This window comes from Lactuca virosa, chromosome 5 (genome assembly GCF_052849685.1).
Source record: "Lactuca virosa cultivar CGN04683 chromosome 5, Lactuca_virosa_CGN04683_v6, whole genome shotgun sequence".
Lineage (NCBI taxonomy): Eukaryota > Viridiplantae > Streptophyta > Magnoliopsida > Asterales > Asteraceae > Lactuca > Lactuca virosa.
Window position 1 is genome coordinate 273,700,952 of NC_136430.1, and position 72,089 is coordinate 273,773,040.

The 72,089-nt window shown below is 40.7% G+C and overlaps 1 protein-coding gene across 1 annotated transcript; it reads right to left on the reverse strand.

Annotated features, from left to right (window-relative positions):
* Window positions 1-22,675: 22,675 nt before the first annotated feature.
* Window positions 22,676-23,443, reverse strand: LOC145112755 (uncharacterized). The gene has a single exon (XM_079048885.1). It carries the CDS (start codon window positions 23,441-23,443, stop codon window positions 22,676-22,678), a length of 768 nt encoding a protein of 255 aa, XP_078905011.1.
* Between the last annotated feature and the right edge of the window lie 48,646 nt (window positions 23,444-72,089).

Below are 72,089 nucleotides of genomic sequence, written 5' to 3' on the forward strand. Positions count from 1 at the left end.
TATATAGATCTAGAGTTAGTGGCCCGATGGGGATACACCCAATACCGACATTAAACGGAGTTAAATATTTTACCCGGGCAACTAACCATTACCCGTCTTAGTCGTAATCTAGAAATTCTAAAAAAGATTATTAGGAGTGTTTCACTTGATATTATTTCGTTCCGACACATAAGAAATTATAATAATAATTCTAAATAAGTTATTTAATTTGAAAGTTAACGGACAACTTTAATAATAAAATAAATTTTATTAACGGAAGTGGGTTACGGTGACGGAATAAATTCCGGGTTGTCACATCATCCCCCCGTTAGAGGAAATTTCGTCCCGAAATTTAAAACAAAGATACAAATCATGGAATTTGAAAGAGATGCAGATATTTCTGTTTCATCGAGTCTTCGCGTTCCCAAGTGAATTTGGGCCCCCGCTTGGCATTCCAGCGAACCTTCACTATCGGGATGCGGCTTTGTTTCGTTCGTTTGATCTCTCGATCCATGATTTCGATTGGTTCTTCCACGAAGTTCATATTTTCGTTGATTTCGATCTCATCAAGAGGAATCACAAGGGTCTCACCAGAAAGACACTTTTTAAGATTTGAGACGTGGAAGACAGGATGGATATTGCTAAGTTCGTGATGTAGTCGGAGTTTGTAGGCTACGGGACCGATCCTGGCTAGGATCTCGAAAGGTCCTATGTATCTCGGGTTAAGCTTTCCACGCTTTCCAAAGCGTATCATGCCCTTCCAGGGTGAGACTTTCAACAAGACACGGTCTCCAACCTGGAATTCCAAGGGTTTTCGTCGTTTATCGGCGTAGCTCTTTTGTCTGTCTTCGGAGGCCTTAAGTCGTTCTCGGATTTGTACGATCTTTTCGGTGGTTTTGCGGATGATTTCTGGACCAGTGAGAGTGCTGTCAGGGACTTATCCCTTGACCAGCTGTGTGTCGCCCACTTCAGCCCAGCACAGAGGGGATCTGCACTTCCGGCCATAGAGAGCTTCGAAGGGCGCAGCCTTGATGCTGGTATGGTAGTTGTTGTTATAAGAAAATTCGACCAATGGAAGATGAGTATCCCATGACGCGCCGAAGTCGATGACGCAGGCTCTCAACATGTCATCCAAGGTTTGGATGGTTCTCTCACTCTGTCCATCTGTTTGAGGATGGTAAGCTGTGCTCATATCCAGCTTAGTTCCAAGGGCCTTCTGTAGTGACTACCAGAATCTGGAAGTGAACCTGCTATCCCGATCGGAAATGATGGACACTGGTACACCGTGCAGTCGGACTACCTCTTGGATGTAGATTCACGTGAGTCTCTCCATTTTGAAGTTTTCTTTGATAGGAAGGAAGTGAGCGGATTTGGTTAATCGGTCGACAATTACCCAAATGGTGTCGTACCTACTCGGAGATCTGGGTAATTTGGTAATTAAATCCATAGTAATCCTCTCCCACTTCCATTCAGGTATTTCGGGTTGATGGAGTAGACCGGAGGGTTTTTGATATTCGACTTTCACCTTGGCGCAAGTCAGGCACTTGCCCACGAAGGTAGCGATTTCGGATTTCATATTTGGCCACCAGTATAGTTTCTTGAGATCCAGGTACATCTTATCCGAACCTGGGTGCACGGAGTATCTAGTATTGTGAGCTTCGTTCATGACAACCTCCCTGAAACCTCCGAACTTTGGGGTCCAGATTCGGTTCATGAAACAATAGACTCCGTCACTTCTGATCTCCAGATTTTTATCCATTCTTCTCAGGGCTTCGCCTGACATGTTTTCTGGTCTTAAGGCTTCCAACTGAGCCTCTTTGATTTGCACGGATAAGTAGGAATGGATAGTCATAGTCAGTGCCTTCACTTTACGACCTGAGTACTCCTTCCGGCTGAGGGCATCTGCCACCACATTGGCCTTGCCGGGATGGTAGCGGATTTCACACTCGTAGTCGTTGAGTAGTTCAACCCATCTCCGTTGTCTCATGTTCAGCTCCTTCTGGTCGAGGATGTGCTGTAGACTTTTATGGTCAGTGAAGATGGTGCACTTAGTTCCGTAGAGATAATGTCTCCATATTTTCAATGCGAAGACCACTGCTCCTAGTTCTAGGTCGTGCGTCGTGTAGTTGACTTCGTGTACCTTCAGTTGTCTTGAGGCATAGGCGATGACCTTACCTCGTTGCATCAGAACACAACCGAGACCTTGATTGGACGCATCGCAGTAGACAACGAAGTCCTCCGTCCCTTCGGGCAGGGACAGAACAGGTGCGCTGCACAAGGCTTGCTTCAATGTTTGGAACGCAGTGTCTTGCTTTTCACTCCGACAAAAGGGTACACCTTTCAGAGTGGTTAAGGGTTTGGCAATTCTGGAGAAATTTTGGATGAATCTGCGATAGTACCCAGCGAGACCCAAGAATTGATGGATTTCGGTGGGTGTCTTCGGTGCTGACCAGTTTTCTATCGCTTTGATCTTGGAAGGATCCACGTGTATGCCTTCCTCGCTTACCACGTGACCAAGGAAAGTTACCTTCCGAATCCAGAATTCACACTTGGAGAATTTCGCGTACAGTTTCTCCGATCTAAGAGTTTCCAACACTAACCTCAAGTGCTGTTTGTGATCTTCTTCGCTTCTGGAATAGATAAGTATGTCATCAATGAACACGATAACGAACTTGTCCAGAAAGGGACGACACACCCAGTTCATCAGATCCATGAACACTGCCGGTGCGTTGGTTAGACCGAAGGGCATGACTACGAACTCGTAGTGGCCATATCGAGTCCAAAAGGCTGTTTTAGGAACATCACCTTCATGGACTCGTAGCTGATGGTACCCTGATCTTAAATCGATTTTGGAAAAGTAGTTGGCCCCTTGAAGTTGATCGAAAAGGTCGTCGATTCGAGGAAGAGGATAACGGTTTTTGATTGTGAGCTTATTCAGCTCCCGATAATCGATACACATTCGAAAGGATCCATCTTTCTTTTTCACAAATAAGATCGGGGCTCCCCATGGCGAGGAAATCGGTCTGATGAATCCTTTGCTGAGCAGCTCATTGAGCTGACCGGATAACTCTTGCATCTCTGTCGGTGCTAAGCGGTAAAGAGATTTGGCTACGGGGGTAGCTCCGGGGACTAAGTCGATACGAAACTCCACTTGGTGTTCAGGAGGGATTCCTGGGAGATCTTCTGGAAAGACATCGGGAAAGTTGCAGACTTCAGGAATGCTCTCGAGGTCTTTAGCTTCCTGCTTTTCGTTAACGACATGGGCTAAGAATGCATAACACTCCTTCCACAGGAGTTTCCGAGCTTTGATGCATGAAATGATGCGAAGGTTTGAACTGAGTTTATCACCGTAGATTACAAGAGTTTCATCCGAGGAAAGATTGAGACGGATAGCTTTTTCGAAACAAAGGATATCAGCATGATTGTCGCTCAACCAATCCATGCCAATGATGACATCGAAGCTTTTTATGGAGACAGGCATGAGGTCAATGGGAAATGAACGGTCATTCAGAGTAAGGGTACAACCTATATATATCTCGTTAACACTCTCTTTCTCACCGTTAGCCATTTCGACGGTAAACTTTTCGGTTAATGGTTGGGATTTATGTTTAAGGAATTCTTTGAATGCATGACTAACAAAACTTCTTTCAGCACCAGAATCGAAAAGAATGCATGTAGAAGAGTTGTCGAGGAGGAACGTACCCGTCACAATAGTAGGGTCAGCCATGGCCTCGTCTTGTCCCATAGTTAGGATTCTCCCAGTGTTGTTGGTTGTTGTTGCTTTGGGGCAGTCCCTTTTAAAATGCCCAACCTGCCCACAGTTATAGCAGGCTCGACCAACACCGCCTCCAGACGCCTGAGTAGCTTGCTGAACTGGTTTTCTGCAGTCTCGAGCCAGATGGCCCTTTTTACCACAACTGTTGTAGAGCTTCTCATGACATGGCCCGGAAGTACGATGGTGGTAACTGCACTTGTCGCACCAGGGAAGGGTGGCAGTGTATCCACTGGTAGGAGTTCGAGTTGCAGGAGTGGTGGTAGGAGTTGTAGCAGTGTGAACTGCCACAGTTTGTTGTTTCTTCGAGGGTCCTTGCGAACCCTGACCCTTTCGTTTGTTCCAGAATTTCTTTTTATCTTCACCGCTCCCTTTAGCCTATTCAGAAGCGGTGACTATTTCCTCGGGATCGTCGCTATGATCAATCAGAGCTTGCGCCAAGCATTTAGCGCTATCAAAGGTACTTGGCTTTGCAGACAGGACATTTCCCTTGGTTGGCTGGGTCAGCCCCCAAATGAATCGTTCAATCTTTTTTCTTTCCGGAGAAATCATTCCCGGACAAAGGAGGCTTAGGTCTTCAAACCTAGAGGTGTAGGAAGCAATGTCGCAACCCTTCATCTTCAGGGTCCAAAGTTCGTGTTCAAGTTTCTGCATCTCGCCCCGAGGGTAGTACTGAGCTATCATAAGTTCCTTCAGGCTTGTCCAACCCATAGCATTCGCCACCGGTAAAGTTAAGGACTTGACCCGGCCGTTCCACCAGGTTAATGCTTTATTGAGGAAAGTGCAAGCGGCGTATTTCACTTTGTTGGCTTCGGAAACTGCGCAAATTTCGAATATGGACTCAATCTTTTCGAACCATTGAGTCAAGGCAATGACACCTCCCTTGCCATCGAAAGATGTGGGTTTTGCGTTCATGAAGTCCTTATAAGAGCATTCTTTCTGGTGTTCCTGACCACCTTCATGATTTTGGGAACGAGTACCACTCCCTTGCCCGCCTGATCCGCCGGGATTCATTTGTGACATTGCGGCAGCCACGGCAGCAGTAACAGCTGCCTGGAACATGACAGGATCAAATTGAGGCGGCGGTGGAGGTGGTGGAGCGTCGTGGTTCCTTCTGGTAGATCTTCTTCGGGGAGGCATCTTGTTCTAAAACAATCAGGAAGAAGAGAATGGTAAGTCTTCTGGAATCGAATCAGGAGATATAAAGCAAGGATATATCTCATAAGGATTGTTAGAGTGTTCTACTAAGCGATAGAGCAGGAAAAGTTACTAAAGCAAGTAAGCTATCGCTAAGCAAGGAATGAGTAGCAACACTTCGGAAAGAATTTCTACAATGTTTTCGGGTTGGACTAAAATACTCCTATAGTATTTTGAGTTGAATGGATATTAGGTAAGTTTTAGGCCTGTTGCAACACCAAAGTCACTCCCAAGCACATGTTGGTCATATCTCGAATGAATATAGTTGATCAGGCTATATTGACCCTAGACATGATTACATAACTGCCCAGGTTTAACCGTAGTGCTCAACATCCAAATACTTTTGTTTTCGATTCACTTATAACACGGATTTTGGTACTCGGGTATACTTGTATTCTTTTGTAAAAATAATTATATTTTGAAAGCATACTTTTAGTTTAGAGCACTTAGGCCCCTTAGTGTTTATAGTTGTATACCATGTAAGGTTCGGTATACTTACTTCACTATAAACAAGGGCTCTGATACCAATCTGTCACACCCCGAAACCGACGGCGGAAACGTTCCGGGGCGGAGGACGTCATGTGTAGTATCACAACCAATGAACATAGTAAGCATAGTAAACACAACCATTGCATTACATAGAAATAATTACATTCGTTTGAAAACAAAGTACCACAAGTTTCATAGATACATTAGTTAGAACAAAAGTAAAGACGAGACTTCTATACGCTCCGTCTTCTCCAAAAGTAACGGGATACCTGTCTAATGAGAACCTGAGAATACAAGCAGTTTTCAAAATATCAGCATAAAGCTGGTGAGTTCATAAGCGTATTTTGTTAAGGAAAAATCGTTTATTTAATCCAGTGATAAATAATTCATTTCCTTTTGTAAAGATTTGCTGTAATATCGAAAAGCCATCGTTACTGAGTTATGAAATACATAGGCATGTTTTTCCCAGAAAATCCCATATTTTCTAACATGTAAGTTGATTTGAATCAGATAAGAAAATCATAAGTTATGACCCTAGAATCCCCTTCCAGTACGAAAGTAAGTAGTTTTAATACATAAAACTATAGGTTTAGAGCTCTGGAATACCATCCAGTATGAAAGTAGGTAGTTTTAATACACAAAACGATAGGTTTAGAGCTCTGGAATACCATCCAGTACGAAAGTAGGTAGTTTTAATACATAAAACTATAGTAGAAATAAAGCAAGAAAATCTGTGACCAAGTTAGTCTGTTTAATACATATTGTGAGCCGTATAACCATACTGATATGACCCGCGACCTCCTTGACGTTCTTCAGGCGTCGTTCGATATCCAAAATTTGTCACCCCAGGCATGCCCGCCAAACTGTAGCCAGCAGTTTAGGTGTGGGATTGTCAGTCCCGAATAGATCTATCCACAAATTTCACGTTCTCCCTCCAGGAGACTCTGGTTATACTTCCGGAGAGGATTTATTGGTACCCCGAAGGGCATAACGAAGACAAGTCTCACAAGCTAGTATTAATTAATTTACGGATGATTTAATCGTTCTCGAGTTTCGAATTTGTTTGAAATATAGTAGAGTATAAATAATTAAATACAACATAATTATTTAGCATGATACTCTTAGATTAGACATGGATAAACTAAATCGGTCATAGTTTATGTATATTGGCTTTGCATGAAATCCGAATTCGTAAAACAAGTAATAAAGATCCCAAATTATTCCCGTAATAATTTGCATGATTTGATTAGTTTCTTTGCTATTCGAAAATTATGTAATTATATTCAGAAAAACGTCCCTTATGCTCCGCATTTTACAGAAGGGATACAGTGTCTAAAGTTTATCAGAACATCAGTTTTTAAGTTATTAAAACTTTTATGATTTGCTTGTATTCCCCCCTTGAAAACATGAAAAACGTGGAAAAGGTATAGGGGTGTGAACTCACCTAACGAGAATGTGCCGGTAGGGATGCTAGAAGACAACTTAGGACTTGAACACACGCAAGGGTCCTAAGTAACATGAGGTGATACATAATTGTATCTAATTAGTCTTTAATCTACTAATCAAACAAGTAAACACACTCTAATGCGAGAAAACACTTGATTCCAAGTGTTAGGAATGATACGGGTTGCATTTAAGGAGTGTATGACCTAGTTAGGAGGGTTTACTCTTCAAGTGTAAACCCTTAGGGGAGTTTACGGTTTCTAGACCACATCCCCCATGAGTTTACGGCCGTAAACTCATGGGTGTGGTGTTTTGAGTGATCCAAGGCCTTATCTTGCACAAAGGAAGGATCTAGGGTTGATTTAAGGGCTTAGGAAGTGATCGGGACATGAAATGACTTAGGGAATGGAGTTTACGGTTTCTGAACCACTCCTTGAGGAGTTTACGGTCGTAAACACATGGGTTTACGGCCGTAAACCTATCTTTGTCCATGTTTGTCCATTTTCCAAGTGTTTTGGTGGTTGTAGACTTTGCATGCAAGGTTCTAGACTCAAAGGTAAGCCATGCAAGGTGTTAAGGGCACTTAAACACCCTTGGGAGGTGTTTACGATTTTGGGAGATGTTCCCAAACCGTAAACTCATGTTTACACTTCTTTGGACTTGTTTTAGGGTTCTAAGATCATTCAAGCAAGTTTCAAGGCCATTAGACATGCATTGGAGGGGTTAAGGGGCATCAAAACCCCCATTAAAGGGTGTTTACGGTTCTTGAACATTCAAGAACCGTAAACTCATGTTCATACTCCAAAAGACATGATTTTGTGGTTCAAACTCCATGCATGTAAGTATCTAAGCACTAGAAGAGGTTTGAAAGGGTTTTGGGACTTCAAAAACCCCCTTTGTGGGAGTTTACGGTTTTGGGAGGCTCCCCAAACCGTAAACACGAGTTCTTGATGATTTTGAGAGCTTAAGACATGGATTTGCATGTATGATATGTTAAACAACTAGTTAGGAAGGATCACTTACAATTTTGGAGCTTGAAAGGATGATTCTTGGAGAGAAATTCTGATTTTTAGAGAGGGGATATAGAGAGAGAAAGTTCAAGGTGGGAAAAAGGCTCAAAAGTGCCCACTCAACTTTTATATAGATCTAGAGTTAGTGGCCCGATGGGGATACACCCAATACCGACATTAAACGGAGTTAAATATTTTACCCGGGCAACTAACCATTACCCGTCTTAGTCGTAATCTAGAAATTCTAAAAAAGATTATTAGGAGTGTTTCACTTGATATTATTTCGTTCCGACACATAAGAAATTATAATAATAATTCTAAATAAGTTATTTAATTTGAAAGTTAACGGACAACTTTAATAATAAAATAAATTTTATTAACGGAAGTGGGTTACGGTGACGGAATAAATTCCGGGTTGTCACATCATCCCCCCGTTAGAGGAAATTTCGTCCCGAAATTTAAAACAAAGATACAAATCATGGAATTTGAAAGAGATGCGGATATTTCTGTTTCATCGAGTCTTCGCGTTCCCAAGTGAATTTGGGCCCCCGCTTGGCATTCCAGCGAACCTTCACTATCGGGATGCGGCTTTGTTTCGTTCGTTTGATCTCTCGATCCATGATTTCGATTGGTTCTTCCACGAAGTTCATATTTTCGTTGATTTCGATCTCATCAAGAGGAATCACAAGGGTCTCACCAGAAAGACACTTTTTAAGATTTGAGACGTGGAAGACAGGATGGATATTGCTAAGTTCGTGATGTAGTCGGAGTTTGTAGGCTACGGGACCGATCCTGGCTAGGATCTCGAAAGGTCCTATGTATCTCGGGTTAAGCTTTCCACGCTTTCCAAAGCGTATCATGCCCTTCCAGGGTGAGACTTTCAACAAGACACGGTCTCCAACCTGGAATTCCAAGGGTTTTCGTCGTTTATCGGCGTAGCTCTTTTGTCTGTCTTCGGAGGCCTTAAGTCGTTCTCGGATTTGTACGATCTTTTCGGTGGTTTTGCGGATGATTTCTGGACCAGTGAGAGTGCTGTCAGGGACTTATCCCTTGACCAGCTGTGTGTCGCCCACTTCAGCCCAGCACAGAGGGGATCTGCACTTCCGGCCATAGAGAGCTTCGAAGGGCGCAGCCTTGATGCTGGTATGGTAGTTGTTGTTATAAGAAAATTCGACCAATGGAAGATGAGTATCCCATGACGCGCCGAAGTCGATGACGCAGGCTCTCAACATGTCATCCAAGGTTTGGATGGTTCTCTCACTCTGTCCATCTGTTTGAGGATGGTAAGATGTGCTCATATCCAGCTTAGTTCCAAGGGCCTTCTGTAGTGACTACCAGAATCTGGAAGTGAACCTGCTATCCCGATCGGAAATGATGGACACTGGTACACCGTGCAGTCGGACTACCTCTTGGATGTAGATTCACGTGAGTCTCTCCATTTTGAAGTTTTCTTTGATAGGAAGGAAGTGAGCGGATTTGGTTAATCGGTCGACAATTACCCAAATGGTGTCGTACCCACTCGGAGATCTGGGTAATTTGGTAATTAAATCCATAGTAATCCTCTCCCACTTCCATTCAGGTATTTCGGGTTGATGGAGTAGACCGGAGGGTTTTTGATATTCGACTTTCACCTTGGCGCAAGTCAGGCACTTGCCCACGAAGGTAGCGATTTCGGATTTCATATTTGGCCACCAGTATAGTTTCTTGAGATCCAGGTACATCTTATCCGAACCTGGGTGCACGGAGTATCTAGTATTGTGAGCTTCGTTCATGACAACCTCCCTGAAACCTCCGAACTTTGGGGTCCAGATTCGGTTCATGAAACAATAGACTCCGTCACTTCTGATCTCCAGATTTTTATCCATTCTTCTCAGGGCTTCGCCTGACATGTTTTCTGGTCTTAAGGCTTCCAACTGAGCCTCTTTGATTTGCACGGATAAGTAGGAATGGATAGTCATAGTCAGTGCCTTCACTTTACGACCTGAGTACTCCTTCCGGCTGAGGGCATCTGCCACCACATTGGCCTTGCCGGGATGGTAGCGGATTTCACACTCGTAGTCGTTGAGTAGTTCAACCCATCTCCTTCTGGTCGAGGATGTGCTGTAGACTTTTATGGTCAGTGAAGATGGTGCACTTAGTTCCGTAGAGATAATGTCTCCATATTTTCAATGCGAAGACCACTGCTCCTAGTTCTAGGTCGTGCGTCGTGTAGTTGACTTCGTGTACCTTCAGTTGTCTTGAGGCATAGGCGATGACCTTACCTCGTTGCATCAGAACACAACCGAGACCTTGATTGGACGCATCGCAGTAGACAACGAAGTCCTCCGTCCCTTCGGGCAGGGACAGAACAGGTGCGCTGCACAAGGCTTGCTTCAATGTTTGGAACGCAGTGTCTTGCTTTTCACTCCGACAAAAGGGTACACCTTTCAGAGTGGTTAAGGGTTTGGCAATTCTGGAGAAATTTTGGATGAATCTGCGATAGTACCCAGCGAGACCCAAGAATTGACGGATTTCGGTGGGTGTCTTCGGTGCTGACCAGTTTTCTATCGCTTTGATCTTGGAAGGATCCACGTGTATGCCTTCCTCGCTTACCACGTGACCAAGGAAAGTTACCTTCCGAATCCAGAATTCACACTTGGAGAATTTCGCGTACAGTTTCTCCGATCTAAGAGTTTCCAACACTAACCTCAAGTGCTGTTTGTGATCTTCTTCGCTTCTGGAATAGATAAGTATGTCATCAATGAACACGATAACGAACTTGTCCAGAAAGGGACGACACACCCAGTTCATCAGATCCATGAACACTGCCGGTGCGTTGGTTAGACCGAAGGGCATGACTACGAACTCGTAGTGGCCATATCGAGTCCAAAAGGCTGTTTTAGGAACATCACCTTCATGGACTCGTAGCTGATGGTACCCTGATCTTAAATCGATTTTGGAAAAGTAGCTGGCCCCTTGAAGTTGATCGAAAAGGTCGTCGATTCGAGGAAGAGGATAACGGTTTTTGATTGTGAGCTTATTCAGCTCCCGATAATCGATACACATTCGAAAGGATCCATCTTTCTTTTTCACAAATAAGATCGGGGCTCCCCATGGCGAGGAAATCGGTCTGATGAATCCTTTGTTGAGCAGCTCATTGAGCTGACCGGATAACTCTTGCATCTCTGCCGGTGCTAAGCGGTAAAGAGATTTGGCTACGGGGGTAGCTCCGGGGACTAAGTCGATACGAAACTCCACTTGGTGTTCAGGAGGGATTCCTGGGAGATCTTCTGGAAAGACATCGGGAAAGTTGCAGACTTCAGGAATGCTCTCGAGGTCTTTAGCTTCCTGCTTTTCGTTAACGACATGGGCTAAGAATGCATAACACTCCTTCCGCAGGAGTTTCCGAGCTTTGATGCATGAAATGATGCGAAGGTTTGAACTGAGTTTATCACCGTAGATTACAAGAGTTTCATCCGAGGAAAGATTGAGACGGATAGCTTTTTCGAAACAAAGGATATCAGCATGATTGTCGCTCAACCAATCCATGCCAATGATGACATCGAAGCTTTTTATGGAGACAGGCATGAGGTCAATGGGAAATGAACGGTCATTCAGAGTAAGGGTACAACCTATATATATCTCGTTAACACTCTCTTTCTCACCGTTAGCCATTTCGACGGTAAACTTTTCGGTTAATGGTTGGGATTTATGTTTAAGGAATTCTTTGAATGCATGACTAACAAAACTTCTTTCAGCACCAGAATCGAAAAGAATGCATGTAGAAGAGTTGTCGAGGAGGAACGTACCCGTCACAATAGTAGGGTCAGCCATGGCCTCCTCTTGTCCCATAGTTAGGATTCTCCCAGTGTTGTTGGTTGTTGTTGCTTTGGGGCAGTCCCTTTTAAAATGCCCAACCTGCCCACAGTTATAGCAGGCTCGACCAACACCGCCTCCAGACGCCTGAGTAGCTTGCTGAACTGGTTTTCTGCAGTCTCGAGCCAGATGGCCCTTTTTACCACAACTGTTGTAGAGCTTCTCATGACATGGCCCGGAAGTACGATGGTGGTAACTGCACTTGTCGCACCAGGGAAGGGTGGCAGTGTATCCACTGGTAGGAGTTCGAGTTGCAGGAGTGGCGGTAGGAGTTGTAGCAGCGTGAACTGCCACAGTTTGTTGTTTCTTCGAGGGTCCTTGCGAACCCTGACCCTTTCGTTTGTTCCAGAATTTCTTTTTATCTTCACCGCTCCCTTTAGCCTATTCAGAAGCGGTGACTATTTCCTCGGGATCGTCGCTATGATCAATCAGAGCTTGCGCCAAGCATTTAGCGCTATCAAAGGTACTTGGCTTTGCAGACAGGACATTTCCCTTGGTTGGCTGGGTCAGCCCCCAAATGAATCGTTCAATCTTTTTTCTTTCCGGAGAAATCATTCCCGGACAAAGGAGGCTTAGGTCTTCAAACCTAGAGGTGTAGGAAGCAATGTCGCAACCCTTCATCTTCAGGGTCCAAAGTTCATGTTCAAGTTTCTGCATCTCGCCCCGAGGGTAGTACTGAGCTATCATAAGTTCCTTCAGGCTTGTCCAACCCATAGCATTCGCCACCGGTAAAGTTAAGGACTTGACCCGGACGTTCCACCAGGTTAATGCTTTATTGAGGAAAGTGCAAGCGGCGTATTTCACTTTGTTGGCTTCGGAAACTGCGCAAATTTCGAATATGGACTCAATCTTTTCGAACCATTGAGTCAAGGCAATGACACCTCCCTTGCCATCGAAAGATGTGGGTTTTGCGTTCATGAAGTCCTTATAAGAGCATTCTTTCTGGTGTTCCTGACCACCTTCATGATTTTGGGAACGAGTACCACTCCCTTGCCCGCCTGATCCGCCGGGATTCATTTGTGACATTGCGGCAGCCACGGCAGCAGTAACAGCTGCCTGGAACATGACAGGATCAAATTGAGGCGGCGGTGGAGGTGGTGGAGCGTCGTGGTTCCTTCTGGTAGATCTTCTTCGGGGAGGCATCTTGTTCTAAAACAATCAGGAAGAAGAGAATGGTAAGTCTTCTGGAATCGAATCAGGAGATATAAAGCAAGGATATATCTCATAAGGATTGTTAGAGTGTTCTACTAAGCGATAGAGCAGGAAAAGTTACTAAAGCAAGTAAGCTATCGCTAAGCAAGGAATGAGTAGCAACACTTCGGAAAGAATTTCTACAATGTTTTCGGGTTGGACTAAAATACTCCTATAGTATTTTGAGTTGAATGGATATTAGGTAAGTTTTAGGCCTGTTGCAACACCAAAGTCACTCCCAAGCACATGTTGGTCATATCTCGAATGAATATAGTTGATCAGGCTATATTGACCCTAGACATGATTACATAACTGCCCAGGTTTAACCGTAGTGCTCAACATCCAAATACTTTTGTTTTCGATTCACTTATAACACGGATTTTGGTACTCGGGTATACTTGTATTCTTTTGTAAAAATAATTATATTTTGAAAGCATACTTTTAGTTTAGAGCACTTAGGCCCCTTAGTGTTTATAGTTGTATACCATGTAAGGTTCGGTATACTTACTTCACTATAAACAAGGGCTCTGATACCAATCTGTCACACCCCGAAACCGACGGCGGAAACGTTCCGGGGCGGAGGACGTCATGTGTAGTATCACAACCAATGAACATAGTAAGCATAGTAAACACAACCATTGCATTACATAGAAATAATTACATTCGTTTGAAAACAAAGTACCACAAGTTTCATAGATACATTAGTTAGAACAAAAGTAAAGACGAGACTTCTATACGCTCCGTCTTCTCCAAAAGTAACGGGATACCTGTCTAATGAGAACCTGAGAATACAAGCAGTTTTCAAAATATCAGCATAAAGCTGGTGAGTTCATAAGCGTATTTTGTTAAGGAAAAATCGTTTATTTAATCCAGTGATAAATAATTCATTTCCTTTTGTAAAGATTTGCTGTAATATCGAAAAGCCATCGTTACTGAGTTATGAAATACATAGGCATGTTTTTCCCAGAAAATCCCATATTTTCTAACATGTAAGTTGATTTGAATCAGATAAGAAAACCATAAGTTATGACCCTAGAATCCCCTTCCAGTACGAAAGTAAGTAGTTTTAATACATAAAACTATAGGTTTAGAGCTCTGGAATACCATCCAGTATGAAAGTAGGTAGTTTTAATACACAAAACGATAGGTTTAGAGCTCTGGAATACCATCCAGTACGAAAGTAGGTAGTTTTAATACATAAAACTATAGTAGAAATAAAGCAAGAAAATCTGTGACCAAGTTAGTCTGTTTAATACATATTGTGAGCCGTATAACCATACTGATATGACCCGCGACCTCCTTGACGTTCTTCAGGCGTCGTTCGATATCCAAAATTTGTCACCCCAGGCATGCCCGCCAAACTGTAGCCAGCAGTTTAGGTGTGGGATTGTCAGTCCCGAATAGATCTATCCACAAATTTCACGTTCTCCCTCCAGGAGACTCTGGTTATACTTCCGGAGAGGATTTATTGGTACCCCGAAGGGCATAACGAAGACAAGTCTCACAAGCTAGTATTAATTAATTTACGGATGATTTAATCGTTCTCGAGTTTCGAATTTGTTTGAAATATAGTAGAGTATAAATAATTAAATACAACATAATTATTTAGCATGATACTCTTAGATTAGACATGGATAAACTAAATCGGTCATAGTTTATGTATATTGGCTTTGCATGAAATCCGAATTCGTAAAACAAGTAATAAAGATCCCAAATTATTCCCGTAATAATTTGCATGATTTGATTAGTTTCTTTGCTATTCGAAAATTATGTAATTATATTCAGAAAAACGTCCCTTATGCTCCGCATTTTACAGAAGGGATACAGTGTCTAAAGTTTATCAGAAATTCATATAATTACATCAGTTTTTAAGTTATTAAAACTTTTATGATTTGCTTGTATTCCCCCCTTGAAAACATGAAAAACGTGGAAAAGGTATAGGGGTGTGAACTCACCTAACGAGAATGTGTCGGTAGGGATGCTAGAAGACAACTTAGGACTTGAACACACGCAAGGGTCCTAAGTAACATGAGGTGATACATAATTGTATCTAATTAGTCTTTAATCTACTAATCAAACAAGTAAACACACTCTAATGCGAGAAAACACTTGATTCCAAGTGTTAGGAATGATACGGGTTGCATTTAAGGAGTGTATGACCTAGTTAGGAGGGTTTACTCTTCAAGTGTAAACCCTTAGGGGAGTTTACGGTTTCTAGACCACATCCCCCATGAGTTTACGGCCGTAAACTCATGGGTGTGGTGTTTTGAGTGATCTAAGGCCTTATCTTGCACAAAGGAAGGATCTAGGTGATGGGTGTCGAGACCAACAAAAATAAATGCCCTAAATGTTATACGCTAAAATAGTGTATAGTGGTAAAGGGATCGAATCCACGGGGAATGGCTCAATTTTATAACTCTATGATAATCTATGTTGTACAAATATACTTGTAGAATAACAATAAATATAAAATGGTGGTTTTAGTCTTTTGAAATTACTTGAAATAAAACTAGAAATAAGTTAAGAATTAAGTGGACAATTCAACAAAAATAAGAATTTGATATAAAATCAATGAGAGAAAGATGGTTGACATTGGAATTTCATTACTTGAACATTTGGTTAAATAATCATGAGAATACGAAGGTGCAATACTTGTGTTTATGATCTAACTTGGCTATAGCAATTTATAAGCATAACTTGCCTCAACTCTTCTTTTGTATTAAAATGACTAGAGAAGCTCATAGCACATTTCCTAAATCAAAGTCACAAAACTAATGAAGCATGTAATCTTGTGAAAATCAATTAGCATTAGAATTTAAGATTTACCAAATCCAAAGAGTAATCTATTGCTTTCATTACTACTATGGAGAAAATGTTTTCTTAGTTTAAATGAAATGAAAACAAACATTTAAACTAATTGTTACTTGTTAAATTGAAGACCCATTACTTAGTCAAGAATTTAACCAACAAAACAATATTCATATATCAATATTCATGACTAGAGAAATATAAACATAAAGGAAGTTTTTATAGAAAATATAATCATAGATATTCAACACTAGTTCATGGAGTTCTTCAAAATAACCAAAACATTAAAGCAATTACATCCAAGTCAACCAAATAAGAATTTAGCCAAGCATGGCCATAACAAAAGAAATAGAAAAGAGTTTAGAAATACCAAACATTATTCAAAATGATAGATGGAAGAGAGAAACATCAATCTTCAAAGGAAACTAGAATACCATCATTTGTATCTAAGTATGTGGTTGTGTATTGTGTGTCTTTCTTCCATTGTCCTCCCTCCCTTTTATAGTAAGAGGAGCAATTATTTGAGGGATGGGCATGAAAAGTACACCTATTTTCCAGCCAAAAAGACCAATTTCCGGATTCAAAAAGCCACCAAAAGATACCCACTAAGCACCCAATAATAGAGTCAACAAGTCAAAAGTCGGATCCTCATCAGCATCTTTCACGCGGGTCGCGGGTATTCTTACGCGAGCCGCGTGACCTGGGAAGGTGTTTTGGGCTTCCTCTTGTCTTGGGCTCCCACAGCTAGTCCATTGGTCCATTTCGAGTCTAATCAGCTTCTACCCATTTGTGTTCAAGTTCTCTTCAATTTGAGCCCAATTTGACTTTTCCAAATCACTCGAGGCTTCTTCAAACTCCTGATCATCGATCCTCCATAGCCATCAAACACTAAATCCCCATTGCTCTTCAAGCCCAATTGCTTTCCAAAAGATCCCGTTCCGCTAGTTTCCTTAAAATCTGCCTTTATACTCACGAAACTAGAAAGTACCCGAAAGGGGTCATAAAATAACAAAAAGGAAAATATACATGGAAATTAATTAAAATGTGAATGAAATATGCTAAAATAAACTATAAAAAGAAGTAAATAAAATGAAGCTATCAATAGTATAGTGGTAAGTATTCCCGCCTGTCACGCGGGTGACCCGGGTTCGATCCCCGGCAACGGCGCCAAAATTTGATGGGTGTCGAGACCAACAAAAATAAATGCCCTAAATGTTATACGCTAAAATAGTGTATAGTGGTAAAGGGATCGAATCCACGGGGAATGGCTCAATTTTATAACTCTATGATAATCTATGTTGTACAAATATACTTGTAGAATAACAATAAATATAAAATGGGGGTTTTAGTATTTTGAAATTACTTGAAATAAAACTAGAAATAAGTTAAGAATTAAGTGGACAATTCAACAAAAATAAGAATTTGATATAAAAGCAATGAGAGAAAGATGGTTGACATTGGAATTTCATTACTTGAACATTTGGTTAAATAATCATGAGAATACGAAGGTGCAATACTTGTGTTTATGATCTAACTTGGCTATAGCAATTTATAAGCATAACTTGCCTTAACTCTTCTTTTGTATTAAAATGACTAGAGAAGCTCATAGCACATTTCCTAAATCAAAGTCACAAAACTAATGAAGCATGTAATCTTGTGAAAATCAATTAGCATTAGAATTTAAGAGTTACCAAATCCAAAGAGTAATCTATTGCTTTCATTACTACTATGGAGAAAATGTTTTCTTAGTTTAAATGAAATGAAAACAAACATTTAAACTAATTGTTACTTGTTAAATTGAAGACCCATTACTTAGTCAAGAATTTAACCAACAAAACAATATTCATATATCAATATTCATGACTAGAGAAATATAAACATAAAGGAAGTTTTTATAGAAAATATAATCATAGATATTCAACACTAGTTCATGGAGTTCTTCAAAATAACCAAAACATTAAAGCAATTACATCCAAGTCAACCAAATAAGAATTTAGCCAAGCATGGCCATAACAAAAGAAATAGAAAAGAGTTTAGAAATACCAAACATTATTCAAAATGATAGATGGAAGAGAGAAACACCAATCTTCAAAGGAAACTAGAATACCATCATTTGTATCTAAGTATGTGGTTGTGTATTGTGTGTCTTTCTTCCATTGTCCTCCCTCCCTTTTATAGTAAGAGGAACAATTATTTGAGGGATGGGCATGAAAAGTACACCTATTTTCCAGCCAAAAAGACCAATTTCCGGATTCAAAAAGCTACCAAAAGATACCCACTAAGCACCCAATAATAGAGTCAACAAGTCAAAAGTCGGATCCTCATCAACATCTTTCACGCGGGTCGTGGGTATTCTTACGCGGGCCGCATGACCTGGGTAGGTGTTTTGGGCTTCCTCTTGTCTTGGGCTCCCACAGCTAGTCCATTTGTCCATTTCGAGTCTAATCAGCTTCTAGCCCATTTTTCATCAAGTTCTCTTCAATTTGAGCCCAATTTGACTTTTCCAAATCACTCGAGGCTTCTTCAAACTCCTGATCATCGATCCTCCATAGCCATCAAACACTAAATCCCCATTGCTCTTCAAGCCCAATTGCTTTCCAAAAGATCCCGTTCCGCTAGTTTCCTTAAAATCTGCATTTATACTCACGAAACTAGAAAGTACCCGAAAGTGGTCATAAAATAACAAAAAGGAAAATATGCATGGAAATTAATTAAAATGTGAATGAAATATGCTAAAATAAACTATAAAAAGAAGTAAATAAAATGAAGCTATCAAATCACCCCAAGATTAAACCTTACTTGTCCTCAAGTAAGACAAGACTAAAATGAACTCGGGATGAACTATCCTAAGGAAAATAAAAAAAATGGATAGAATCGCGGAACCTGATCAATGTTAGTCAACATGGTCAGAATTGATCTTGTTGCTATCTTACAACTTTTTTCATCCGATGACAATGGGACCATAAACCACAGCTAGGACAACTCCTTTAGGTGAGTAAGGAGGGATGAGCAGTCGCAGCCCAATGGAACATCCATACAATGAAGAACATTTGTAGTAGGGAGAAAGCAGCTGGATGGGCTCGTGTGGAGCTCTTCTTTTAAGTGTACACTCTGATCTCACGTCTTTCGGCTAATCTCATGTGTAACCGGGTTCAACCGCTCTGACACCGTTGTAGGAATCGGTTCACTTAGTGTTGGCCCAAAACTCCTGTAGTATCCGACTCGACAGTCTCCCTAACATCACCAATTTGCGAAGAAACAACTCGATCTATATACAATAAAACAAACCTATACAAATGAATATCGGACGTCGGGTGACCAAAATGTTGGAAAATTTGTTCAATAATTGAACCGGTCACCTATTTAAGATAGTTGCAGCTGGAAATTTGCCTGCTATTATTTTTTTTTTATTTTTTTTTTTTTATTTTTTTTTTTTGCGGTTAAACACATTGAAGGTAATGTATTAACAATCGAAGTTTTTAACAAGAAAACCCTTTTGACTCAAAATTTGGTTCCCAAAAGTGTGTAAGTGGAACCGAAAGGGTAGTAATATAATCTGAATGGTCTAAGTGTGAAAAATGACCATGTATGGAGCATAAAGATGTAATGTAAGCTCCTTTTCAAACTTGCAATTTTTCAAAAGTAATAAAAATTTCCATATGCGGACTAAAAGACTCTCTAAAATCCTATGAAAATCGCAAAAAGATATGGTGATGTAAAGAGACCGGATATGGATTCTATTCGGGGAGAAGCACCAGTGCTTCATCCTAACGGTTCAAACGTGATCAAGTGTGATCCTCTCAGCGGTAGTGACCGCAAGGCTAAGAACATCCATTGCTATAGTATATCCTACAGTTGTTAGTATTGTATGCATAATTCTTCATGAAAACTACCTGGCCATGATCACTTACCCCTTTAAGCTTCCAGCATCTGATCCCAAGTATGAAGTCCCAAACTGCAGCTAGTAGTCCCGGTTCGATGGGTGAGATAGCAACAAGATCCTGGACCAATAATGATACAATAACTATGAACCTGTTCCATGACATCCAAGGGGGGTGAGAATAAACAGACAACAAAAAATGCATGAATGCTAATGCCCTAAGCTTAATGTTATGTAAAAATAGAAAGTAGAAAAGAAGAAAATAAAATCTTTTTGGAATTTTATAAAAAAAAATTGAATGCAAATTAGCTTAAAACTAAAATGTTATGCAACCTAGTTAAAAAACAATGCATGAAAATATAAAAGAAAAGAGAAGTGCCCCACCCCAAGCTTAAGAACAAGCATTGTCCTCAATGCTTAAGGAAAGGGCGAAAATGACCTAAATCGGCGGGTCGGGTGGCGGGAAATGCCCGTGGCGATAGTGGTAGTCCCACATATCTTGGACCTGGCGGGAAGTGGGTGGGAATGATTGCTCCAGCCGTTCGACATATGTTGCCACATCTTGCATGGCTCTGGTGTTCTCCTGCGTTTGGGTATCGATGCGTTGTACCGTGGAGAACATTATGTTGAATTGTTCAAAGAACATAGGGGGGAAATATTATGGTACTTCGTGTCCCCCCTGCTGATGTGGCTGGAATTGAGGCTCGGCTTGATGATGTGGATGTTGGAATTGGTCATCTTCATTATCCACAGGAGGAGGGTAGTCGGAAGGAATGATCCATTGATCGGGATCGGTTGGATCGAAACACCCTATATATTCGTGTGGAAGAACGATGTATGGTTGGTTGTCGAGGATCCACATGGTACCAACCACCGAATCCTGGATGAGTTGCATCCGCCTTAGTGCGTTGTCGTCAAGGCTGGATGGTCCGGTAGCCCTCTCAAATGGGAGAGTAGAAAGATGAAGTTGAAGCGGGGGCCGTGAAGCAAGAAGAGTGATCAATCCCCCAATGAAGATGTCTCCTTTATCCATAGTCGTTAGGTTGTAACATTTGGTAAAGAAAAAGGAGGCAAAATCCGGCCTTGGGCCATTCTCACGAGTCATGCACCAAAGAAAGAATAATTCTGCCTTTGAGATTTGTCCCACTTCGGCTCGGGCAAAAATGGTGCATGTGAGCACTCGATGCGCTAGGCACAAACATGGATGGATTATGGATGAGGCCTTTGAGGAAAACGATGAATATTGCTGCTCATTTGTAATTTGTTGCCAAAAGTAATGTTCATTGAAGTCCTCGGGCCATGGTTGTTGTTGATAATAAAGGTTGTCCACGGGAGTGCCCATCAAGGCGTTCACGACCCGATGTGGTAGTGATCGTCTCTCGCCGAGCATTTGGAAAGTGACGGTTTCAGTATCGTCACCGGGGTTGAATGTGGCGATAAATTCCAAGGTAGGTTCAACACAAGTTGCTGCTCGGTTATAGAGGAATTGTCCCCATCCGATGTTGTTAAACAAAGTTTGGACTCCCTCTAGTACTCCAAGACTGTCAAAAGTTTCCCTATGGAGGAATTTTGTTGACTTGACTTGTCGTTTATTGGAAACGAGAAAGTCATATGTCTTTCGATCCTCATGATTTGTCAAACGAAACGGGGGATTATTTGATTTTCCTTTTGATCCTCCTTTGGAGGAAGTAGCTCCTGTCCCCGTTTTGGTACGTTTTGACATTTTCTTGGGACAAATTTTTATCAACAAGACCACACAATTCCAACACTAATGCAAATAATCAAGATTAAGGAGTGAAAGTACCAATTTGCTTAGACGATTAGTGCCACCCAAAGGATTTCGTCAAGACGCACCCCAAGCTTACAATTTTGCTCCGTATTTGACGTTTTAAACGCTAAAACAGCCCCTCAAACGAGCTTGAAGATGAATTTCCGTCGATTAGAATGGCGGTACCCGGAATTTGACGGAAATTTTTTTTCGTGAGCTTTTCCTTAAAGATTGTTATGATTAGAAAGCCCTTGAGGAGAGAAACAAAACCCCGTGCTCGGATTCTTCAATGGTGGCCGGAGTTGGCCAGAAAACGCGAAAGAAGGTGGTGGTGGGTGGTGGTGTCGCCCGGAATTCCGGCCACGGATCGGACCGGATTTTGGGTGGGGTTTGTAGAGGATGAAAAATGGTGAAGAATGGCGGTGGTTTCACGAGATTCCGATCGGTAGAACTCCGGGAAAATTGATTTTTGTGAGGAGTGGGTTATGGTGTTCTTGAGTTTCTAGAGAGAAAATGGTGAAGTTCTTGGGGTTTAGAATGAAGAAGAAGGGTGTTGAGGGTGTTTTAATCCTTGGTCAATGGAGGTCAAGCCCGGTTTTTAGTTGGTCAAACAATTTAACCCCTTGGTCAACAAAAGTCAACAGCTCAAGAAATCAGTCAAACGACCTACACGCAGGTTAGGCGCGGGCCGCGTGCAGGCCGCGTCTATCTTCTCGAAAACCTTCTGCTTCTTGAGCGGGTGTTGCTCGGGTCGCGGGTAGGCCGCGGGAGCTGAATGGGCTGGCTTGGTATTTCATCTACGCGGGCCGCATGTCCTCCTTCAGTAATTGTACTCGAGCCGCGGGCTTTATTTTGAAAAAAAAATTATTATTATTTTTTTTTTTTCAAATGTTTATTTGAAAGCATAGCTTTCCAAAAATGCCCCTCTTTAACGTCTTTGGCGAGACGTGCTTCCCTCTTGACTTAACACTTCGGGGCGTCCAAATGGACGAAATCTTGAACATTTGAATCAAAGCCTTCATAGAACGGCTTCAATTGATGTCCATTAACTTTGCAAGTTTTCCCCGTATCCAACTCGTCAATCGTTTTATCAATTTCGGGTTTTGAAGGATGGCGTTTCATCTCCCCTTTCATGCTTCTTTGGTCAAGACCTTTACTCATCTCTAACAATTCTTGGTTAGTAGATTCAAAGAAATTTTGAGTTAAAGGCACAATAGTATCAACAAAATACAAAGAGGACACTTCTCTAGGGTATCTCATGGCGTTATTAATATTGAAATCAATTACTTCACTGTCAAATTCCATTGTGAGATTACCCGCATACACATCAATTTTTTTTTAGCCGTTTTCAAAAATGGTCTTCCAAGTAAGATTAGAGCCGATTGAGAGGAAGCTTGTTCCTCTAAATCAATCACATAAAAATCCGCCGGAAAAACCAATTGGTTTACTTGTACTAAAACATCCTCTAAGACACCCCTAGGGATAACACTTGATTTGTCCGCAAGTTGTATAGTAACACCCGTTTTATTTAAAGGTCCGATTTTTAACGATTCATATACCAAATAGGGCATGACATTAATAGAAGCACCAAGATCGAGCATGGCGCTACTAAAAGCGACATCCCCTATTTTGCAAAGAACTGTAAACATTCCCGGGTCTTTGCATTTTGGTGGGAGTTTTCTTTGTAAAATAGCGAAAACATTTTCACTCATTGAAATCTTTTCATGTCCTTGAAGTTTTCTTTTGTTAGTGCAAAGTTCTTTAAAAAATTTAGCATACCTTGGGATTTGCTTGATTGCATCTAACAACAGAATGTTTACCTCAACCTTTCGAAGGGTGTCTAAGATTCCTCTTTCTTCCTCTTTCTTCCTCGAGGGGGCAAGTCGGGAGGGAAATGGTGGTGGAATTACTATGGGCGTGACCATCCTTGGAACTTCACCTTTTCTTTTCTCCTTCGTGTCTTGACTTGGGATGACCTCGCCCTCATCTTCTTTAGAAGCCTCCTTTGGGATACTTTCTCTGATTTCTCTTCCACTTCTCAATGTAACCATACTGACATTTGGATTCTTTTCAGTTTAAGAAGGGAGTTTACCACGGTTTTCCAACCTATTTAAAGATGCGACTATATCTCCCATTTGATTTTCCAGATTGGAGATTCTAGTGTTTGCTTCTTTTTGGAATTGTTGGGTGCTGGTGGCTAAGGATTTGACAATGTCTTCAAGAGACATTCCGGAGTTATTCGATTGGGATTGAGGAGGTTGTTGGTAATGTGGTTTGGATTGATAATGTGGTTGGGAGTGTTGGTATTGAGGTTGTTGTGATGGGTAGGAAGGTCTAACTAATGCATTTTGGGGCAATGGTCTTGGATTGTAGCTCATGTTGGGATTTGGCCTCCAGCTAGAATTGTATGCATTTTGGTAACCGGATGGCTTGTTGTGGTAATTTTGAAACTCTCCTGCAGCATTTACGTGTTCCGCATCTTCTTGAAGAATGGGGCACATGTCCGTAGGATGTCCCACTGTTGCACATATTCCACAAACCATCACTTGTGGTGTTTGTCCCATGGTGAGCTTTTGGACAACCGAGGTTAAGTCTTTGATTTGAGACCCGAGGCTTGGTGTTCCCACTTCATTGACTTTTTGTTGAGTCTCTCTCTTTATATCTTGACGTGGACCAAAATGTTGTGAATTTGCGGCCATAGTGTTGAAGAGTTGTCTTGTTTGTTGTGGAGTTTTGCTAAAGACATCTCCACCACTTGAGGCATCAACTAGTCTTCTCTCCATTGGTAACAATCCCTCATAGAAGTGTTGAATGAGGAGTTGTTCCGGAATTTGATGTTGTGGACAACCATAGCACAAGTTGTTAAATCTCTCCAAATAATCATGAAAGGTCTCATTTTGACCTTGGCGGATTCCACAAATCTCATTTCTAAGACTTGAGACTCTTGAGGCGGGGTAGAATTTGTCAAGAAACGTTCTTGCCATATCGGTCCATGAGTTTATCGACCCCGGTGGAAGATAGAATAACCAATCTTTTGCTCTATCGGCCAATGAAAAGGGGAATGCCCTTAGCTTGATTTGGTCATCGGTTGACCCTTGTGGCTTCATGCTAGTGCAAATAATGTGGAACATCTTCAAATGCTTGTGTGGGTCTTCGTTTTCCAACCCACGGAAAGTCGGGAGGTGATGCACTAGACTTGACTTTAATTCCGAACCTCCTTCCAAAACCGGGTAATTGATGCGGGTTGGAGTTTGTGTAACATCGGTCTCCATCATTTGCCTCAAAGTTCTTTCGGGAACTTCTCCTCCGTCCGCCATTGTGATGGGTTCAAATATGGATGGATCTTGTTGTAGAGGTGGTGTTTCGGGAATTTCTTGGCGAGGGTCGGGACTAGAATTGGGTTCTATATCACTTAATGAAACGACTTCAACCTCCGGGTCCCCGTGGAGGTTAGAAGTTTGACCACGTTCAACTCGTTTTTCCTTCGCCAAACGCCTTGCTTCTTTTTCAATTTCGGGTTGTAAATCAAGTTACCTGTACGTTGAGATCTGGGCATAGAGAAATAAATTGATTAAAAATAAACCAGTCCCGGCAACAGCGCCAAAATTTGATGGGTGTCGAGACCAACAAAAATAAATGCCCTAAATGTTATACGCTAAAATAGTGTATAGTGGTAAAGAGATCGAATCCACGGGGAATGGCTCAATTTTATAACTCTATGATAATCTATGTTGTACAAATATACTTGTAGAATAACAATAAATATAAAATGGGGGTTTTAGTCTTTTGAAATTACTTGAAATAAAACTAGAAATAAGTTAAGAATTAAGTGGACAATTCAACAAAAATAAGAATTTGATATAAAATCAATGAGAGAAAGATGGTTGACATTGGAATTTCATTACTTGAACATTTGGTTAAATAATCATGAGAATACCAAGGTGCAATACTTGTGTTTATGATCTAACTTGGCTATGGCAATTTATAAGCATAAATTGCCTCACCTCTTCTTTTGTATTAAAATGACTAGAGAAGCTCATAACACATTTCCTAAATCAAAGTCACAAAACTAATGAAGCATGTAATCTTGTGAAAATCAATTAGCATTAGAATTTAAGAGTTACCAAATTCAAAGAGTAATCTATTGCTTTCATTACTACTATGGAGAAAATGTTTTCTTAGTTTAAATGAAATGAAAACAAACATTTAAACTAATTGTTACTTGTTAAATTGAAGACCCATTACTTAGTCAAGAATTTAACCAACAAAACAATATTCATATATCAATATTCATGACTAGAGAAATATAAACATAAAGGAAGTTTTTATAGAAAATATAATCATAGATATTCAACACTAGTTCATGGAGTTCTTCAAAATAACCAAAACATTAAAGCAATTACATCCAAGTCAACCAAATAAGAATTTAGCCAAGGATGGCCATAACAAAAGAAATAGAAAAGAGTTTAGAAATACCAAACATTATTCAAAATGATAGATGGAAGAGAGAAACACCAATCTTCAAAGGAAACTAGAATACCATCATTTGTATCTAAGTATGTGGTTGTGTATTGTGTGTCTTTCTTCCATTGTCCTCCCTCCCTTTTATAGTAAGAGGAGCAATTATTTGAGGGAGGGCATGAAAAGTACACCTATTTTCCAGCCAAAAAGACCAATTTCCGGATTCAAAAAGCCACCAAAAGATACCCACTAAGCACCCAATAATAGAGTCAACAAGTCAAAAGTCGGATCCTCATCAGCATCTTTCACGCGGGTCGTGGGTATTCTTACGCGGGCCGCATGACCTGGGTAGGTGTTTTGGGCTTCCTCTTGTCTTGGGCTCCCACATCTAGTCCATTTGTCCATTTCGAGTCTAATCAGCTTCTAGCCCATTTTTCTTCAAGTTCTCTTCAATTTGAGCCCAATTTGACTTTTCCAAATCACTCGAGGCTTCTTCAAACTCCTAATCATCGATCCTCTATAGCCATCAAACACTAAATCCCCATTGCTCTTCAAGCCCAATTGCTTTCCAAAAGATCCCGTTCCGCTAGTTTCCTTAAAATCTGCATTTATACTCACGAAACTAGAAAGTACCCGAAAGTGGTCATAAAATAACAAAAAGGAAAATATGCATGGAAATTAATTAAAATGTGAATTAAATATGCTAAAATAAACTATAAAAATAAGTAAATAAAATGAAGCTATCAATAGTATAGTGGTAAGTATTCCCGCCTGTCACGCGGGTGACCCGGGTTCGATCCCCGGCAACGGCGCCAAAGTTTGATGGGTGTCGATACCAACAAAAATAAATGCCCTAAATGTTATACGCTAAAATAGTGTATAGTGGTAAAGGGATCGAATCCACGGGGAATGGCTCAATTTTATAACTCTATGATAATCTATGTTGTACAAATATACTTGTAGAATAACAATAAATATAAAATGGGGGTTTTAGTCTTTTGAAATTACTTGAAATAAAACTAGAAATAAGTGAAGAATTAAGTGGACAATTCAACAAAAATAAGAATTTGATATAAAATCAATGAGAGAAAGATGGTTGACATTGCAATTTCATTACTTGAACATTTGGTTAAATAATCATGAGAATACCAAGGTGCAATACTTGTGTTTATGATCTAACTTGGCTATAGCAATTTATAAGCATAACTTGCCTCAACTCTTCTTTTGTATTAAAATGACTAGAGAAGCTCATAGCACATTTCCTAAATCAAAGTCACAAAACTAATGAAGCATGTAATCTTGTGAAAATCAATTAGCATTAGAATTTAAGAGTTACCAAATCCAAAGAGTAATCTATTGCTTTCATTACTACTATGGAGAAAATGTTTTCTTAGTTTAAATGAAATGAAAACAAACATTTAAACTAATTGTTACTTGTTAAATTGAAGACCCATTACTTAGTCAAGAATTTAACCAACAAAACAATATTCATATATCAATATTCATGACTAGGGAAATATAAACATAAAGGAAGTTTTTATAGAAAATAAAATCATAGATATTCAACACTAGTTCATGGAGTAACATGAGGTGATACATAATTGTATCTAATTAGTCTTTAATCTACTAATCAAACAAGTAAACACACTCTAATGCGAGAAAACACTTGATTCCAAGTGTTAGGACTGATACGGGTTCCATTTAAGGAGTGTATGACCTAGTTAGGAGGGTTTACTCTTCAAGTGTAAACCCTTAGGGGAGTTTACGGTTTCTAGACCACATCCCCTATGAGTTTACGGCCGTAAACTCATGGGTGTGGTGTTTTGAGTGATCCAAGGCCTTATCTTGCACAAAGGAAGGATCTAGGGTTGATTTAAGGGCTTAGGAAGTGATCGGGACATGAAATGACTTAGGGAATGGAGTTTACGGTTTCTGAACCACTCCTTGAGGAGTTTACGGTCGTAAACCCATGTTTGTCCATGCTTGTCCATTTTCCAAGTGTTTTGGTGGTTGTAGGCTTTGCATGCAAAGTTCTAGACTCAAAGGTAAGCCATGCAAGGTGTTAAGGGCACTTAAACACCCTTGGGAGGTGTGTACGGTTTTGGGAGATGTTACCAAACCGTAAAATCATGTTTACACTTCTTTGGACATGTTTTAGGGTTCTAAGATCATTCAAGCAAGTTTCAAGGCCATTAGACATGCATTGGAGGGGTTAAGGGGCATCAAAACCCCATTAAAGGGTGTTTACGGTTCTTGAACATTCAAGAACCGTAAACTCATGTTCATACTCCAAAAGACATGATTTTGTGGTTCAAACTCCATGCATGTAAGTATCTAAGCACTTGAAGAGGTTTGAAAGGGTTTTGGGACTTCAAAAACCCCCTTTGGGGGAGTTTACGGTTTTGGGAGGCTCCCCAAACCGTAAACTCGAGTTCTTGATGATTTTGAGAGCTTAAGACATGGATTTACATGTATGATATGTTAAACAACTAGTTAGGAAGGATCACTTACAATTTTGGAGCTTGAAAGGATGATTCTTGGAGAGAAATTCCGATTTTTAGAGAGGGGATGTAGAGAGAGAAACTTCAAGGTGGGAAAAAGGCTCAAAAGTGCCCACTCAACCTTTATATAGGTCTAGAGTTAGTGGCCCGGTGGGGATACACCCAATACCGACATTAAACGGAGTTAAATATTTTACCTGGGCAACTAACCATTACCCGTCTTAGTCGTAATCTAGAAATTCTCAAAAAGATTATTAGGAGTGTTTCACTTGATATTATTTCGTTCCGACACATAAGAAATTATAATAATAATTCTAAATAAGTTATTTAATTTGAAAGTTGACGGACAACTTTAATAATAAAATAAATTTTATTAACGGAAGTGGGTTACGGTGACGGAATAAATTCCGGGTTGTCACACACACACACACACACACACATATATATATATATATATATATATATATATATATATATATATATATATATATATATATATATATATATCTATGTTAACATCTCCCTCTATATATACGTTAAAGATAATGAGACAGTTATCTAAAAGACGATCTAGCAATTGGTCGCTACCCAGCATAAGTGTTAGGCCCCGGCCCTCGCCCTCCTAGACTCGCACTTAGGCCCCGACGCTCTAGCATCAAGGTCCAACTCAATACGAGAAGCTATTGTCTATAATAGGACAAAAGAGTACCAATCGCTCCCCAGAGTGACAAGTGTAGCGCTAACAGCGCTGCTCTTTAGTGGTTCTACGCCTTACCAGGTAGCCGCTACTAGTGCACGATCCGCCAATGGGACGCCTCCACGTTCTTACTGTCCAGACAAGATGTTGAGAGAAAAACTTGAGACACACTTGAATAAACGTTAGAACAAGTATAGTTGCAGAATTAGTTAATCTCAAAGGATCTAAAAGCTCAACAATAATAAGTTAATGAGTTAGATAGTTAGATAGTTAGTTGTGGAAATGTAGGGAAGCATAAATGACAGTAGGTGATATATCAAGTAAACACATAAGTTGATTCATAACATGGAATGCATTCAAACCAAGTTAGTGTGTGAGATCAAGCTTAGTGATAAAGTCACGAATGACTTTCTCCGAAGAGAAGTAATTATCAGTTATATTCGAGACGATTTAAAGAGTAAGAAAGATATGAGATGCGTAAGAGAAATACTTGAAGATAATTCAGATTGATAGATGTGAAAGACTTGTATTAAATTGTGAAAGAATGAGCTCTATATATAGAGACTCAAGTGTTACATTTGATCCACTGTCTAAGAGTAGCCATGCAAGGCATACTGGACAATAGAGAGTATTACAGAAAAGATAGATAAACTAAGTAAAGTAAGAAGATAGTGGTTGAATAGATGACTCCGGATGAGGCTGCTGATGGGAGCATGACTGCGGGTCTTTGTGGCTCCGGTAGGCTAAGTTAAGAGGGTCACTTCATGTCTCAACAATTTCCCCCTAAGTGACCTCTAACTTTTTCTTCACCTATCAAGTTTAAGAAACTTGATCAGAATCCACCAAAACTTCCTGATATTTTCCAACCAAGTGATCCTCCTTAAAATCTCGAACTTGACTTCGGCAGTTGTATGTTTCGATTTTTCTACTGCGGTTCGATAGATTTCAAGTTGCTTCTTTGTGAGACGGTTCATGGAGGTCATAGGAATGAAGTATTTGACTTGATCGGTCTTCCTTTTGAAGATGACTCCAAGTTCAAGGAAGTTTGTTGCACCTAGGGATCTTTCTTGATAGCCTTCGGTTGGCATCGGTGCAGGATCTAGTGCGGGTAGATCAAATTTAGTGGCAATGGTTAGGTGGATATCCGCATCGATCTTTGCGAAGTCACTGACAGTTTCCTTCAGATAAATGCTTGCCCTTTCAAGTGTTATCTTCATTTTCGGATGCTTTTCACACTTGTTTTGGAACACCTTTGCTATAAGAAAAACTTCTTTTGGGTTCATACAGGGGAAGTCAGCTTGGGTGCAGACATAGTCCTGATTCCTTCTTGTGAGTGTGTATTGTACGAAGTCAGCCTTCATGAATTTCCGGGGCTTGAAGTTCTTAACTTCTGATGGTCTATCGTTAGACCAGATTTTCTCAATGGGAGAGGCATGTTTGGCATAGAATCGATTAAGTCTCTCAAATTCCATTGGCAGTCTTTTGTGATCTGGAAGGCTATGGTCAAACTGCTCAACTACTGTGAAGTATTTAGCATTTGGGGAGGTTGGAACATCCCAGTAGCCATCAGAGGGAGGTTCAGCATAGGTGAGATATGGTTTCTAGTCGTCGTCTGGCAGTCTGCGGTAGGATTGATCCAAGATTTTATCAAGGATTCATCCATGACAGTGTCGAAACCGCATTCTCTCCATATGAGTTCAGTAAGTTTAGCTGCTTTCCAGTCAGCTTTCTTCTATTTGGTGACGGGAGAGTCATTTGAGCTTGGAAAGGACATGTGATCTGCTAGATTCTTGAAGTGAGGTGGAGTTTCAGGTAGTTCGGGAGGGGGAACGATTTTTTGTTGCGGTGGAGGAGACTGATTGCTTGGATTCTTGTGATGAGATGCTTGCGGTGAAGGTTGCGGTGAAGGAATTTTCTGAGAAGCACTGTTGGATTGATGATCTTCTTCATAGTGTTCTTCTTCTTGATGGTCTTCTTCACTTCCCCCCTCTTGAGGAGTTCAAACCTAGAGCCTCCTCAAGCCATTGTTTGAGACCATTGACCTTGGCACACACCTCCTGAAAACGGGCTTTGAGAACATCAGCCAATTGCTGATTGTCAGGAATGGTGGTGTTAAAGAGTAGACGATGAATCTCCTTTGTCAGTTGGAGAATTTTAGGGCCATGAAAGTTTGAAGATAGAGATCGTTGGAGTCTGTTGATGGTTGCATGAAGGACTGAAATAGTGGACTCATAAGCAGTGTGAGTCTTAGCTATCAGTTTCTGGGAAAGAGGGGATTGGTCCGCAATGGCTGTTTGCAGATTGTCTTTGATTGTGGATACCTCAGAGATGAGGCGCTCCGCAGCAGCCATGAATTCCTTGTGATCTGCTTGGCGATTGTTGTCAAGGGACCGAATTCCCATTTCTACCTTGAGAGAAATTCTCTCAGCAGCTAGATGTTCCCTTGTCTCCAAACGTTCAATCCTTTCGATCAAGGACTGCGGTGCCGGATGGTCTTCGGATTGCGGTTGAGATGTCTTGACTGCGGAAAGAAATTGATCTACTTTGGATTGTAGACTTAGGAATTCTTTTCTTGAAACGACCATCTTCTTCTTTTTCTTTTTCTCCTTAGGCTTAGAGGTTGAGTGTTGAGAACCACTCAATTCCTCTTCTTCATCAAACATCATGAGGTCATCATCCGAAGGACTAGGATGATTAACCTCATGTAGATCAACGTCATCAAAACCGAAGGTAGGAGCAGAGCTGACTTCAATTTCGGTGCCTCCATCTTGAGAGTCTTTGGGAGTTGGAGATGGAGGGGGCTTTGAAGGAGTTTGATCAGCAGTCACTTCTTGAGCTTTGCGGAAAGTATCAGCCATGTTGTCCATCAAAGCTTGAACTTTGCAGAAAGTAGCTACGGTATTGGCATTGTTGATTGCGTCTGCCCAATACTTAGCTACGGACTGTATTTCTTGTTGTTTCTACTGAAGTTGCTTTTTTGTCATGCCTTTCTTGCTTGGAATGCCCTACGGAAAGCAGCAATTTCTTGGCTTCAGCTTCATTTGATGGTTGATACTTGCTCCATGAATCATTTAGATCGATATTGTCAATTGCTTGGTATCGCACCGAGGTGTCCCTCGGGTTCACGGATCCTTGCACATTAGTGCTCACCGTCCCTAAACCACCTGTTACAGATGTAAGCAGAGTAGGATTTCCTGAGCTTCCTTGGTCTCCTTGACCTAAAGTCAAGTCTGGCCTCGGCTCAGTTCTAGAAAAGGCTGAAGAGTCGCCATGCGGTTGGGGAGGTATTTGTAGTGTTTGGGTAACAGAAAAAAGTATGGAGTGCAACTCCTCTGCGGAAAAGAAATGAAGACGGGAAGCCATGGAGATCTTAGGGCAGGAGCCAGTTCTATCCTCTTGGGATTGACCTAGGGGTGAATCTCCACGTTGTGGTGAAGCAGACGCACCACCTGCGTCTGAGTGGTATTGGATGGTTGATTCGAATGGGTGTGCGGCCACCCCGAGGACTACCGAAGCCTTTTGAGAGGCTGAGGTATCAGTTCGGTCACACATTTGGCCAGTGGAATTGGTTATTCTTTTCTTAAGGATTGCGATGGGTTGATCGTCCTCATCAGAATCACTACTAGAGGGAGATAGAGATTGATGTTTTCTTGGATCGACTTGTGTTATCACAGGTGGGGTGATTTTCCTTTTCTTTGAAGGATTAGCTTGTTTGGAAGCATCCTTTTTGGGAGTTCCTTGTTTCTTGGTGTTGTGGGGGCCTTGACGAGCTGAGGCTAACTGTTTGCGTCTTTGGGATAATGACAAGTTAGAAAGATTTGTGGAAGATGGGACTGCGGTACTACCAGGGGCAGTGATTGCGGATGGGGTTTGAAGAGGCGGGGTAGGAAGGTATGGGGCAATACCTTCCGTAGCCTCAATATGGTCTGAGACATCAGCAGTCTCAAGACCAAAAGTAGAGAGAATGTGGGTTGGTAGTCTTCTAATGGGTCCAAAAACAGACTGATCAGATGAGGGATTGAACCTTTTGAGATCCTTGGTGACAAAGAGGTTGATGTCGTTGCCCATGCTAATTCCTGCATCCGCATGGAGGTCTGAGATGCATAGAGACCAGAACCTTGCAAACATGAGTTCGGTAGGGTTCTATCTTGGGCTTTCCTTTGGAATGTATTGCAAGAAGTCGTCCCATAGTAACTGACCGTAGTTGACGTCATGGCCGGTGAAGATACTCCATACTAACTCTAGGAGCTTGAGTCCCATGTTATCCGTGCCTCCAGTTCTGCCGGATAGACTGCGGATTACAAAATGGCAAACAATTTGCCAGACCGCAGGCAGTTGGTTTTTCTTGAATTCTCCAATGCCTTTGATTTTCTTTTGATATCCCATCTGGTAAAGCGCAGAAAGGATCTCTGCCATGGATGGAGTGAAAACCTTGATTGAGGGACGAACAAGGAGGTTAATGCCAGTGAGAAACTTTTCTTTAGTCAGAATGACCAAAGAATCGTTAACGAGGTTCAGATGCACTTCTTGAGGATTCTCGAGTGGTCGATATGCTGAGAAAGCACACTTGAATAGGGTTGAAAGAGGAACAACTTCTGTGAACGAATCGAAGGGTCCAAACAGAGGGTGATTGGACAGAAACTTGATCATCGGCTTTGTGGGAGCATTGTAGAAGGAATGCTCTTCGAACACAGCTCTGAAGTTTCTTGAGGCAATCATAGGCGTTGGATGTCTTCAAGCAGAGTCTGAACCAGTAGGGTTTACAGATCTAGATTCCTTTGAGTGTTTCTTGGATACGCCTGATTTCACCATTGTAGGAGGTTGAAGAAGCTTTGCAATAGAAGAAACAGAGTGCAAGAAAAAGGTTGAAGTTTAGAGAGCGTAAACTTTTCTTGGGGAAGAAGAAGGGGGTTTTATAGTGACTTATTGGAGCGGGAAACGATTTTACCATAAGTGAATTTGGGTAAAAAAGTTTGGGTGTTTGTTTTTTTGTAGAATAAGAGAGTTAATCTCAGCCACAGAATAAGAAAAAGGACTAAATCTGTATTTTGAGATTTACCAAAGAGGGTTTGCATTTAATGAAATGTCAGGCTTAAAACCCACGTCTGGAGAATGTGTGGTGAGGGAGAGATTAATCTGTTGGGTAAAGGGAAGTTGTAACGGATTAAATGTTTTAGGGTAATAGGAAGAGACAGATTAAAAGGATTTGATTTTGGGAAATCTTTCTTTTTGTCATCATACCTAAAATAGGTCTGACATGAGGTTTATTCAAAAAGAATAAGACAGTTATACAAAGAATGTTTTTTTTAATGTTTTCGCTATTTAATGAAGGATCATTAAATAGAGAAAGTGACTGCAGATTGAGAAAGTGACTGCGGATTGAAACTTCATTGCGGATGGATCATTTGTCGTCGGATGGATGACTGCGGTAGAAGAACTGAGAGGAGCACTTGAACAAAGATTAGTAATAACAAACAATAAGGACCATTGAAGTATAAGTACGATATATGGTTGCGGTACATAGGATATATCAAAACCATCTATCATAGATAACTTCAACTAGGACCGCAACAGGGACCAAGGATGGTCTGCGGTACCTATCAATTCAAAAAGAATTGTGGGTCCGGATTCATCATTCCTAACATTTGTAAGAAACTATTGAGTTTTGTAGAGTCAAGTGCCTTTTTGAATACATCAGCAATCTCTTCATGAGTATGGAAAAAAATTAGTTCAATGTTACCTTTCAGGATGTGGTCTTTGATGAAGTGATACCGTAGTTCAATATGCTTGGTCTTGGAGTGCTGAATAGGATTGTGAGAAATCGCTATAGCACTTTCGGAGTCACAATAGATTGGTATCCGCAACATTCTGTATCCGTAGTCTAATAGTTGTGTTTTCATCCATAAGACTTGATAACAGCAGCTGGCTGCGACCACATATTCACCTTCTGCGGTAGACAATGATACACAATTTTGTTTCCTTGATGACCAGATGACCAGTCTTCCACCCAGAAATTGACATCCACCTGAGGTGCTTTTGCGATCAAGTTTACAACCGGTATGATCCGCATCTGTGAATGCTTGAATACTGAAATCGTTTCCTACGGGATACCATAATCCAAGAGTTTTGCTACCTTTCAAGTACCGTAGGACTTGCTTGGCTGCAGTCATGTGTGACATTTTTGGGTCAGCCTGGTACCTTGCGCATACACCCGTTGCAAAGACTATATCTGTTCGGCTTGCGGTGAGGTACATCAAAGAGCCAATAATACCTCTATAGGTCTTGTGATCAACAGATTCGCCTGAGGGATCAGCAGATATCTTATATCCGAAGGCCATGGGGACCTTAGCCGAAGAACAGTTGTCCACTGAATATTTCTTTAACAGTTCTTAGGTGTATTTTTCTTGATGAATGAATATCCCTTGAGGGACTTGCTTCACTTGAATTCTTAGAAAGAAGTTAATCTCTCTACTCATGATCATTTGGAACTTGTTGGTCATGAGCTTAGCAAATTCATCCACCATCTTTTGATCAGTTGAGCCGAAAATGATATCATCCACATATATTTGTACAAGCATTAGATGATCACCATTTTCTTTTCTAAATAAAGTGGGATCAATCACTCCTCGTTTGTAACTGGACGAGACAAGAAATTCAGAGAGAGTCTCGTACCATGCTCTTGGGGCTTGTTTTAGACCGTAGACTGCTTTTTCAAGCTTGTAGCAGTGGTCTGGGAATTCAGTACTTTCGAATCCCGGAGGTTGCTGAAGACAAACCTCTTCTTTTTAATTCGCCGTTGAGAAAAGCACTTTTCACATCCATTTGATGAACCTTGATATTTTTGTGTGCTGCGTATGCTAAGAAGATCCGGATGGCTTCCATTCGTGCTACCGGAGCATACGTTTCATCATAGTCAATGCCTTTAAGTTGACTATATCCTTTAACAACTAGTCTTGCCTTGTTTCTGACGACCGCACCAGATTCATCTAACTTATTCTTGTACACCCATCTAGTGCCAACAATGGTGTGACCTAGCGGTTTTGGAACGAGCTGCCATACTTTGTTCCTTTTGAATTCTTCCAGCTCTTCTTGCATTGCGGATATCCAGTCTGGTTCAAGTAATGCTTCTTTGATCGATTGGTGTTCAACCGAGGACAGAAACGCTACGTAGTGACAGTGATCGGATAAGTCCTTAGATGATCGAGTCTGGATTCCTGCGGATAGGTTGCCAATAATTTGACCTGGTGGATGGTCTCTCGTCCATACGTGTAGACAAGGTTGCAGATGATCAGCAGCTGCGGTGGAGGGAATGTCTTCAATATCAGAAGACTCTGCGGTTGGAGACGGCAGCTCCCCCTGGACTTGAGAACATCCTGTTGAATTGTATTGAACTAGGAAGGCGGGATCAGAGTTTTCTTGGGCGGATGGCGAAGGTTCCTCCTGGAGTGTAGACGGGAGTTCGCTTTGAACCTGCGAAGGTTCCCCCTGGATTGCGGATGGGAGAGTAATAATCCTTGAATCTGTTCTTGTATCAATGTTTTCTACGTTTTCATCATCTGAATCCGAAGAAACGTTTGATGGTTGAAACTCTCTACAGATTGGAGCTTCATCTTCTAGTACTAGAACCTCGATGGTTGTTGTATGGTCTGGAGTTGAGTTTTCCCCCTCAACCTGCGAGGTGGAAGTATTTAGTGATACTTCTTCGGACAATGGTTGACTAGATACATCAGCATGATGCTGCTGAGCTTCTAAAGACACGAGAACTTCGGATAACTTGGCTGTATCTACCGGATGAAAAAGATCATCATAGTTTACTTCAACTAGATTTAATGGACCCGAAGAGGCTGGAATATCACTTTCTAGAATTGTTGTGGTTTCGGTTGATGGAGCGGTGTTGCGGATGTGATCGTCATCAAATTTCACATCGAAGCTTTCAATTATCAACCTTGTGCGTCTAATGAGAACTCGATAAGCAACCTTGTTCATGGAGTAGCCAAAGAAGATGCCTTCATCAGACTTTGGTGCGAATTTGTTGAGGTGATCTCTGTTGTTGATCACAAAGCATCTACATCCAAATATATGAAAGAATCGGACATTTGGCTTGCGGTTGTTAAAGCCCTCATACGGTGTTTTGTTGAGACGTTTGCACACAATGCTTCAATTTTGTACAAAACAGGTTGTGGCCACTGCTTCGGCCCAGAAGTAGAGAGGAAGGTGTGCAAAATTAAGCATAGATCTGGCAGCTTCTACTAGAGTGCGGTTCCTTCGTTCTACTACCCCATTTTGTTGAGGTGTGTAAGGAGCTGAGAAGTTGTGAGTAATTCCTTTGGAAACCAAGAAACTATTTAGAAGATGGTTAGTAAACTCGGTTCCATTATCACTTCGGATACGTCTAACTGGTAACTTGATCTGAAGTTCAATTTCCTTGATGAAGTTGATCAACACCTGTGGTGTTTCTGACTTGAGTCGAAGAAAGAAGACCCATGTGAAACGTGTGAAGTCATCCACAATAACCAGTATGTATTTTTTGTGATGAAGACTGGCTACAGTAGATGGACCGTAGAGATCAATGTGTAAGAGTTCCAATGGTTCAGAAACTGAGGAGTCAATCACCGTGGGGTGACTTGCCTTGAATTGCTTTCCATACTCACACGCAGGACAGAGAGTATCATTGTTGAACTTGAGGTTTGGAAGACGTCTGACTAGTTCTCCGGTGACCAAATTGTTGATGTATCTGAAGTTAAGATGAGCGAGCTTGCGGTGCCATAGCCAGCTGACTTCGGATACGACTTTGGATAGAAAGCATAACTGCGGTTTGCCTATGATCAAAGATACATCCAGAGGCTACATAGTACCTTCAGATCTGGACTTTATCAGACAATTGCTCCTATTGCTTGTCATTACATAGCAAAATTGGTCATCAAATTCAACATGATGGCCTGCTTTACATAGTTGACCAACACTGATTAGATTGTGTTTGAGGCCTTCTACATAAGCAACCTTTTGAATAGAGAAGTTTCCCATAGTAAGAACACCATAACCTCAAATTATCCCATTCGGATTGTTCCCAAATGTGACATTTCCACCGTTGCAAATTGGCCTGAAATCTAGAAGATATTCTAACCTTCCCGTCATGTGCAAGGAGCAAGCACTGTCGATTAACCATTCTTCTTCTTGTTCCTCCTTGCACAAGGCCTGAAAATTACACGGTTAGTTTAGGAATCCAAACTAGTTTGGAGCCTGCGACAATAGATGAGTTTCTGATTGATGCATGAAACGAGGTTCCAGGGACTGGTTTCGTGTCAACTTTTAATCCTAGTTCTGGGTATTTGTGAGTTTTTGGAGTGTTGTGCCTTTTTGAAAAGTTACGAGGTTTCTGAAAAGGATCAGTTTTGACATGAGATAACCTTTTCTGACAACTACATTAACATTGACAAGTTGAAACTTTATCTTTTGTTTTGGCACTTTGTTTGGTCAGCGGTTGGAAGGATGTGGTTGATTTGTGACTGGTCCGAGGTTGGTAAGATCTGACATGTGTGCTGCTGGGTTTAGAAAAAGTTTGTCTCGAAGAAGATTTAGCACGTGTAGATACCTTGGACCTTTTCTTGGGATTTGGTAAAATGCCCTTCCACTTGTTGAAATTTTGATGTGATTTAACAAGTGTTGGAATGGGTAAGATACCCTTCCATTTTGGATCATTTGAGGAATAGACTTGAAAACCATTGCTTCGAAAAGAGCTTTCTTTCTTTTGGGTTTTGTCAGATGAGTTACGAATGGATGTTGAAACTACACATTCCTTTTTGCATGTTTTCTTGATGGGAGAGTTTTTTGAAAAATAGTGAGCAAAAACAAACTTTTCTGGACTCTTAGATTTTGGAAATATGGTATGTCTTTTATTTTTAGAAAAGGTTTGTCGATTTGTGCCTCGAGATCGAATATCCTCTTTGAAAGCCTTTTTTGCTAAAGTTTTTGGAGATCCGCAGTCATTAGTGTTCAACTGTGGTTTCCTGGAAGGCTTTTAAATGTTTTGACAACGAGGGCTTGATTCATCTGAACTTGAAGATTCAGGGTTTTGAGAGCATTGACCTACTTCAAAGTTTTCTATGGGTAGTTCATGGTGAATTGGTTGAAGAGTCACGGAGCTTTTTATTGTGGACTTTGGTAAGGAAGACTTAGCTACCATAGCGTAAGTCTGAGTGGGATTTTTCTGAGGATCATGACTGCAGTGAGGGGCACTTCGGTCTGAGGACAAAGGTGGAAAGTCTTGTAAGACTTTCGGACTTTCTATGACAATTTCTTTATCAACAACAGATGAGGTCTGAGAATTTGAGTTGATTGTGCCACAGATAGGAGATTGATCACATGTGTGATCCGAAACCTCATGCACAATTTCCTCAATGACACAATTATTACTTAGATTATGAAATCTACCGAAGTGTGTTCTGATATCTTCGGGAAAAGTCTTTTCATTGACTGGAAAATGAAATTCTCGGTCTAGAGGGACATAAAGTCGATCTTTGTTAAACTGGGGTGAGGAATCCTCTGCGGTAGGATATCCAGTGGACCAACCCCAATTGTATGTATTGTCCACAGTTCCATTATTGACCAAATTTTCAATAGCTTCACTTTCATTGAACAATTTTTTTATTAACAGATTTAAGCGTACAATCTCACTCTGAGCTAAATCTCTTTGGTTTAAATCTATCTCTAGTTTTGTTTCACTCAACATTCTTGCATCTTTTTCTAACTCTAAATCTCTTTCTAACATGGCCATTTTGAGTCTTTTGTTGTCCAGTCGTCCTCTCACATGAAACATCTCTTGGGACGCTATGTTCTTCTCATCTAAGGCTTTGTTGTAGTCTGTAAGGACGGTAGCACAAGTGTCATTAAGATTGTCTATGAAAGATTGACAGTCATGCATGTTATAGTTTAGAGTTTGGATCATAAGTTTTACCTGTTCGACGATGCTTATAGTTCCATCCTTTGTCATGTAGCAGTAGTTTCTTTCCAGGTTTGTAGACTCATCATCATCAGCAGTTGCTAGCATGCAGATCTTGCCTTTTCCTTTGATAGTGCTGATGGTTTCTTCTTCATCTCCGGATGCCCAAACTTGATGGTCTCTTTTGACATGAGCCACATATGCCTTAGCCTTTTCCTTTTCCTCCAATTCTTGAGCCATTATAAGGTAGAATGCTCTGTATTTTACGACATTAGCTTTGCAATCTTTTGCAAAATGATTCTCTTTGTTGCACTTGTGACATATTACAACATCACTTTTGTCTTCGGAAGGAGTACCAGAGTCAGAGGTTTGAATGGACTGCGGTGGCTCCTTTGGTTGAGTGTTTTGAGATTGCGGTTGTGGGTGAGAACTTTTAGGATAATGAGAGTGATTGTTTTGTGGGTTGAAGTTACGGTTGAAAGGAGGTTTGTTGAATTGTTGATTCTTGCGAAAAGAGTGAGGTGGTAGCCGGTTGAACTGTTCACTAACAAGAGCAATAGCCTTCTGAAATTCTTCTTCATCATCATACTCTGAGTCGGCTTCGTACGACTGTGGTGTAGTGTCATACGAGGGAGAGTAAGATTGATTAAGAGGAGTTTGTGCTACAAGAGCATGTGGTCCTCCGAAGTCAGCACAGTCTTTGAGTACAGTAGATTCTTGTGCTTGTAATTCCCCATTGAGCTTATAGAGAGGCAGGGAATGAATCTTTCTATCTCCTTGAACTATCATCTTAGCAGTAGTCCAATGTCTTCCCAAACCGTTGAGAAATTGAAGGTTTGTTTCATGGTTACTGCGGATGGTGCCAACATTTGATAACTTAGTGACTATCAGATTGAACCTTTTGAAAGAGTCTTCTAAACTTTCGCCAGTATGAGCTTTGAAGTTGTTGAATTCATTGAGTGCAGTTGTAAGCTTCTTATCTTGAGCTTGTTCTGAGCCTTCATACAAGTTCTTGAGAACATCCCAGATCTATTTTGCTGATTTACAGTTTATGATAATGTCGAAGTTGTCAGGAGCAACTCCACACGAGATTTCATAAAAAGCAACAGCATCATTTTCCATTTTATCAAGATCATCTTTGGTGGGACGGTTCATGACTGGTTGTCTTCCTCCTAGTCTGGCTGTGGCGCCATCAGTTTGAACTGGTGTGAGAACAGGGACATGTGGTCCTTCTTCAACAGATCGCCATACATCTCTACCAAGTCTCCTTAAGTATCTTTCCATTCTTTGAGACCAGTGATGGTATTCATTTGCCACCAATATTGGAGCTCGATTTGAACCACCAACACTGTTGGAAACATTCAGAGAAAGTGCTTGTGCCATTCTTCCTTGTTTTTTTTTTGTTTTTTTTGTAAGTCCCAATCTATAGATCCAAATCAGTAATCAATGAATTGCAAGCAATCAAACAGAGTGTAGAAGGAGTAGAATGAGAATAACATCAAGCATGCACACATCTATTACGTACAAATGTCAGGTATACCTTGAGACACACACATACATACGTCACTATTACTGACACACTGCCACATCCTATTTATACCACAAATAGCAGCACACAAGTGTGCAGCCGCACACACGTGTACGGTCGCACACACGTGTATGGCCTCACACACCCATTAACATAATGTGACCACCACAACACACTCTAACACCCTACCACGACCTATACATGACAATGCCTAGCCCAAACCACGAAACTATTGTCACACCCCCGAAACCAGACGGCGGAAACGTCCGGGGGCTCGCGTGACATAAATTGAATACCATCACAATGAATATACATGAATCATAACATAAACATCACCATGCATCCATACATTATAACTGATATTGTTTACATCCAGTACATTGTTTTCAAATATTACACATTCATAACACAAATTGTTTCAGTGTTTTCAAAACAAAACATCCTAACATACTTGGTATTACCCTTCCGCTTATCTGTTACCTGAGAATACAAGTTATTTTGGAAAAACGTCAACATATGAAATGTTGGTGAGTTCATAAGCAAAGTTGTGAATAAAATGATTTATATAGTTTGTAAAACCCATAAAATCCGATATTTTCTGAAAAGACAATAGTTTATCAAAGTGTGAGATCCATAAGTTGATGCATGAATGATTTCAAAACATATATATATATATATATATATATATATATATATATATATATATATATATATATATATATATATATATATATATATATATATATATATATATATATAAAGAGTGTTTTGTATTATAGTTATAGAATTTCCGAGCGAGTAGTATTGATTTCCCCGGAAAACCCGATGTTTTCCGATGTCGAAAGATATACGTGGTTACTAATTGTTAGCCCGCCACAACGAATGGCTTTTGATTACGCATCCTTGAATACTCGGATGGTGTTGGATAAACCTAGTGAGTCGTTGTAACGATGTCCGGTGAAGACAGGTTATAACAGCCAACTACGAATGTCCCATAGGGGTGTCGTCCGTTGTTACTCACTTAGTCCAAACCACCTTGATTACTATTGAATAACGTCCTAATTCCGTCTACTTTGATTTCTCATAAGCCTTAGCGAACGAAGAGAAGAGGAGTACGAAGTCCTGCTACTATCGTAAGTACCTTAGGCTATCGGGGATGCGAAAGACACGATGGCCCAACTCGCATTTGATTACTTTGACCTTACTAGCAATACTAATGGGCCACTAGGGCCCAATAGCACATAAAAGCTATTTGAAGTCCTTTTACATGGAATTGGGTCATAGGAGGCCCAATAACATATAAGCGTTATCCCTTTGGGCCCAAAGATCATGTTGATGGACTTGCAAGGTCCAACATACATGATTTGAAACTCTCAAGCCCAAATTTTGTAAGTTTACTCATCGTAGGTATCGCGTATCTATTGAAGTGTTTGATTTAACGGTTGTTATTTTTGTATCGATTCGAGACCGATCGATTCGTTTATAACGATATTTGGACTTAAACGTGTATTCGTCTTTTGATTTTTCCGCAGTCGTGGTTTTGTATTTGACTTAATGAAATAATTTGCTTGAAATAGTAATTTGACCTTTTCAACACCTTTCTTTTTATAAAAATAACAGTTTTAGTCCTTTATATATAAGAAAAGACATTTTTAGCCCTTAAAACATTTTCTTGACACCTTTGCACCATAGATTTGTTGAAATGATAGTTTTAACTCAAAATTTATTTTGTTAACAGATTCAGCCCTTTCAGAACACTATTTTCCGGTTAGAACCCAACTTTTCGCAATTTTGACAGTTTTGGCCCAAAATCCAAAAACTTTACATTTTTGATCCTTTTTGGAATTGAAAAGAATTTTTGACCATTGAAATAGTTTTGTTACACTTTTCATCCCCTGTTTTGAAGAAAGTTTCATTTCAGCCCCTTTAATTGTCATTTTTCGCAATTTTGGGCTTATTGGGCCGAAAAGCCCAAAATTAGCCCATTAAGCTAAAAAATTACATTTTAAGTCCTTTGAAATTTTTAGTATTCAGAAAAACAATTATGGAAACTATTTTGACTCTTTTGGCCCTTAAGAAACCGTGACTTGGCAATTTTTAACCCAAGTTTTGTATTTTTGACAAATTAAGCCCAAAAATGGGTTTTATGTTGGAAATATGTTCATCATAATCTTATAAGTTATTATTCTTGACTTGTTTAGTGTAAAATAACTTAGATCATGTTTGTTTCCTTTCTCATGTCATAGATCTCGAGTATCACCCCTTTTTGGTTACATATTTATCATAGAAACACATAAAAACACACATACATGCATAAAATCACACATAGCATACACATACACATAGATCTACACATTTTCTTGTATTCTCCCCCATAAAACACATAAAAACCGAAAAAAGAGGGGTATGAAGCTCACCTTGAGTTGTGGTTTCGGTTTTGAAGAGGGAAATGAAGAAAGTTTCGATCCTAGCAAGTCTTCTTGGAAGATCTCGAATTTAGAGGTTTCTAAGATGCAAGATCAAAAGTTTTCATAGATTTAGAAGAGATTTTTGATGAAATGAAGTAGCTAGATCATGGATCCAAGTAATATCTTACCTTAGATGATGTATTTGTGGAATAATCTCCTTGAAAGCTTCTTAAATCTCGAAAATTTGGTGGAGAGTGGAGAGAGTTTCCTTGAGAGAGTTTAAGTGAATTGTGTGTGTGTTTGTGTTGTGTTCGGCCGAGAGAAGAAGAGAGAGGAAGAGAGAGATCTTTGATGGGATAGTTGCATGGAAATATGAGATGAATGCATGGAAATCCAAGAGATAATGGTGAGGTGGCTATCCTAAAGTCAACTCCTTTCTTTTTTTTGTGGTTTGGGCCGAGAATGGATATGGGAAGGAAAAATAATTGGGCCATGTATGCTTAAGCCCATATCATGACATAATTAGATGATTTTTGGTCCAACATAAATCAAAGAATGATTTTTATGACCTATTAGGGCTAAATTAAATTGGTTGTGACCCAATAAGGCCTAAAACATTAAGTTTCATGTATATGGGTCCAATTAGGGCCCATTTGAGAGTTCTATGTTCAAGATAGTTAAATTGGGAGCTTATTGGTCCATTAGGTCCAATAAGGAAATCCTAGTCCAAAATGGACTTAAACCGGGATTTCAAAGGTTTCCAATTCTTTGTTGACTATTTGTAGTGCTTGAATGAAGTATTTGATGAAGTTTTGTTGTTATTGAATAAGCATCATACATGCTTTCATATTGTTGATTCATAACTGATATAAGTGTTGTAGTTACAAGGCATCAAAATTCCTAGTTGTGACATCATCCCCCCGTTAAAGGGAATTTCGTCCCGAAATTCTTTTGAAAGCTAGGTTTGAGAATGCGAGAATAGATGAGGGTACTTCTGCTTCATTTGATCTTCGCATTCCCATGTGAATTTTGGTCCGCGTCTCGCGTTCCATCGAACTTTCACAATCAGAATGCAGCTCTGCTTAGTACGCTTCACCTCTCTGTCCATGATTTCGACTGGTTCTTCGATGAACAGAAGATTCTCATTGATTTCGATTTCTTCTAATGGAATGACGAGAGTCTCGTCGGATAAGCACATCTTCAAGTTGGAAACGTGGAACACAGGGTGTACACTGCTGAGCTCAGCGGGTAGCTGTAGTCTATAAGCCACTGGACCGATTCGGGCAAGAATCTCGAAGGGTCCAATGTATCGAGGCTTCAGTTTGTCCCGCTTCCCAAAACGAATCACTCCATTCCAAGGAGATACTTTTAGTAACACCCTATCTCCGACTCTGAATTCCAAGGGCTTCCGTCGTTTATCGGCGTAGCTCTTTTGTCTGTCTCGTGATGATTGCAGTCGGGCCCTGATCTGAATTATCTTCTCGGTCGTCTCGCGTATGATTTCTGGTCCCGTTAAGGCATTGTTTGGCGTTTCCCCTCTTGCTAGCTGGGTGTCTCCTATCTCCGCCCAGCACAGCGGTGATCTACATTTACGCACGTATAATGCTTCGAAAGGAGCAACTTTGATACTCGAGTGATAATTGTTGTTATATGAGAACTCGATCAAAGGCAAGTGGGCATCCCACGACTTTCCAAAGTCTATTACATATGCGCGAAGCATATCTTCTAGTGTTTGAATGGTTCGCTCGCTTTGACCATCCGTTTGTGGGTGGTTGGCAGTGCTCATGTTAAGTTGTGTTCCCATAGCTTTCTGAAGCGATTGCCAAAATCGTGAAGTAAATCTACTATCTCTATCTGAGATGATAGATACGGGTACTCCATGGAGTCTCACGATTTCTTTGATGTAGATTCTTGTCAGGCGCTCCATCTTGTATGATTCCTTTATTGGTAGGAAATGGGCGGATTTCTTTAATCTATCAACTATTACCCAGATCGTGTCCAAACCATACGTCGACTTGGGTAGTTTGGTCACAAAATCCATGGTTATCCTTTCCCATTTCCACTCTGGTATTACTGGTTGTTGTAGTAATCTGGAGGGCTTCTGATATTCCACCTTTACTTTAGCACAAGTGAGACACTTGCTCACGTAAGTGGCAATCTCTGCCTTCATGTTAGGCCACCAATAATGTTGCTTAACATCCAAGTACATTTTGTCTGAACCTGGATGGATGGAGTATCGCGTCTTGTGGGCTTCGTTCATGACTACATCTCTGAATCCCCCAAGTTTAGGGACCCATATGTGGTTCATGAAGTAATATGTTCCATCTTCATTCACTTCAAAGTTCTTCTCCATTCCACGCAGCGCTTCGCTTGTTTTGTTTTTTGCCTTCATGGCATCGAACTGGGCTGCCCTGATTTGAGAGGTTAGGTGGGATCGAATGGTTATGGAGAGAGCATTCAAACGACGATTTGAGTATTCTTTCCGACTCAAGGCATCGGCTACTACGTTACCCTTACCTGGGTGGTACTTGATTTCGCACTCGTAGTCGTTTAGCAGTTTGACCCATCTTCGTCGCCTCATGTTTAGCTCTTTTTGATTCAAGATGTGCTGGAGACTCTTGTGGTCGGTGAAGATCATGCACATAGTACCGTAAAGGTAGTGCCTCCAAATCTTCAGGGCGAAGACCACTGCTCCCAGTTCCAGATCATGAGTGGTGTAATTCACCTCGTGCGTCTTTAGTTGTCGGGACGCATAAGCTATCACCTTTCCACGTTGCATGAGTACACAGCCTAAACCCTGATTTGACGCATCGCAGTAAACTATAAAGTCTTCTGTTCCTTCAGGTAGCGATAGCACCGGCGCACTGCAGAGTGTCTGCTTCAGGGTTTGGAATGCAGCTTCTTGCTTGTCCGTCCATACGAAGGGTACGCCCTTTTGTGTAAGCGAGGTGAGCGGCTTTGCGGTTTTGGAGAAGTTTTGAATGAATCTCCTGTAGTAGCCTGCGAGGCCTAGAAATTGGCGAATTTTCGTGGGTGTTGTTGGAATTGCCCATCCTTCGATGGCTTGGATTTTAGAAGGATCTACATGAATTCCTTCCTGACTAACAACATGTCCCAAAAAGTTCACACTTCGGAACCAAAACTCGCACTTAGAGAGTTTTGCGTATAACTTTTCGGTTCGCAGGGTTTGCAGGATTTGTCGTAGATGGCGGTCGTGTTCTTCTTTGCTTCGAGAATAGACGAGGATATCGTTGATGAAAATGATGACAAAGTTATCGAGGAATGGTCGGCAGATTCGATTCAATATGTCCATGAATGCGGCAGGGGCATTCGTCAGACCGAAGGGCATTACGACAAATTCATAATGTCCGTATCGAGTTCGGAAGGCGGTTTTGGGAACATCCTCCTCCCGGACCTGGAGTTGGTGGTATCCAGATCGCAGATCTATCTTTGAGAAGTAACTAGCTCCTTGGAGCTGGTCAAATAGATCGTCAATTCGCGGAAGTGGATAGAGGTTTTTGATGGTAAGCTTATTAAGTTCTCTGTAGTCGATACACATCCTGAAGGTACCGTCTTTCTTCTTGACAAAGAAAACCGGAGCTTCCCAAGGTGAGAAACTAGGTCGGATGAATCCTTTGTCCAAAAGCTCGCTGAGTTGACTGGACAAGTCTTGCATCTCCGCAGGTGCCAATCTGTAGGGTGATTTAGCAATGGGAGTAGCTCCTGGCACTAGATCTATTCGGAACTCGACTTGTCTTTCTGGGGGTATCCCCGGAAGATCCTCCGGAAAGACATCTGGGAAATCACAAGCCACAGGGATGTTTCGAATATTGATCTCTTCTTTGGACTTATCCACTATATGAGCTAGGAACGTCAAGTCCTTCTTTCGTAGGTACTTTTACGCCTTAATGTATGCGATAAGACGAAGGTTTGTGCTAGGTTTGTCTCCGTAAATAACTAGGGTTTCGTGATTTGGGAGATGAAGGCGAACGGCCTTCTCGTGACACATAATTTCAGCATGGTGGGGGCTTAACCAAACCATGCCGATAATCACATCAAAACTCCTAATGGAAATAGGCATTAAGTTTATTTGAAAGACGTGATGATTTAAGGTCAGGGTACATCCGATGTAGATTTCCCCAGTGGATTCTGTCTTCCCATTAGCCATTTCCACCGTGAAGGTTTCATTAAGCTCCTGGGGTTGTTGTTTTAATAAGTGTTTGAATTTATTACTCATGAAACTTCGTTCTGCCCCGGTATCAAATAGGATGCATGCATAAGTGTGGTTTAGGAGAAACGTACCAGTAACAATAGTGGGATCCTGAACCGCTTCTCCCTGACCCATAGCTAGCACCCTTCCTGTCCCTCCGTTTCCAGGGTTGTTGGTGTTGGGCCAGTTTCGACGGATATGCCCGGTCTTTCCACATCCGTAGCAGGTGGCGCTTGATCATGTGTTATTGCCACTATTGTTGGTGTTGTTCTTGTTGTTGTTGCAGTTATTGTTGTTGTTGTTTCCTTGTGGTTGGTTCTGGGAGGATAGGTCCTACAATACTTTGCCGTGTGACCCTTCCGATTGCAACTAGTGCATTGCATTTCCTTGCACTCGCCATTATGATGGTAATTATACTTGTTGCACTTTGGGAGATTCCCATAATACTGCTTGGGAGTGCTTGGATTAGCTGAGGCTGGAGCATGTGGTGTGAAGGGTACTTGGGTGGTTGCAGTATTGACCGTCACTGTTTGTTGTTTCTTTGTCGACTCCGAGCCTTGTCGCCCTTTTCTCTTGTTGTTCTTTCCTTTCTTGTTGTCACTATCCTTCTTTCCTTCAATTTCCGCTGGCTTCTCGCCCTTCTTTTTGTTGTGGTCGTATAGTTTCTTGGCCAACCTCTTGGCGCTGTCGAAGGTTTTAGGTTTTGCAGCGATTACATTTCCTTGAATTGGGGAGGTCAATCCCCAGATGAATCGTTTGATTTTCTTCCCTTCAGACGTAATCATGCCAGGGCACAGTAATGACAGCTCGCTAAACCTTGATATGTATGCATCTATATCAGAGTTTCGGACGGTGAGATCCCACAGCTATTGCTCCATCTTCTGGATTTCGCCACGAGGGCAGTACTCAGCCATCAACATTTCTTTCAGCTCCATCCATGGCATAGCGTTGGCTACAGGGAGAGTCATGGCCTCTATGTGTCCATTCCACCAGGTGAGAGCCTGGTCGACAAATGTGCACGCGGCAAACTTCACTTTCACCTCCTCGGGGCATTCATATATTTCGAACACTGATTCCACCTTTTCCACCCATCTCTTCAGGGTTATCACTCCACCCGTGCCATTAAAGGTTCGGGGTTTGGCATTGGTGAAGTCCTTGTAGGAACACGTCCTGGTAGGTCTGTGATTTGTTCCATTGTTCGAACTCCCAGCCCCTTGTCCATTGACTCCACCGTTGTTTCCTTGCTGGATCTGTGCCATGGCTGCAGTAACTGCAGCAGATACAGCTGCTTGGAATGCAGCTGAGTTGACTTCGGGTAGGGTTGGTCCATGGTTTCCACGAGTTGGTCGTCGAGGCATCTTTCTGTCATGGAACGGAAAGATGTTAAGTGCCTATAGTTTTGTGAGATCGTGGTCCTAAAAACTAGGTGTTTTGCATGAACTTAAGTGGTTTCACAAATTAGCATACAATCATGTATATATAGCACATAGCAGATCACAACATCACAATAGAACACATAAAACTTTTCATTAATATTATCCGCATTCTTGATACATTAAAATTTTGCTCAGAAAAGCATACATAAGAGGTGCAAGTTCGGCAGCGTAACGGTTCTATGAGTAGTGTAATCACTTAAACATAGAGTCAGGATACATATCATAGATCACATAAGCCTAATACTAAAGATAGATATGACTAGTCCTAGTACTCTAAGATACGCTCGCCGGTGGTTGGTAAGGTCATACACCGAAGTGTTGTGCTAACAACTGTGTCATCTCAGTCATTTCTCCAATCACTTCATCTCTTTCCTGTTCTGCTTGCACCGTGCGTGCTTCCATGGTGAATAGCTGTTGCCGCAGAGCATCAATCTCAGCTTCCGGAGAGCGATTCTCCCTTGCGGGATTCACTGGTGGGGCGGGGTGGTCCTGCTGCACCTCGCTGGTAGGTGATGTGACAGAATCCTTGTCTGAGTCTTGTTCTTCATCCATGTCATCGTCGGCACCATCAAACTTATAGTCTGTGTCCGTGTACTCGTTGTGACCCATGTCGTGTGCTCCTCCCTGATCTCCCTCAGGTTCATCCTCGATCATCCCGTGGGCCACTAAGACCTGATGAAACTGAATGCCCTAGTGTTCTCCTTCCATGGCGACTGAGAGGAGGTATATGAATAAACTATTATTACCCCTAATATGATTTAGTTATTATGTAATTTGAGTTGATGTTCTTTTCTTGGTAAACAAGGGTATGTTTTTAAGTTTACTGACCATCGAGGCTTTCTCGGAGCATGTGATAGTTTCACTTCGGAGAAAATGTAGTTGATCAGGCTACACTCACCCCTTACTACAACCATGAACAGTCCCGACTTAACCGAGATGTTAGTGTTATTTTGTTTGATTTAGTATTATGTTCTTTCTCCTAATTCACACAAGCAAGGATGTTTTATCGTTGTGTTTTATTTTTTTTGTTCAAAGTTTTGTTAGTCCCTCTTTGGTTTATAGTTACATATCAATGTGTGGTTAGATATGCTAGTTCACTATAAACAGAGCTCTGATACCAACCTGTCACACCCTCGAAACCAGACGGCGGAAACGTATGGGGGCTCGCGTGAGTTAAATTGAATACCATCACAATGAATATACATGAATCATAACATAAACATCACCATGCATCCATACATTACAACTGATATTGTTTACATCCAGTACATTGTTTTCAAATATTACACATTCATAACATAAACATCACCATGCATCCATACACATTCAAAACAAAACATCCTAACATACTTGGTATTACCCTTCCGCTTATCTGTTACCTGAGAATACAAGTTATTTTGGAAAAACGTTAACATATGAAATGTTGGTGAGTTCATAAGCAAAGTTGTGAATAAAATGATTTATATAGTTTGTAAAACCCAGAAAATCCGATATTTTCTGAAAAGACAATAGTTTATCAAAGTGTGAGATCCATAAGTTGATGCATGAATGATTTCAAAACATATATATATATATATATATATATATATATATATATATATATATATATATATATATATATATATATATATATAAAGAGTGTTTTGTATTATAGTTATAGAATTTCCGAGCGAGTCGTATTGATTTCCCCGGAAAACCCGATGTTTTCCGATGTCGAAAGATATACGTGGTTACTAATTGTTAGCCCGCCACAACGAATGGCTTTTGATTACGCATTCTTGAATACTCGGATGGTGTTGGATAAACCTAGTGAGTCGTTGTAATGATGTCCGGTGAAGACAGGTTATAACAGCCAACTACGAACGTCCCATAGGGGTGTCGTCCGTTGTTACTCACTTAGTCCAAACCACCTTGATTACTGTTGAATAACGTCCTTGTTGGGATTAAAACCCTAATTGTGATTTGATGAACAAGAAGCGGAAAATAAGAACAAACACAATTAAAGATGATATGTCGAATGATCACTCGATTTATTCAAAACATGAGGACTAGACTAAAGAATCTAACACTACATAAGAAACCTCACGTGGCGGCTACATTTTGTCTCACTCTTAACCCTAATTGTGAATAATACATGACTGTTTATAGGGAAAAGACAAGTCTTGGGCTTTTAACCTACACTTCATCAAGGGGCCCATTGTCATCATCCATGGAGTGCTTTGAAACCCTACAATCTCCCCCTCAAAGTATGGAATGGATGACAATGCTTTAACTTCCAAAACAAGCATCTAGCAAATAAAAAGATCTTGCAACGAGGAATAGATGAAGCAATCCACGAATCTTGATTCTTCAATAGTCTTCAAACACGGGCTCTAGGATATATAAATCAAGCACTGAAGTAATGTCTTTAAACTTCATTTTCGAATGTAATCCCAAAAAAATCTTCATGAAAACCAAGCCCGCCATAAAAACCCATTTCAAAACAAAGAAACCGAATCACTTCTTGTCTTTGAAGAGCTCCCCCTCCAAGTCACAATGATCTTCAAATAAGCTAATGATATAAGCCATCAAAAAATATCATGTAACAACCCAAACTTTAAGATTCGTAATGCCACTTGATCGAGAAAATACTAGAAGTCGGAGATATAACAAGTCCTTAGCAGAGCTCGATAAAGAACTTCCGCTGTAAAGGATACTTCTCTGTAAAAGCTTTAGCAGAGCCCGATGAAAAACTTCCACTGTAAAAGCTACCTTCATAATTCTACCACAAGCTTTATAAAAAATCTTCAACTTTGAAAAGTCACAAATCCAATTTCGAATGTCCATACCAAATTCTCCCCCGATTTATAATCAAAAACATGATTATAAAGCCTTCAAATGGTCATGAGAATGATCTTGAATGGATAAAAATTTACTAAGCTCCCCCGCGACAAAATGATATACACAATAAAGTATAAAATCCAAAAAAGTCGTGAAAATTTGTCGTTATCAGCAAAAACGACTTTCCGAACCGCCACGACTTGATGGAATCCATAATTTTTTTGTTCACGAAAAAATGTATGCATTAAAGAATTCAAAACTGTTCACCGGCCCCCAAAGATGTAAACTTTTCTGAGTAATGGGCCGAAACTGTCACTTGCAGAAAGACAGGGGCTGGAATGGTAATCCTGCATCAATATACCCCTTTATTTGTAACAATTTCTGGGATTGGTCCAAAAATATCAAACTGTGAAAACAACAGGGACCAAAAGTGTAACATTAGTCATCTTCCCCATTTAGATGAGATTGAATGAACACTGCATCATACTCCAGTTGATCTTTCAACGATGACTCAAACCAAACGCGAAACCTTGAAATTGGCACATATAAATATCGACTGCAATAGGTTCGCTCCGAGTACAAGCAACCGAAACCAAGTTCGGTCCAGGTTCATTGAACCGAAACCATGTTCGGTCCGAGCACAGGTTCGCTTTCGGTCCTTCCCTCTTTCGTTCCAAGCATAAACAGGCGAACCCAAGTTAGATCGAGGTTCGTTCCAATTCCATTGATTATACCCAAAAATAAATTCCAAATCCCTTCGCTCCTAATCAATCGACCACAGTTCCAATGCGAATCAATATCAACCACGAACCTAAATATTCCAAACTCTGAAAATTCATGGGAGAAAATGAGAGCGAGCCCAGATTCCAATCGTTCGCAGGTTGTCGAGCCCCAAATCAATGTCGATGAAAATCAGTGTGACCCTGAAAGCGGGCATTACAAGCACCGAATATATCAACAACAAACAGTCGAGTCAGAAACCGGTCTTAATTTTGACTTTCGTTAGGAAATAACTGCAACCAAGAATCCCAGTCCCGATTCCTAGACCATTCGTAGGTAAGTTCATTCATATTGATTTTGACTTTTCGGTTGACCAATATTCGTCCAGATGAGATCGATTCGTTCTTCATTCGTTCCAATTTTGACTTTGAGATATGACCATACAAATGGCGAACACACCTAAATAATTCCAGTTAAATGCCAAATTCGATTCCATAGCTTCTAGCTTCAGTTCCGAATCAATCCATTTCACATCACAATACCGATTGCGAATCAACAGCAACCCAATTGCGATGGGGACAAGAGTTCCAATTTCGAAGCCAGTTCAAGTTCCGTACGCCAAACAATTCAACATCTCACTTCGATTCCGACTCCATTCGTTTTAATTCCGTATTCTGATTTCATTGGTTCCAATTCGGAGACCCATTACACAGCGAACAATTAGAAATGTGAATCAGCGAGTTGCGAGCAGATGAGATCACCGATCAAAAGAAACCACTATTTCAATTTTGACTTTTTATTCATTGACCGACTGTTTCTCAATTGATCATCACAGGACTCCAAAATTTCCATCCAACAATAAGTCAATACTCCACATATCGATTTCATTCAGAGATCATCGATAATTTTAAAGTTCAACAAGAAACGAATGAAATCAAGTCAATAGTAAGAACGGAACAAGAAAAACGATGAAAATTATAAACTTGGACAGAATCAAACAGAAATCGATTCATCAGAATTGATGAAGACAAATCAATATCCTTTAGTCGATAATGATATAAGCAGCGATTATTAACCTTGATTGACCTTGAGAGAACAAACAAGTGGATGAACTGAGTAATAGTGATCGATACATAAAGCAGATGACGCACACAGGAACTCGAGTATAATATTAGGGACAAAGAAGAACTGGATCGACAATAGACATACGGACCATGAACAGTGACGGAATAATTTATGGGCTAAAGTAAATGAAAATTAATCCACGAAGCAACCAATTTATTTTGGACAAAACAATTGATCAAGATCAGATCAAAGATACGAGCATGAAACAAATTGGATTAAAAGAAAATTACCCCGATGAACAGTAGATGAACAATGACTGCATACATAAGTCTCCACGAACAGTAGAAAAAAAAAACTTTATTCCAAACCACCAAAACACCAATAATCTTCAATATATGTGCAGAAAATCACCAAATCAAGAACCGATACTTCAAAAATCAATAGATCTTCAAAGACCTGCTCTGATACCACTTGTTGGGATTAAAACCCTAATTGTGATTTGATGAACAAGAAGCGGAAAATAAGAACAAACACGATTAAAGAAGATATGTCGAATGATCACTCGATTTATTCAAAACATGAGGAATAAATTACACTTTCAGCATAGACTAAAGAATCTAACACTACATAAGAAACCTCACGTGGCGGCTACATTTTGTCTCACTCTTAACCCTAATTGTGAATAATACATGACTATTTATAGGGAAAAGACAAGTCTTGGGCTTTTAACCTACACTTCATCAAGGGGCCCATTGTCATCATCCATGGAGTGCTTTGAAACCCTACAGTCCTAATTCCGTCTACTTTGATTTCTCATAAGCCTTAGCGAACGAAGAGAAGAGGAGTACGAAGTCCTGCTACTATCGTAAGTACCTTAGGCTGTCGGGGATGCGAAAGACACGATGGCCCAACTCGCATTTGATTACTTTGACCTTACTAGCAATACTAATGGGCTACTAGGGCCCAATAGCACATAAAAGCTATTGAAAGTCCTTTTATATGGAATTGGGTCATAGGAGGCCCAATAACATATAAGCGTTATCTCTTTGGGCCCAAAGATCATGTTGATGGACTTGCATGGTCCAACATGCATGATTTGAAACTCTCAAGCCCAAAGTTTGTAAGTTTACTCATCGTAGGTATCGCGTATCTATTGAAGTGTTTGATTTAACGGTTGTTGTTTTTGTATCGATTCGAGACCGATCGATTCGTTTATAACGATATTTGGAGTTAAACGTGTATTCGTCTTTTGATTTTTCGGCAGTCGTGGTTTTGTATTTGACTTAATGAAATAATTTGCTTGAAATAGTAATTTTACCTTTTCAACACCTTTCTTTTTATAAAAATAACAGTTTTAGTCCTTTATATATAAGAAAAGACATTTTTAGCCCTTAAAACATTTTCTTGACACCTTTGCACCATAGATTTGTTGAAATGATAGTTTTAACTCAAAATTTATTTTGTTAACAGATTCAGCCCTTTCAGAACAATATTTTCCGGTTAGAACCCATCTCTTCGCAATTTTGACAGTTTTGGCCTAAAATCCAAAAACTTTACATTTTTTATTTTTTTTGGAATTGAAAAGCATTTTTGACCCTTGAAATAGTTTTGTTACACTTTTCATCCCCTGTTTTGAAGAAAGTTTCATTTCAGCCCCTTTAATTGTCATTTTCCGCAATTTTGGGCTTATTGGGCCGAAAAGCCCAAAATTAGCCCATTAAGCTAAAAATTTACATTTTAAGTCCTTTGAAAATTTTAATATTCAGAAAAACAATTATGGAAACTGTTTTGACTCTTTTGGCCCTTAAGAAACCGTGACTTGGCAATTTTTAACCCAAGTTTTGTATTTTTGACAAATTAAGCCCAAAAATGGGTTTTATGCTGGAAATATGTTCATCATAATCTTATAAGTTATTATTCTTGACTTGTTTAGTGTAAAATAACTTAGATCATGTTTGTTTCCTTTCTCATGTCATAGATCTAGAGTATCACCCCTTTTTGGTTACATGTTTATCATAGAAACACATAAAAACACACATACATGCATAAAATCACACATAGCATACACATACACATAGATCTACACATTTTCTTGTATTCTCCCCCATAAAACACATAAAAAACGAAAAGAGAGGTGTATGAAGCTCACCTTGAGTTGTGGTTTCGGTTTTGAAGAGGGAAATGAAGAAAGTTTTGATCCTAGCAAGTCTTCTTGGAAGATCTCGAATTTAGAGGCTTCTAAGATGCAAGATCACAAGTTTGAATAGATTTAGCAGAGATTTTTTATGAAATGAAGTAGCTAGATCATGGATCCAAGTAATATCTTACCTTAGATGATGTATTTGTGGAATAATCTCCTTGAAAGCTTCCTAAATCTCGAAAATTTGGTGGAGAGTAGAGAGAGTTTCCTTGAGAGAGTTTAAGTGAATTGTGTGTGTTTGTGTTGTGTTCGGCCGAGAGAAGAAGAGAGAGGAAGAGAGAGATCTTTGATGGGATAGTTGCATGGAAATATGAGATGAATGCATGGAAATCCAAGAGATAATGGTGAGGTGGCTATCCTAAAGTCAACTCCTTCCTTTCTTTTGTGGTTTGGGTCGGGAATGGATAGGGGAAGGAAAAATAATTGGGCCATGTATGCTTAAGCCCATATCATGACTTAATTAGATGATTTTTGGTCCAACATAAATCAAAGAATGATTTTTATGACCTATTAGGGCTTAATTATTTTGGTTGTGACCCAATAAGGCCCAAAACATTAAGTTTTATGTATATGGTCCAATTAGGGCCCATTTGAGAGTTCTATGTTCAAGATAGTTAAATAGGGAGCTTATTGGTCCATTAGGTCCAATAAGGAAATCCTAGTCCAAAATGGACTTAAACCGGGATTTCAAAGGATTCTAATTCTTTGTTGACTATTTCTAGTGCTTGAATGAAGTATTTGATGAAGTTTTGTTGTTATTGAATAAGCATCATACTTGCTTTCATATTGTTGATTCATAATTTATATAAGTGTTGTAGTTACAAGGCATCAAAATTCCTAGTTGTGACAAATATAGCCTATATTTTTGTGATTTGGGCTAGGCATTGTCATGTATAGGTCGTGGTAGGGTGTTAGAGTGTGTTGTGGTGGTCACAGTATGTTAGTGGGTGTGTGCGGCCATACACGTGTGTGCGGCCGCACATGCTGTGTACGGCCGTACACGTGTGTGCGGCTGCACACTTGTGTGCTGCTAATTGTGGTATAAATAGGTTGTGTCAGTGTGTCAGTAATAGTGACATATGTATATGTGTGTTTCAAGGTATACCTGACATTTATATGTAATACATGTGTGCATGCTTGATGTTATTCTCATTCTACTCCTTCTACACTCTGTTTGATTGCTTGCAGTTCATTGATTACTGATTTGGATCTATAGATTGGGACTTACAATTGGTATCAGAGCCAAATTCAGTGTCAATTTTGAAGAATCTTAGAGTGTGCGGTTGAAAAGAATTGTGGTTTTCGAAGTGCATTCGTACTTTTTGATTGAGAAACTGCTAATCATTGTTTTTACTAGTTTGGAATCAAATTTCATTCAAAAATCTAGTATTTTTTAGTGTGTAGTTGATCCTTGAAGGTGTGCGGTTAAGTGTGCAGCCAGTGTGTGCGGTTGAGTGTGCAGCCAGTGTGTGCGGTTGAGTGTGCAGCCAGTGTGTGCGGTTGAGTGTGCAGCAAGTGTGTGTGGTTGAGTGTGCGGCTGAGTGTGCGGTTGGAGTGTACTGTTGGTGTGTGCGGTTGTAGTGTGTGCTGCTGACGTGTGCGGCTGAAGTGTGCGCTTGCACTTATCTTAATTAACGAAGTTTTTGTTGATTTCTAAAACATGGAATCTCAAAGCATGTCAGCTCACCATGAATTGGATGCAATTATGGGAACCACTTCTCGAATTCCACGACTGTTATCTGCGGAAGGATTTTCATAATGGAAATATCGGATTGAGAAGTACATCAAAATGAAGGATTTCAAGATATGGCGAAGTATTCTTAGAGGACCAATTCGCATTACAACTACATTGGAAGATGGAACTATAACTGATAAGCAAGTTGAGAACTACACTGATGATGATTTCGAGAGAGTCGAGGAGCATGAAAAGGCTCTTGCTACACTAACCATGGCATTATCTCCAGAAATCGCTCAAGGCTTTCGTGAGTATACATCAGCAAATGCCTTATGGGAAGCACTGATAAAGTCTATGAGGGCAACGAAGACATGAAACAGAGTCGCCAAGACATGCTGCGACAAAAGTTCAATATGTTTAACTATGTCTTGGGAGAAACACTTGAGAATTAGTTGCAAAGGTTTATCACACTCACCACAGAAATGAGCTCTGCTGGTGTGATGGTTACAAGATCGGAAATCAACAAAAAGCTGCTGAATTCTCTGCCAAAATCCTGGGGTATGAATGTCTCAGTGATTAAGAAGACCAAAGATTTGAACCGTTTGAGTTTGGCTGAAACGATGGCGATCATCAAGGCTTGTGATCTCGATGATAAGAAAATGGAGATTAACCATGTCAATTCATACTCCACAGCAAATCTTGGGATCCAAACCACCAACAACACTGCTTTCTCAAGATTTTCTACTCCACAAGCTCCTCATGTTCAAGTTGCTCATGTTCAACCCTATGTGACTCATCAGCCCATTTCATACATTACACCTCAAATGCAACACATTCAAGTTCCTCAACCTCAAACTTCAGCTCAACAAGTTGGTTCTAGTATTGGTTCATCCACAGCTGCACCAGTTCAATCTCATGAAGTCAGTCCTCGAGTCTCATCTTTAAAAGAAAAGGAAGAAAATCTGGCCCTCGCCACTGGTTTGGTAAACTGCTACAACGCTTTTGTGGCCGAAGAACTCTCCCTACAACTCTCATTTGCTGACCTAGACCAGATTCATCCTGAGGATGTGGAAGAGATGGACATTACATGGCAGATAGCCACGGCGGTCTTCAGAGCAAGACAGTTCTCCAAGAAAACAGGAAAGAACAATTGGAGTGTGAATTCCAATAAGAAAGTGGGATTCAACAAAGGAAAAGTGAGATGTTACAACTGCCATGAGCCTGGGAATTTTTCAAGGGAATGTCCAAAGCCGGATCGAAGAGAGAGTTCAGAACGAACCATGGTGCTGGTAACATATGTCAATAAGGGATCTTCTTCAAGCAATCAGACTGCTAACATGGCGATGGTGGCTCAATTACTTAATTGGGAAGACCAAGTTCAGGATCTGAATATTTCAGGACCTGAAAATGCACATCTTGCCCAGATCAAAAATAGTGTGGATGAAGAAACAGAGAAGGATCCTTAAGAAGCGATGATGAATCTTCAGTTTGCATTCATGGTGCAAACCACTCCAGAGCCTGCCAAACCCGAGGTTAGTGAATTTGGTTGCTCTCAATCTTGTATTAAAACCGTTAAATTTTTACGAAACCAAATTGAATTAATCAAGAGAGAGAACGAGGACCTTAATTATGAGGTTTACACACTTAGAAAAAATCAAAAACCTTTAAAGACGTAATTAGAAAATAAAACAAAGGACTTTAAGAAACTGCAAGAGGATTACAGCAACAAATGCGAGAACTATGATCATCTCAAAAGAAAATTTGCTGCTGTAACCGCTGAACTTGACACATTGAAAAATCGTATTGAAAATGCTAAATTTATTTTTAACAAATTCGATAGGTCAAGTGAAGTTGTTGCAAAAATGATATAAGGACATATGCAGTGGAAGGGTATTACGTGTGGTAATCAAATAAAAGTAGGATTAGGATTTGAGAGTGTCCCCCTCCCTTCAATCATAATTACACTGCTATTCCTTTGTCTCAAGAAGAAATTGACAGAGAACCTTTCATGGTTTATGGGAAGTCAGCTTCTGAACAAGCAACGCGGTCTATTGATAAAATCTTGGATACTAACATTTCTACCTCAAGTGCAGATAAGTCAGTAGTTCAGGGGGAGATTGATAGGCTATATTTTTATGGTTTGGGCTAGGCATTGTCATGTATAGGTCGTGGTAGGGTATTAGAGTGTGTTGTGGTGGTCACAGTATGTTAGTGGGTGTGTGCGGCCATACACGTGGGTGCGGCCGCACACGCTGTGTGCGGCCGTACACGTGTGTGTGGCTGCACACTTGTGTGCTGCTAATTATGGTATAAATAGGTTGTGTCAGTGTGTCAGTAATAGTGACGTATGTGTGTGTGTGTTTCAAGGTGTACCTGACATTTGTACGTAATAGATATGTGCATGCTTGATGTTATTCTCATTCTACTCCTTCTACACTATGTTTGATTGCTTGTAATTCATTGATTACTGATTTGGATCTATAGATTGGGACTTACAATTGGTATCAGAGCTGTGTGCGGCCGTACACGTGTGTGCGGCCGCACACACCCACTAACATACTGTGACCACCACAACATACTCTAACACCCTACCACGACCTATACATGACAATGCCTAGCCCAAACCACAAAAATATTGCCTATCAATCTCCCCCTTGGTTTGTGGCTAGCATTGACTTGGTCTTCATTCTTCAGGTGCTTCATACAGCTTCAGGTCGGATTTTCCCATGGATCCCGTCCATAGCTTTCCATTGATGATTGTGGCAACCATTCCAGTGAATTCCTTGGCAGCAGCCTCCATGACTTCTTTTCTGCAAATGATTTGGTGACGAGCCAAGGTGCGAATGTCTATTTCCCTGAATCTGAGAAGATCTTTTGCACTGATAAGCCTTAGTACTTTTTCACTATTCTTGAATATGATGGAAGCAGTAGCAGTTTCATCATCATATGCCCAAAATTCCATGTCGTCAAGAAATCCTTCATGGAAGTGTTGAGGGATAGGAATTTCTTTCAGTTGCTTTGTTGCTGGCCATAGTATGATCTTCATAGGCTTCCCAGATTCAAGATCAATAACATCCTCATCTTTTCTATACAGGGCTTTTGCAGTTTTCATTTTTGAGAAATTTTCTTTGACCTGCCTGTCCAGAAATCATTTGGAATTGCTCGCACTGGGATCTTGTGAAGAATAGTGAAATGGAGCCCTTGAAAGTTCGGCAAGATCAATTTTCATCCATGAGTGGAAGTCATGAATGCTCTGGTAGTACTCAGAAACTCTAGAGTTTCTCTTTACGACCCACATGTTCACTTCATGGTCAAAAGCCCACATCTTAATTCCAGAGCGATCACCATACTCATCACCAAACTTTCTTTTCTTAATATCCGTCACTGTCAATACAGGATCTTTTGCTTTGCGATTTTCGTTTGAATTCTTCATAAAAAGTAATCCTTCACTTTTATTGGCGGTGACGGTCCTTTTTCCATGCTTAATCGTGATCCGAGATCTGGCATTTTCAGGCAATTTATCGAAACGATTAACACTGGTTGTTGTCCTTGGAGGAGGTTGATTGACTGGAAGGTCGCCTTCTGAGGACTGGGTGGGAGCCATGGGAGGATCTTCAATTCCAGGAGGTTGCTGAAACAGAGGCTTGACTTTGTCACCAAAAGCGTCATACAATATGTTCTTCAATCTGAAGTAGAAGGCAGTTAAAGAACCAAGATTTGTTTGCAGATCTGTGATCTGTTTAGTCTTTAGTTCATCTCTTTCTCGAAGCTCGGAGATATAGGAATCATGCTGCTCAAGAAAAATCTTCTTTTCAATGACTTCTTGCCTTAGAATTCCAATCTCTTCTCGAAGCTTAGACACTAAGGTCTTATCATCCCCTGAATGTTCTTCCTCAAAAGATATGCCTTTTCCTCGGGAGGGAGAATCTGAAATGTTCTGAGCCAAATGCTTAGCTAGCCTGATAGAAGCTTCATCAAGCGAGGGCCTTGTGGGGGTATATTCAGGAATAGAAGACGATCCGCCTACTTCGTACACCGTGGTTGGACCTTCTTCAGTTTGAAGTGGTGGTGTAGAGACAGTTGTGGTGGTGACAATCGATGAAACCGGTGGTGCTTGACTTTGAATGAACACTCCCTGCCTCGGAGAAGACAAGGAGGTTTGTGGATGTGTCGGTTCACTCAGAGATGGAACAGAAGTAGAGACGTTAGTATCAAGGGGTGGAATCCCTGAAACCACATCTCCCACATCTCTTAGACTTGAAGAATCTTCCATTGGTTTTGAAGAGGAAAGCAAAATTTTGAGAGAGTTAACATCATCCCCGATCTTAGTTGCTGGTTGAGCAACTTCATTGACCTTTCTAAAGTGCCTGTCAACGAATCCAGGCAATGGACCAAAATCATCATCATCAAGATTAAGATCAAGACCCGAAGAAATGTCGTCATTGTTGATACCAGTAAAATCCAAGTCTTTTAAGAAATCATCATCTTCATTGAAGTCCTCATCACCTCCCTCTTGATCAAAATTTCCTTCAATCTCCACACTATGTAACTGATCATGTTCCTCAGCCACCATTGCTACTGGAGAATCATGACCTTCTTCATTATCAGGCTCTGAAACCGAGATAACGACATCCTCGGTCCCTGTGGGGTTAGAGAGATTTTCATATCCTGATTGGTCACTATCGTCAGCAAAGATCCCAAATTTTATCAATGGAAATTTTCCTTCAAAGACAAATTTTCCAGCTCTATTCTGCTTCATTAAACCAAAAGCGCTCGGACCAACAGACTTGAGATCCAAAGTTTCATTTCCTCTCTCGATCTCGGGGTGCATGACGTTAAAGATGATCTGCAGAAACCTAGGGTACATTAAGAACTTGTCCCTCTTGTTTCCCTCAATGTTGAGAATTAATTCATGCAGAATAAATTTTGAAAAGTTGAATTCAATTCCTGATGCCAAGGCTGCAATGGCTCCTGTGTTTAAGAGAGAGATCTCGTTAGGTCCTGATCTCCTTCTGGAAATACAGCTCACAAACACATGAGCTAAGTACTTCCAGCAAGGAGGTAGTAACTTCTTGATGGTAGGAGGAAATGATCCTTCATAACCCATATGATCCAGGATTTCTTGGGTTTGCTCCGGATCAATTTCCATGGTAAACTCAGGCCTATCATTAATTTGCAGCGATTCTCGAATGATTTGCTCGGTAATTGGGACTTTCTTTCCTTGCACAGTTGCCTCAAGATATTTCTCTTCGTCGTCATTTTTTCCATAGATATGATTCTCCAAAATTCTTTAATCAATCTTTGACTAATTGCTGGACTAGTGGTGAAGGCAGAGACCAAGCAACATTTTCTTAGACCATCAACAATGAATTTGAGATCGTTGTGGGCAGTCGGAGGATCTTCTAGAAAAATGGTTGAATTGTGCACCTTTGCAAACTCAAGATCTCCCATGTTGATCTGAAAAACACAAGCATACATTAGAGCATTAGAAAAATTAAGGGATTTTCATTAATCAAAAATATATGTCAATTTTAGGTGTACAGCTATACACCAATATCCAGCCACACACTATGTGTGCAGACACACACGGGGTACAACCATACATGGGTTCTAACTGTACAGTGCCAGCCGTACACAAGTCCAGCTGCACACAAGGGGTGTGCAAACGCACATGGATTCAGCCGCACACGGAGGGTGTGCAGCCGCACATGGCACCAGCCGCACACAGTCCAGCCGCACACGGTGTGTGCTGCCGCACACGCACAGTCGGAAACGAAAACCTTCAATTGACCACCAGTTCAAGATCGATTTTGCTCAAAAACTACATTATGGGAGTCGATTTCACAGTTCTTACTATTATGAGGCTTCGATTTCACGAAAAATGTGAGTTTTTGACGATTTTAGAGAGAGAGAGAGAGGAGGGAGCAGTGTGCGGTCGAACTTAAGAGTAGGAAAAAGTGAAAGGGTTTTGACCGCACACCCCTTTTATACCTTCTAATAATGGGCTGCCATTTACCACTCTTTAAAAATAAAAGACCAATACCCAAATATATTTAAAAATAAAACTTTTTGAGGATTAATTAAAAATAAAAAATAAAACTAAAAATATTTTCTATGATTTACCAATCCTAAAAAGAAAATAAAAAAATAAAAATTAAAACTAAGGATATTGTTGTCCACCTAAGTTAAGCAGCGAGATCTACAGACAATCTAGAATTGTTCAATACTAGATGTACTAGAACGTGTTTCACGCTTCCTGACATACCCCAATAATCAGGAACTTCCGAGATACTCCTTACTTTAGGTGAGCAGTCTATTATTCATAGAGAGGATAGATTTAGACTGCATATGTTGTACACCTAGGTCGGATCTCTTCCAATCACGTAGAGGGTGAAACATATGACTAACTGGAGTTTCAGAGGGATTGAGAAGCAGAAGGTTGCATATGATGTGTACCAGGTCGGATTATTAATCACGCAAAGGACCCAGCATATGGCTAACAGGTAGAAAGAATAGCATAGATAGAAGATGCAGAGAGACAGATTTGCATATGTTGCAGTCGAGGTCGGATCTTTCGATCATATAGAGGAGGCAACATATGACTAACAGTAAGAAAGAAAGAAAATAACTTTCTACAGACCTAATTTATCGGAATACCCCAGTCGTCCTATCAATACCGGAATTAAGGACAGAATCTGTACATCGAGGAAAAGTTAAGCCACAGTTCTAGATACGGGTTCTCTTAATGTGACTGGTGGATTCTCATGTATATCTCCCTACTCAACCTACCCAAGCGTCATATTGTCAGGCTAAACGGAACTATCTAAGTCAAGATTTATCAAGTCTTTAGATTCCTTAAGTTCATTTGCACCTAGTCAAGTCCCTTAAACTTTTCGTGCCTACCAGCACATCGAACACAGAGCCTAGACAATTCAGCTTTGGTACCTTACACAGATTCAAATTGCCTATTATCACTTGTTGATATCACTTCCCATCACATCACTTAACATAAATATTTTTTATTTTTCTGATTTTCTAATGTTTTTGGATTTTCTGATTTTCTAATTTTTGTATTTTCTGATTTTCTAATTTTTGTTTGGTTTTGGTTTAATTCTCCCCCTAAATTTGTGCATGGGAGAGAATGAAATTAAAATGCGCAAATTTAAACTAACCTAAACAAAAATTAATCCTCAAAGCGAATCATTTTTAAATAGTTTACCAGCACATCGAATCGAGCTTTGTTAAACGGCTTTGTGAACAAATATGCCGGATTTTTAGCAATTTGGATCGCAGCCTCATTATCAAAGAATATAAGGGTTTCTTGAAAATTCAAACCGTAATCCAACAGCTGATGTTGGATCCATATGACTTGAGAACAATAGGCAGACGCAGCTACGTATTTTGCTTCTGCTGTTGAGGTCGAGACGGTATGCTGCTTCTTGCATTGCCAAGATACCAGCCTATCTCCGAGAAATTGACATCCGCCTGAAGTCGATTTCCTGTCAAACTCGCAACCACCATAATTGTTGTCTGCAAAAGCATAAAGATCAAATTCGGAATTTTTCGGATACCAAAGACCCAGTCTTGAGCTGCCTTTGAGATACCGAAAAATTCTTTTAACAGCAATAAGATGAGATAGTTTAGGATTAGCCTGGTAGCGCGCGCATTGACAGACCGCAAACATGATGTCTGGGCGACTTGCAGTCAGATACATCAGTGATCCAATCATTGATCTGTAGTACGTTTGATCTACGGATTCGCCTTCAAGATCAGGAGTCAGCAGTGGTCTCTCCGCCATAGGCGTCAAAGCAGGTTTAGCGTCTCTGAACCCAAACTTCTCGAGCATATCATCCACATATTTGGCTTGATGAATCAGGATTCCGGCTGAAGATTGTTTGACCTAAAGCCCCAAAGACATGGTCATTTCCCCCAATGAACTCATCTCGAACCGCTTTTTCATGACGTCCTCGAACTCCTTGCATAGCTGAGGACTCGTTGACCCAAAAATGATATCATCCACGTATATTTGGACAAGAATCTGGTCTGCACCGACATGCTTGATGAATAGGGTCCGATCAATAGTGTCGCGGGAATAGCCGTGGATGAGCAAGTGTTGTGTGAGGGTAGCATACCAGGCTCTGGGAGCTTGATGCATCCCATACAAAGCCTTGTCTAACTTATAGACATGGTTAGGAAGTTTTGAGTTAACAAACCCAGGAGGTTGGTCAACATAAATCTCCTCCTGCACCTTGTCGTTCAAGAAAGCCGTCTTGACGTCCATTTGATATACAGTGAAGTTCATGTAGAAAGCATAAGCGAGGAAGATACGAATGGCCTCCAAGCGTGCCATCGGAGCATAGACTTCTGTATAATCAAGACCCTCAATTTATCTGAACCCACGGACCACCAATCTCGCCTTATTAAGGACAATGACACCCGAATCATCTTGTTTGTTCCGAAACACCCATCTAGTGTCTTGAGATTTCTTGCCTTTAGGCAACTCCACCAGCTTCCAAACCCCGAGCCTTTCGAATTGATTAAGCTCGTCATGCATGGCATCTACCCAGCTGGCCTCATTCAAAGCCATTTCGACGTCCTTGGGATCTATTTGAGAAATGAAGCAAAAGTAAAGACATGTGTTGACGTCTCCACTCTGACTTCTCGTTTGAACTTCGTCGCCCAGCTGGCCAATGACGTTTTCTATCGGATGATCGCGCTGTATGTGAGAGGGAATTTCGTGACTGATGTCATTGAATGAGACGGGAAGATTATGAATATTAATAGCTCTGTCATGTGCTGAAGAATCCATGGTAGATGTACCGGTTTCATGCGGTTAGTTTTCTACAAACTCATCTGCGATCTGTTCAGGAAAGAGAAGTTCCATTAGATTTTGAGTGACAGCGGAAGCATCTTGGTTCATGAACTCTCTTTCAACTGGAGTTAGAGGAGTAGCATCAGCATCTGGAGCAGATTGATGTGTTGAAGACTCTGGAGAAGTGATTGGAATAGATGACACCACCGGGGGATCAGTAGCAGAAACCAATGGCGGTATGTATACAACCTCTTCATCTTCGTCTTCAATGATAGTCTTTGAGCCAGAGGTAGACCCATCTTGGTTATCAGACGACACACTAACGGATTTGAATAGAGATGTGTAGTCAAATAGCCAATCAGGACCCACCCTAGCATCTGTCTCATTCTCTTCAAGCCAGCGAACATCGAAAGACTCCACGATTTGCTTCGTCTTCTTGTTGTATACCCGATAAGTAGTATGAGCAGTGTAACCGACAATATAGCAATCATCAGCTTTGGCATTGAATTTAGGGTTGGATTCCAAGTGGAGAAGGGTGCAAGGGAAGCCAAATACTCGGAAATGGCTGACAGATGGCTTGTGTCCAAAGAGAATCTCATACGGTGTTTTCATCTGGGCTTTGTTGATCAGGACACGGGTTTGAACGTAACAAGTTGTATTGATCGCCTCCGCCCAAAAGAAAACTGGATGTTTAGAATCACAAAGCATCGTCCTTGCGGCGTCTTGTAATGTCCGATTTCTCCGGTCAGCAATATCGTTCTGTTGTGGTGTCCGAACAGAGCTAAATTGACGCATGATCCCTTTCTCAGCGCAAAAATGATCAAGAAAGGCGTTCTTCAACTCTGTTCCATTGTCTGTACGAAGCGCTTTCACTTGGATGTTGGTTTGGTTCTCGATCATCACAATGAACTTCTTGATAAGATCGGCGATCCCAGCTTTGTTGGACAGAAAGAAGACCCACGTGAAATGAGAGAAATCGTCTATCACAACGAGACAATACGAATTTTGATTAATGCTGAGGACGTTGACCGGACCAAACAAGTCCATATGTAATAATTGGAGCACCTGACTGATGGAGTTGATCTGCTTTGGCAGATGTGGTTTCCGATGATGTTTGCCTAGAGCACAAGAAACACATTTTTCAAAAGTAATAAAATCTCTGACAGGCAGACCTCGGACCATTTCGTTCTTAGCAAGACGATTCAGATTCTTTGCATTTGCATGGCCAAGTCGACGATGCCATAACATCACATTTTGTTCTGAGACTTTGGAAAAGAGACAAGTGACTTCATCGGGTACATTGTTGTTCATGTCGATAATATAGGCATTCCCATCCCGCTTTGATTTTACGAGAATCCACTCCTCCGGGATGACAATGCCCGGCTTTAAGATTAGACATTCTTTATCGGTGAAGTGTGTCGAATAACCCTTGTCACAGATTTGGGAAACACTCAACAGGCTATGCTTTAACTCGGGAGCATAGTTAACGTTCTCAAAACTTAGCACTCCATTGGAAACGGTTCCTTTCTGAGTAATCTTTCCTCCTTCTCCGCCCGCGAATGAAACATATCCCCCATTAAATGTCTGAATGTCGTGCAGTTGGGAGATATCTACAGTCATGTGTCGGGAGCAGCCGCTGTCGGCATACCAGGGTCTGACGACATTCCTCCGCAACTGTCCCTGGACGATGAGCGGAATTATTTAGATTTGGGGACCCAGGTCATTACAGTCCTGGGTTGACCCTTAACTTTCACAGATTCATTTTTCAATTTTTCTTTTGATTTTTCTTTTTCAACAGATACAGAGGAGGATGATGACTGATCAGATTTTAATTTTGGCATCCATTGATATTCAGGTTTTGAAACAGTTTTCTTTTTAGTTTGCTCTGAGCAGGTGGATTTTCTACTCGAAGAGTTTGAAGATCCAGACCTACTTTTTGATGAAATCGACTTTGGCTTAGCTTGGGTCGATTTTGGCAAACTGTTTGTGAATTTATTGAAAACCTGTTTGTTCTTTTGAAAACTTGCCATTTTCTTGCTTTGATTTTTTTTCCAGTCATCATCTCGAAAGCGAGTTCTGGAGGATTTTCTAATTAAAGATCGTCCTCTAGACTCATTTTCTCCCCTCTTTGACATGTGATGCACAAACATCCAGTTTAAACAATTTCTGGCAATATGACCAGCAGTACCACAATTGAAACAGATTTGTTTATTATCATTGGATTGAGTATTGTTCTTGTCAGATTTCTGGTTTTTATTATGTTTTCTAACATTTTCACATTTGCAAGAACAAGTGCTAGATTGTGTGGCAAACGTGGAAGATATAGAGGCATTCAAATCAGATTTAGCAATTTTATCTGAAACAACACCATCATTTTCAAAAGTATCTGTGTGAAACAACACACCGCTAGAAACAAAAACTTTAGTGTTTGAATTTAACACAGATTCATCACAAAATTCAACACCAAATTTGGACACAGAATTGTTCGACTCAGACTTTTCAGCTTCTTAACAGAGTGTAGAAGGAGTAGAATGAGAATAACATCAAGCATGCACACATCTATTACGTACAAATGTCAGGTACACCTTGAAACACACACATACATACGTCACTATTACTGACACACTGACACAACCTATTTATACCACAATTAGCAGCACACAAGTGTGCAGCCGCACACACGTGTACGGCCGCACACAGCGTGTGCGGCCACACACACGTGTATGGCCGCACACACCTACTAACATACTGTGACCACCACAACACACTCTAACACCCTACCACGACCTATACATGACAATGCCTAGCCCAAACCACAAAAATATAGCCTATCAATCTCCCCCTTGGTTTGTGGCTAGCATTGACTTGGTCTTCATTCTTCAGGAGTTTCATACAGCTTCAGGTCGGATTTTCCCATGGATCCCATCCATAGCTTTCTATTGATGATTGTGGCGACCATTCCAGTGAATTCCTTGGCAGCAGCCTCCATGACTTCTTTTCTGCAAATGATTTGGTGACGAGCCAAGGTGCGAATGTCTCTTTCCCTGAATCTGAGAAGATCTTTTGCACTGATAAGCCTTAGTACTTTTTTCACTATTCTTGAATTTGATGGCAGCAGTAGCAGTTTCATCATCATATGCCCAAAATTCCATGTCGTCAAGAAATCCTTCATGGAAGTGTTGAGGGATAGAAATTTCTTTCAGTTGCTTTGTTGCTAGCTATAGTATGATCTTCATTGGCTTCCCAGATTCAGGATCAATAACATCCTCATCTTTTCTGTACAGGGCTTTTGCAGTTTTCATTTTTGAGAAATTTTCTTTGACCTGCCTGTCCAGAAATCATTTGAAATTGCTCGCACTGGGATCTTGTGAAGAATTGTGAAATGGAGCCCTTGAAAGTTCGTCAAGATCAACTTTCATCCATGAGTGGAAGTCATGAATGCTCTGGTAGTACTCAGAAACTCTAGAGTTTCTCTTTACGACCCACATGTTCACTTCATGGTCAAAAGCCCACATCTTAATTCCAAAGCGATCACCATACTCGTCACCAAACTTTCTTATCTTAATATATGTCATTGTCAATACAGGATCTTTTGCTTTGCGATTTTCTTTTGAATTCTTCATAAAAAGTAATCCTTCACTTTTATTGGCAGTGACGGTCCTTTTTCCATGCTTAATCATGATCCGAGATCAGGCATTTTCAGGCTCTTTGTAGAAACGATCAACAATGGTTGTTGTCCTTGGAGGAGGTTGATTGACTGGAAGGTCCCCTTCTGAGGACTGGGTGGGAGCCATGGGAGGATATTCAATTCCATGAGGTTGCTGCAACAGAGCCTTGACTTTGTCACCAAAAGCGTCATACAATATGTTCTTCAATCTGAAGTAGAAGGCAGTTAAAGAACCAAGATTTGTTTGCAGATCTGTGATCTGTTTAGTCTTTAGTTCATCTCTTTCTCGAAGCTCAGAGATATAGGAATCATGATGCTCAAGCAAAATGTTCTTTTCAATGACTTCTTGCCTCAGAATTCCAATCTCTTCTCGAAGCTTAGACACTAAGGTCTTATCATCCCCTAAATGTTCTTCCTCAAAAGATATGCCTTTTCCTCGGGAGGGAGAATCTGAAAGGTTCTGAGCCAAATGCTTAGCTAGCCTGATATAAGCTTCATTAAGCGAGGTCCTTGTGGGGGTATATTCAGGAATAGAAGACGATCCGCCTACTTCGTACACTGTGCTTGGACCTTCTTCACTTTGAAGTGGTGGTGTAGAGGCAGTTGTGGTGGTGACAATCGATGAAACCGGTGGTGCTTGACTTTGAATGAACACTCCCTGCCTCAGAGAAGACAAGGAGGTTTGTGGTTGTGTCGGTTCACTCAGAGATGGAACAGAAGTAGAGACGTTAGTATCAAGGGGAGGAATCCCTGAAACCACATCTCTTAGACTTGAAGAATCTTCCATTGGTTTTGAAGAGGAAAGCAAAATTTTGAGAGCGTTAACATCATCCCCGGTCTTAGTTGCTGGTTGAGCAACTTCATTGACCTTTCTAAAGTGCCTGTCAACGAATCCCGACAATGGACCAAAATCATCATCATCAAGATTAAGATCAAGACCCGAAGAAATGTCGTCATTGTTGATACCAGTAAAATCCAAGTCTTTTAAGAAATCATCATCTTCATTGAAGTCCTCATCACCTCCCTCTTGATCAAAATTTCCTTCAATCTCCACACTATGTAACTGGTCATGTTCCTCAGCCACCATTGCTAATGGAGAATCATGACCTTCTTCATTATCAGGCTCTGAAACCGAGATAACGACATCCTCGGTCCCTATGGGGTTAGAGAGATTTTCAGATCCTGATTGGTCACTATCATCAGCAAAGATCCCAAATTTTATCAATGGAAATTTTCCTTCAAAGACAAGTTTTCCAGCTCTATTCTGCTTCATTAAACCAAAAGCGCTCGGACCAACAGACTTGAGATCCAAAGTTTCATTTCCTCTCTCGATCTCGGGGTGCATGACATTAAAGATGATCTGCAGAAACCTAGGGTACATTAAGAACTTGTCCTTTTTGTTTCCCTCAATGTTGAGAATTAATTCATGCAGAATAAATTTTGAAAAGTTGAATTCAATTCCTGACGCCTAGGCTGCAATGGCTCCTGTGTTGAAGAGAGAGATCTCGTTAGGTCCTGATCTCCTTCCGGAAATACAGCTCACAAACACATGAGCTAA

Excerpts from the sequence above, each read along its gene's own strand:
- LOC145112755 (XM_079048885.1), bottom strand. The coding sequence starts at position 23,443 with ATGGTTACATTGAGAAGTGGAAGAGAAATCAGAGAAAGTATCCCAAAG.